The sequence below is a fragment of the Nicotiana sylvestris genome, chromosome 2 (assembly GCF_000393655.2).
Source record: "Nicotiana sylvestris chromosome 2, ASM39365v2, whole genome shotgun sequence".
In the NCBI taxonomy this organism is placed as follows: domain Eukaryota; kingdom Viridiplantae; phylum Streptophyta; class Magnoliopsida; order Solanales; family Solanaceae; genus Nicotiana; species Nicotiana sylvestris.
The window spans coordinates 70,195,363-70,267,451 of NC_091058.1; the positions used below are offsets into that span (position 1 = coordinate 70,195,363).

The following is a 72,089-nucleotide window of genomic DNA, read 5'->3' on the forward strand; positions in this document are numbered from 1 at the left end:
TCTTTTAAGGTATTATTTTAATGTTGGAATTAGAACTTTTGACTATTCCAATAAGTTTTATAGTCATTAATATTAGTAAATTAAATAATGCTAACAAAAGCCCAAACCAAAATCAAATCAATACTAATGCTAACAAAAAATATTCAATTCAATAGTCAATACTATGAACGAGAATGTATTGAATATTTGTTTTTTGTTTTGCAATAATTTAGACAAAAATATATAACCTATTTTTATCTTTTCTTTAGCGTTTAGTCATGTAATTAATACTCCCTTATTAGTTTACTTACTTTAGCATAACTTAGCACTTTTAGATTATGTTTATTTTTATTATGGTTTTTTAATTAACAATATTCTTATTACATAATTTTATTGTCTTTATTGTTGAATATTTTAGGATAATGCCATGACACATCTCATATTTTGTATTATTTTCTTGGAAAATACTTTATATAGTTGTATCTTACAAGGATTAAAGAAATATTTGAGTACAAGTTATATATTTTGTTCTACGAAAATTTTACCGGAAAAATAAAAACCGAAAAAACCCGAAAAACCCGAAACCCCGAGAAAAAACGAGATTGAAAACCCCAACTTTTATTGGTTTGGTCTTTAGATTTAATAACCCGACACAATTGGTTTGATTTGGTAATCGTAAAATCCGAACCAACCCGACCTATGTACACCCCTAATTGCCCGTTCACCAAAACGACAAAAAGTTTCAGTAACATAGTATAAACTTATATAATAAAGCCCAACTTAAAAAGTTGGTGAAAAAGAAGAATGAAGAACAAGGGGAGAATTGCTTACTGGAAAATGCCCTCTATTGCAACCATGAGTTTGAGGATTCAATTGTCAATGAAGCGAAGTGGAAACAAACCCACTGCTTCTCCTGGATATTTGAGGGTGTTTACTAGTATAGAAAATGAACAAATAAATAAAAGAGGCAAGAAACCACAAGACAGCTAAAAGCACATCAGATATCCTAATTTATATATGTATAAACTTTCTCAATCACAATCAAGAAGTCACATTTAATATGCAATGTAGCATATTAAATTGGCCCGGTGTATAATGCATATTCTACGTTGGAAAGCCATAGACTAGCCCCCCCCCCCCCCCAACACACACACACACAACCAAACCAACAAAAAATAGTAAACATTAAGAGACAAAATAAAATAGATTCACTTCATTCTTTTACTACCAGTCTACACAGCCATAATTCCATTTAGTTCAGTAATGCAGCACAAAGTGCACGGCTAGAAAGCCAAAGAATGAATACGAACTTGGAAATACTCAAAAAAAAAAATTACTCAGCTCCTGGGAAACAAATCCACTCTCTGAACCAAACGAACTCTCCAAAACCAACTAACAAAAAATGTTCATTATACACGTTTATACTTTCAATATGGGTGAACCAGCAAAAGTTCTGCACCATGAAGTCTGATAAAATAATGTGGTAGACTGTCAAAATTCACAAGGGAAAAAATAAAAAATCAAGCTAATAGCATAATACAAGGAAATACAGCTTATCGCTATGCTAACTCATGCCGCACACAATTTTTATCTAACCACAATACCTACAAACAACAAACTGGCCAAAGATAAAATGAAATAGAATATAAAATGACTTCGTACTAGTACTCCATTACCCCCATTAAAACGCTTTCCAACTATCAGAATCTCTCCTTGGTGCCTGACTCTCCACTGATGTCTTAAATGGATCATTTGACCCAAATGGATCTGCATCATCAAAAGATGGGAAACCATGACTATGATCTGTGTCCCTGGTGCTACTGATGGAATCAAACCTAGTTAGTGAAGCACGAGGAGGAAATTGCCCAAAATTATAGTCGGAGTCTGCGGCGCTGCGAAATGAATCGAACCTAGCAAACGAGTCCCGCTGCTGGAATGAACCATGATCATAGTCAGAGTCTCTGGTGCTGCGCATTGAATCAAATCTTGAAAGAGAGTCACGAGTGCCAAAGGGGCCACTATCCTGCATGTTGAAGGAATCAAATCTGGAGAAACTGTTCGAGTGTTCTTCAAACCCTTCACTAGATCTTCGAGGTGAGTTTGTGGAACTGTACATAGGCGTGCTCGGAACTGAGTCCCCGAAGGCAAATGGACTCTTTTTCTGGAACATATTATCTGCATTTGGGGAGCCGCCTGAATTATAAACTGGTGTGCTAGGAACAGAATCAAAGAAGGGACTTTGCCTCGAGAACATATCAGTCTGAGAGAATCCGGAGTTGTAATTTGGGGTGCTTGGAACAGAATCAAAGAAAGGGCTTTGCTTCGGGAACGTGTTGTCTGAATAACTGAACCCAGCATTGTAACTTGGGGTGCTAGGAACAGAATCAAAGAACGGGCTTTGCTTCGGGAAAGTGTTGTCTAACCCAACATTGTAACTTGGGGTGCTAGGAACAGAATCAAAGAATGGACTTTGCTTCGGGAGCGTGTCGATAGACTGTTTGGACCCCGTTTTAATAGGGCTTAGGCCCCAGTCATCAGCTCCAAAAAGAGAAGCTTCCTTATGATTGTCACGATCCGCATCCTGCATAAAAAAAAAAGTTAAGCAATATGATGTGGAGTTTCAGCTTTAAAATAATGTCAAAGGTATTCTTCGAAATGGTAATTCTGCAAAAGAGTAGAAGGTTGCCTAGACAGTAAATGCAGAAGTTAAAAAGAAAATGCAAAATGCATCCATTTACCTTTGCAACAGAATTGAGGTCCCATGCAGCATCAGTGTCAAAGTTGGTGTCAAATGTACCCCAGCCAGATTCATCAAAACCTTTGTCCGAGAACACAGATTCAGTACCCCAGCGTTCACTGCACTCACAAATTTAAACGAAGAAATTCAGATTTCTAGGAAACTGTACAATAGCTTGTAGAAGGTGAACCCCTACAGTTGTCGTAATTGGAAAACAGAAGAACATGGTATACTGAATCACCCAAAAGAAGAAGAAAACCACCACATTACCTTTGGGCAGCATGGGGTGAACCATCAAAACCAATGTCCTTCCTGTACAGAAAATTCTTAGAATTCTCTACTTGGAGAACATGAGAGATAATAGACCAAATCGCCAAAAGAAGAGAACCACATTACCTTGGGGCAGCATGGGGTGAACCATCAAAATTGACATCCTTCCCATACATAGACTCTTGGAATTCTTTGGACGGGCTCTCAACTGCATTACTTCTTGATGGACTATCAGTTGGACTTCTTGCTGTTTGTTGATGTCCATGCGCAGATTCTGTGTCACTAACTTCTCTAGCTTGTCCATGGTTTGGCACCTTATCTATCTTCGCATCAGTGTCAGCATCAGCAGATGGTTTTCCTGCATCCTCATCTAAAGGAGATGCTTTCTCACGAACCAATGAAGACTTTGGTTTAGGAGGAGCAATGACATTTTTCACATCAAGCGTGAGCTCTTTCACAAAGGTGAATCCTGGAAAGGACAAAGATCCAAAAATAAAGTGAGCAGAATTTAATAAATTTATACAGCCCTCACGTCCAAATGCGACCCAAAGAAGAAATAAAGATGAATTCCGAAAACATACCTTCATCTTCAAACTTATCCCACTCTTCATCCCAATCTGCTGCACCCTCTTGGATGCCCGGTTGCCAACCTTCAGAAATTAGAATTAATATGAGAAAGCATTTGAAAGAAACCACAGCAATGAAAATTATAAACTAGAAACACGTGGAGCTTAGGTAACACAAATTTGACACTTATGACAATGGCCAGTTATACATCACGCACCACCTACTTGGCACTACAAATCACTGACCAATTGAGAACACACATGGATCCTCAAAGAAAAAATCAGCATCATATCATGAACTAAATGGACATGACATAAGCATAAAGAGGGAAGACCTTGCAACTTAAACTGGAGGTTTCTTTACAGAATTACGGGCCAAAAGAGCCGCATCATAAAGGTCAGCAACAAGTTATTTCTAATGTCCCGAAAACTAGCACATTCAAATTGGTTGAAAAAATGAAAGGCTTCAGTTTGAGATTGGCTAGTGACTTTTAAATATCTGTTAAAGGAGAACTACCAGCTAAAGTGTCATGGCAAATACATTTCGCCCACCAGTCCAGCTCATTATATTATTAGCCAAGAAAAGTGAAACTCAAATGGCACTTTTAAGAACAAAAAGATCTCCGCTAGATCCACAATTTCTTCCAGGAAACAGTTCTTTATTATCAAAATTCTTCTCACGAGCAATAACTTAGTCAGTCACAACTCAGCACAAAAAGATAACAAGGGATTGGAGTTATATTTTGAAACAATCTTCTTTATTAGATTTTTTATAGTAAAAATACAGCAACAGATGACAACCCAATGAAAATTTATATCATCAAACAAAGTACACAAAGACTTGTACAATTACCAAATGGAAGCTCAAGCAGTGTAGTTGGTTTAGCTCGTAAACCATAAGTTTTGCATCGTTCATTCAGTGCTTTTACTAGCTCCTCAAGGTTCATCTGGATATGGCTAGCACGATCCTATAAAAGAAAAACTTCTGATTCAGAAAAGTTCTAATATCTCTATCAAATCCATTAGTGAAACAATATACCAACCTGGATACCATCAGTCTTGCCATCTTGATCCATTTTAACAATTTCCTTGTATAGCTCCATTTTTTTCTCCTATAAAAGGTTCAGCAACATAACAACGTTTATTTGCAAGCTCAGCCAATTTCATATGATTTACAAAAAAAAAAATAAGAGAAGAGGAAAGTTAACTTTACACCAATACATTTGACGAAAAAATCCACAAATACCTGAATATCCCGAAAAGTTGCCTCTTCAATTGTCAATTTAGAAGCAACATCTCCTGTCTGCTTGTATTTCTCTTCATACTTTTTAGCCAATAACTCAACCTATCAAATTCTCCATTTTAAGTTAAACAACATATATTTGGAGATCTGTGGTTTCCTATATTCAGATATGTTTTTACCTCTCTTTTGTCAGCAGAAGTTCTTTGAGTGATCTCATTTAGTCTATTGTCACATCGACTTTTGTATAGAATCTGGTAAAAGAAACAAAAGCGGAAGGCAGACCATTTTAGTAATGTAATTTAAAATCATACACTGCTCTTACAAGACACACTACCACTCAAATACTCAACATTCACTGCTTCAAAGAGAACAGACCAAAAGGAGAGTGAAGGACTTTGTAAGGATTTAACCCTCAGCTTAAAGCATTATGAAAGACACATAGATATATAGATCTCTAAATATAATTGATTGAACTTGAGGTGCATAAAGAATCGACACTCACTAGTTCTTGCATCTTTGCATGGTAAAACTGAATCTTTTCTTTAGCGTCCAAAATTTCCTTCTCCAATTCCATGACCTACGACATTATAGCAAAGAGGTAAAGAAAAATTGTATTAATAATTTTTAGCAGTTACAAGCACTTGGAAGTAAGCAAGCATTAACTGACAAAAGAAGAGGCTTCACTAGAATTAAGTTAAATGCAAACATGCAGATCAGCACTTGATCCTCCATAGCATCAAATTAACAACTAAGGATAATTCAGAAACTATCAAATATGCTTTGGACATGGTTCTCTAAACACTGAGAAATAATCAAAAGTTAGTGCTATAACTTTGATGACCATCAACCACGGAAATTATGACAAGCCAGACACAACACTATCCAGACCGTGCATATAATTCACATTCTGAAGCAAAAATGGTAGCATTGTTGTTTAACACATCATACAAACCATTTGTCAATTGGTTCATAAAGAAAAGTATTCATTTGTCTTCCAGAATATCAGATCTGGTGTAGAAATAAAAGAACACAGAATAGACCAGGCAATCATATTAAGTTTCCTGCAGTGAGAACTGCATTCTGTTGCAAGTCTTGCAACTTTGGTTGTGACTAGCAGACACATACTGTTCAAGACCATTGTCAAGTTACCATTCCTTTTCTCAGTGGTTTAGTTGAATACCCAATTCATGAAACTTAAATTTGGATAATCATGGAAAATGATGAAAGTAATGGAAGAACTGATAAAGAGTGAGGACAAAAATAGCAGTTGAAAGAACAATTTAATTTCACCTTCTTTTCTGCATCAGTTGCTTCCTGGAACTTAGAGGTCAATGCATCCTGTTCCTCTTGGCTAAGTTGGTCAACAAGATGCTTCTCCAGTGCAGGAACTTTAGGCTTCTGTTGACTAGGCTGCACAACTTCATTGGGCTGGGAAATGGGAAATGGGCGTGGAGGCTTCCCTGGAGCACCAGAAGCCACCTGTCCTGCACCCCTTGGCCCCTGTGTTTGCTGGGAAGCTGGAAAAAAGGGAATCATGAGACTAACTGAAGAGGTAAGAAACAGGAGGGAAAGCCAAAACTTTCTGCTTCGGTTCAAACTATATTTTCTCTTTCTACCATTTGCTGCATTCAAATAGAAGTGATAAAGCCAAAACTTTCTGCTTCAGTTCAAACTATATTTTCAGCATAGCTAGCTTTATGGTTTGTTTGTCTATGTGCTACGGTACAGCAACAGCAACTGCAGCTACATAAATGCATATGTACACACACATAGACATTTGTACATCAATCAGTAGAAAAGACAATGAAATATAACAGAAATTAGAAGTTCTATAATATTTCTACTTGTTCAATGGAATATACAACCTTAGTCCCAATTAGTTGTGCAAAAGGGAGAAGAAAAAGAGGGACAACACTCTTCTTATTACAAATAAAAAGTTGAGATCTTGGTATTATGAAACAATCAGTTAAGAATATACTAGTAAATGATACTCTTAATGATTCTGTTAACTTTTCAAGAATAACATATACTCCCTCCGCCAATGTGAGACATTTTCTTTTCTAGTCTGTCCCAAATATAGTGTCACCTTTATTTAGAAACAAGTTAATTTTAAATTTCTCATTTTACCCTTAGAGAGATGATTTATAGCCACACAAACGTGTATGGCTTATTTTAGACAAGTTTCAAAAATCTTTCTTTCTTAAGTATCATGCCAAGTCAATGCCACATAAATTGGGACGAAGGGAGTACTAATTATTAAGAATATTTTGTGATATATTATAGTCATTCTGAATATTCTACACATAATATTCTTGATGATGCTCTCCTGACTTTAGATGAGAGAGAACCATTTTAACCTACAGAGAGCTAAAACGTAAAATCTTTGAATGAGGTGTAATTGAATCTACAAAAACAATCTGGAATGTAAAACAGAATCGTAGTTAGCTGAAAAGATGCCCCATCAGGTTCCAAACAATTTTAGTAATAGCACTTACTTTTCAAGAAAGACCAAAAGGAACAAGGACTAACTTAATTTGATAAGAGGAAGTTTACAAGGGAGTATTGCCCAGACAAATTTAAACCAAAATTATAATATAACCAACTGTAGTATGGATGTTTTTATATGTTCTCATCCATAATGATTATAAAAAACATAACTACATCATTTTGGATGATGTGGTCCATTTAAGACTCCAGAAAGAAGCTTATTGATAAGGGACCCGAGAAAGAGAGGTTGGAGCTAAAATGGTTAACTAGCTAAGAAATGCTCAATATGAATATAAAAATAAAATATTGCTTCAACTAGCCGACCTCATCATGTAGTTCTATACGAATGTTATAGCAACCCAGATTCTGATCATGAGGACGAGAACTTCCACATAAGTACACTGGCCAATATATGGAGATATTTTTTGACATGCTCTCGAGTAAATGTTAGCTTCAAAAATAGTTTCTCCAAAACCAAATAATACTATTACCGACCAAAATACAGCTACTCGTATTTTGTAATTAGAGTTTTCGTAAATCATGAATTGGGCACATTCCGTATACAAAGTTATCACCAGATGAACTGCTTATAATGCTTTATGCGGAGAAGCATCCAACTCAAAACCCTAAAGTCATGGCTGATTGGCACAAGACCTCTATAAACCACTTCGGTTGCCCGTATATAAGATGTGGGATATTAAACACAGCTCAGCACCCTCGGCACTTGTAACTTGATTTTTGGGCTTCACACTATGACTTGAACGCAGACCTTTTTATAAGGACTTTAATGCAGACTAACGAGTATGAGAACGGGCCAAAACTACCTTTATAGTTTGCTAAATGGTTTATAAACACCCTCCGTCCATCTACCCGTCCAAAAAAACACACGACGTTAATTCTAGTAACAAACATACCCCGCGACTAACGGCAGAATTGATGGGTCTTTCATTTAATGACGTGACGATTTTTAACTGGGTCACGTGGCATTATTGACCAAGAATCAAATATGGGTCTTATTTTTACCCATTTACCTGGTCCGACCCTATTTATTTGACCCGCTTAATTATTTTCTTTACTCTTTTTTTCTCTCTTTTTCCTTATCACCCAGCAGGCCAGCACACTCACTCTCACCCACTCTCATCTCACAAAGAATTTTTAACGTTTCTTTGCTGAAACAAATCTTTCTTTGTGTGTGAAAATATGGCTTTGGCTTTCACTTCTTCATCTGCAATTCATGGCTCTTTGTCCTCTTCTTCTTCTTCTTATGAAGATCCCAAAGGTAACCATTTACTTCTTTTTTTTACCTTTTATAGATTCAATCTTTATCCTAGAATGTGATAATTTCAAGCTTTTTAGCACCTGGGTTTCAATTTTCTTGTGTGCTTGTATCAGTTTTATGTAGTTGTTTTTTCTCTGTTATTTCGTGACTCTTTTATCTTCTTATGAACAATCCAAAGGTTCCCATTACTTGTCTCTTTCAAAGTTTCAATATTTCTCCTATATTTGATTGATAGATTTGGACAATTTTAGCATCTGAGCTCAATTTTTTTGTTTCAGATTTTTGGTTTGTTTTGATCCTTGTCTTCTTACTTAACAACCCAAATGTATCTGTTGATTTTCCATTTAAGAGTTTCAATACTTATCCTGAGTTTGATTGGAGAAATTTCAGAATCTGGTTTGAATTTCGGGTTATTTGATTTTGGGTTTTATCTATTCTTTAATTAATTTGTTATTGTGTGTATGCGGTGTCCCAATTGGAGAAGAAGAAAAGGGGAGGTAAGATGAGTGGGAATGAGTGTGATAGATACCACCTATTTTTGTAAATGGGTCGGATAAGGTAAATGGGTTGAAATAATATCCATTTCTTGTTCCAGTCAAAGATTGCCACGTGGCCCAGTTAAAAATCGTCACGTCATTAAATGAAAGACCTACCAATTCTGCCGTTAGTCGCGGGGGTATTTTTGTTAATAGAATTAACGTCGTTTGTTTTTTGGACGGAGGGTATTTATAAACCATTTAGCAAACGAAGGGATAGTTTAGGCCCTTTTCCGGTATGAGAAGGGGTCTAACCAAAGGTTTGACTATGATATCATGTGAAATAAACTAAATATCCGGTCCAAAACCTAAGGCTATGGATGGAGTTACTCAAGACCTTTATAAACCCCTTTAGATGCATGTATATACTGCATGTGGGATATTATATACTTAAATATAATTCAAAACAAAGCATCAGCTGCTCTATTTGCTACTAAATATGTTACCCACACATATATGTACACAACCGGTCATGAGTCATGCATAATCTATCTATATATACTATGTTAAAAGTGGGAAGCCCAAAACAAAAAGTTGAATTACTAAAATACCCTTAATAATATATATTTATATTTAATAATAATAGTTAAAGAAATACCAGGAAAATATTAATGCATATCGTGTCTTTTCTAAATAGTTGTGTTCTTTCATTAGTAACTAATTTTAAACAAATTATTTGGCCGTTACAAAAGAACTACTATAAAAAATTTAATGCCTTGATTTGAAGGGTTGTGTTCCTTTAGATTACCAAAATAACTTTTAAAAACTAAAGTCTTATATATTTAAAGGCTCCCATTTGAAGTAAATAAAATATACTATGAGAAAATCGTATCGTATCGTACCGTACCGTACCGTACCGTACCGTATCGTATCGTATCGTATCGTATCGTATCGTATCGTATCGTACTGTATCGTTTGATGAATACAATGTTTGGATGGATTGTGTCGTTTTGCCGTCGTTTCATGGTATCATGCACCAGTAATATGATGAATAAACTTGCAATATTATAAAGAAAAATTATGAGATGGTATATAAAAAGGTAGGGTAAATGATAAAATAAAATTATTTAATAATAATGAAGGGTGAGATTGAGAGAAAAACACAAGGAAACGATGCGACCACACCAAATCGGTCGTTACATAAAGTGGCACATTTCATCGTTACGTAACGACAGATTTAACGATACGATACAATAAAATGTAAGTAACAATCAAAACAAACATTGTATTTAAAGTAACAATACGATACGATACAACTGGTAACAACCATCCAAACAAGCTGTTAGGCAAACTTATCCAACGTAAACTAATTTCAACATTAGGTAATAGTACTTCTTCTTAGTGATTTGAATATATGTCATGTGTAACGTCTTACTGATTTCAACAATAGGCAATAGTATTTCTTCTTAAACACATTCTGTGAAATTTTCCTTCTACTAATTTTGAAGAATATTTTCATTCTTCTTTCTGAAATCCCATATTCCGATTCTAAGATTCATTTTTTCTTTGGGGTTGGTGTTTTTGTGATAGAAAAAAATTAAATTGTGCAACTTTAATTTCTTTAGTAGGCATGTAGCCTGGGTGTCAAATTTTCATTAAACCATTTGCATAGAGTGGAAAATTACTATCCTCGAGAAATTTTCTTGAAATGCATCACCTACATTCTTATAATATTTTTCATTAAAATTCTCTTGCACAATTTTACTATTTTAGATCGTTTTTTTTTTATTTTCTACGACATGTTTAGCGACAGTATTTATGCAAGTGGTGGTGGGAACGTAGATGTCGCTTAATAGCAACATATTGATTATATTCTGCCACTGAGTCACTACTATTTTGGTTAGAAAGAGGCAGTGCAGTTCAAGGAAGAACCATTCGATCTATATTTATCTTCTTGAGGTAAGATACATTTATCGACTTGATAAATAACTTTAAAGGTCTATTGAAGAGTTAGGAAAGTATTTGTTCCATTTTGAGGGGAGAATCCGGTAGTTTTGATTTTAAATTGACAATATTTTAGTCGTTCGGGGGGAAAAAATTTAGTCTTTTTTTTTTTTGATAAGGTAAATTGTATTAATCAAAAGGGAGAGAACTCCCCTATACAAGAAGTATACCAAAAAGTAGAGAATTTACATCAGAACTTGATTCTATACAAATAGGGGCTATATGAGTGCAACAAAAAGCGATCAAAGATAAAAGACTATTCTTAAGATGTGAAAAAAGAGACTCAATCCCCTCAAAAGCTCTCATATTTCTCTCCCTCCAAACTATCCACATGAGAGCTAACGGGGCGAACTTCCACGCCTTTTGCTTTCTTCTTCTACAGAAACCGGCCCAGCTATATAGCATTTCCTTTACAGTGCTTGGCATCACCCACTGAATACCAAAAAGGTTCAGGCTCGCCCTCCACAAAACCGAGGACACAGGGCAATGCAACAAAAGATGATCAACTTCTTTACACATATAGCACCAACTAACAGGTGTAATTCCCCTCTTTCGCAGATTCTCAGCAGTCAAAATCACTCCCCTCGCCGCTAGCCATGCAAAAAAGCACACCTTCGTAGGCGCCTTAGGAATCCAGATCGAGGAGTATGGAAAAGAGGCCTCCTCTCTTACCAACATACTCTGGTAAAAGGACTTTACGGTGAACAAACCATCGCCACGCAAACCCCATCTCCAAGAATCACAAGATGGCTGAGGCCTGTCTTGCCCATATAGCAATGTCAATAAATTTTGGAGCTTCGCAATCTCCCAATCTTGCATGTTCCTTCTAAATGAGAGGTCTCATACTACCCCCCCCCCCCATGCTCCTTATGAATCTGTTGGACCATCAATTCCTTCTGGTTTGAAACTCTGAAGACGTGGGGGAAGGAGACCCTCAGAGTATCCTCTCTACACCACGTATGATTCCAAAAGCTAATTCTCCTTCCATCTCCTACCCTGTAAGAGATGTTGTCACTAAAGGATTCCCAATTTTTCATGATACTCCTCCACATGCCACACCAGAAAGGTGTTGTGATTGCCTTGGTCCTCCAACCCCCTCCCGTGGAATCGTACTTTTCTACCCCGAATCTCCACGGCCATTTCCCCCCCCCCCAAAGCTCTGTTGAATACCCTAAGATCTTTTACTCCAAATCCACCCCACTTCTTTGGGGAAGTGACTATCTGCCAATTCACTAGATGATACTTTCTAGTTCCATCCGCTGCATCCCATAGAAAATTCCTTTGAAGTCGCACCAGTTTTTCTGTGACGCTCACAGGAGCTTGCAACAGGGACAAGTAATAGGTGGGCATACTCGATAAAGTGCTTTTAATGAGCACTTCCTTTCCGCCTTTTGACAAGTACCGTTTCTGTCAGCCTGCTAATCTTTTTTCAACCCTTTCGATCACTGGATTCCAAACCGTAGTATCCTTATGCGAAGCGCCCAATGGGAGACGTGAGTAGTGCGAAGGGAGCCCACCTTACATCTGAGAACATAAGACAAAGCATCAATGTTAGCAACCTCACCCACTGGGAAAATCTCACACTTGCCGAGGTTGATTTTGAGACCTGATACTATCTTAAACCACTGCAGGACCTGCTTCAGGTAGGTCAACTGATCCATATCGGCATCACAGAAAATCAGGGTGTCATCCGCAAAAAGCAAATGAGAGGCTTTTCGGGCACTAGGCACCCCGATCGGAGCTGAGAATCCTCTCAAGAAGCCTCCGCCCGCCGCTCAATCCATCATTTTACTCGAAGCATCCATCACTAGAATGAATAGCATTGGGGATAGGGGGTCTCCTTGCATGAGACCCCTGGAGCTGCCAAAGAAACCACACGGGCTACCATTAACCAGGGCAGAGAATCTGACCGAGGAAATACAGAACTTGATCCATCCCCTCCATCTTGCCCCAAACCCCATCCGCATCATAATGAAATCCAGGAACTCCCAATTGACATGGTCGAAAGCCTTCTCAAAGGTCCAACTTGCATAGTAAGTCGGGATCTCTATTTTTCCTTCTGGAGTCTACAAGTTCATTTGCCACCAAAGCAGCATCCAGGATTTGCCTACCTTCCACAAAAGAGGACGAAACAGACACGTCAAGAACCTTCTTGACTCTATTGGAAAGCACTTTAGAAATAATCTTGTAAATGCTCCCCACGAGACTAATAGGTATGTAGTCACTGATACAAGATGCACCTTCTTTCTTAGGCACAATAGTAATAAAAGAAGCATTGATACTTCTCCCGAAAACACCATTCACATGGAAGTATTCAATGGCTTCCATCAACTCCCCCTTGATGGTGTCCCAACAAAGCTGGAAGAAGGCCAAAGAGAAACCATCAGGGTCGGGGGCCTTATCACCAACACAATTCGACACAACCTCGTGCACCTCCTCCTCCTCGAAAGCCCTTCATTGTCTCCCTCCCCTATGTGGTTGAACTCTATTCCTCCCAAAGTCGACATCCAACCAACTTCCTCTTTGTATAACTTCTCATAAAACCCCACTATCGCCCCTTTTACCTCCTCCTCTCCCTCAATCCTCACCCCATCCACAACTAAGGACTCTATGAAGTTTCTCCTTCGATTTGCAACCGCCACCCTGTGGAGAAATTTGGTATTCGAATCTCCTTCCTTTAACCATAGCGCCCTCGATTTTTGCCGCCAACTAGTCTCCTGAGCTATTGCTAACTCGACTATTTCCCTCTTAACCTCCCCTAATCTCTCTTTCTCATATTCATCTAACTCCCTCACCCCTTCCCCTCTCTCTAGATCCCTCAATTCATGCATAAGCTCCCTCATTTTAACCTCTACCCTCCCAAAAACCTCCTTATTCCACCTAATAATATCTCCCTTGAGCAATTTAAGTTTCTTCGAAAGACGGAATGAAGGTGTCCCTAATACCCCGTAGCTTGCCCACCATTCTTTCACCTTGTCACCAAATCCTGGCACCTTCAACCACATGTTCTCGAATCGGAAGGGAGCACGCACCCCCTCCCTCTACATCCATCTAGCAAGATAGGCAAATGATCCGAAGTCAGCCTAGGTAAAGGAATCTGCAGCACATTCGGCACCAGCTCATCCCAGGAGGGCGATATCAGAAATCTATCAAGTCTAGACCTTGAGTTGGAATCCTCCGCCCTGGCCCAAGTAAACCTTTCCCCTGACAGAGGAAGATCAATGAGAAAGTGATCATTGATGAAGTCAGAAAACTCCTCCATGGCCCTTGAAATCATACTACACCCTACTCTCTCCTCCGGGAATCTAATAGTGTTAAAGTCTCCCCCAGAACCCAGGAATGTCTCATTCCCCCATCATATTGGCCAGTTCCTCCAAGAAAAACACCTTGGACCCTTCTCCTACCGGTCCGTACACTCCCCTAAATCCCCACTCCACCCCACTCACTCTATCTTTGACAAGAGCTGCTAAAGAAAAAACTCCCTTCTTAATCTCCTTTACCTCCAAGCTTCTATCATCCCACATTAGAAGAATGCCCCCGGCACTTCCCACTGCTAGAACCCAGTCATATTTTACCCAACTACCTCCCCAAACACTCCTCACAATCACATCCAACAAAACTTCCATTTTTGACTCCTGAAAGCAAACTAGGTTAGCACCCCACTCTCTAACTCCCACTTTAATGATGACCCTTTTGTTTGGGTCATTCATCCCCCTCACATTCCATGAAAGTATCTTAACTTCCATAAGAAACATTATCCCCCTTCTCCCCACCCCCTCTAACCAAGCTCCCTTTCTCCCTGTCACACACCCGGCCCCTTCTCTGGTACACCACTACATCCCCTAAATATTTTGCTTAACACCTTAACCCAACTCCCTCCCTGCACCATCATAACAAGATTGTTGCTCAATCTCCCTCAACAGTTCTAACACCCTATCTTCCTTACCTCCAAAAGAAACACCTAGAAACTTCCCAAAGTTTAATAGTTTATCCTCCATCCAGAAAGACATATCCCCTCCTCCAATCCGTGACGAGATTGGACATGCATCTTCTATATGTACCATTTCCTTGCCCCTACCGGAGGAATACAAGACCATAGCATTGCTAACAATAGGAACTTTAGGTGCCGAAAGGATCTTACCATTTCCTTGAGGGGTATCAATCTCTGAAATTAGCACCCCGCTGCTACAAGAATGACCAGGAACACCAGTAGGGTAGCAGGAAGGAGGAGAGTATGGAGCCCTTGGCGACATCTTAACTGGAAATACTGGTCCGACACTAACATCAGATGGGGCATGCTCAACGATCTTCCCAGAAGAAGAAGCTTGAAGTGTAGCCTCAACACAACTAAGCCCAGGAGCATATGAGGGGGCGATGGAGCTGGGTCCATTAGAGGCAGGAGGTCGTGGAGTAACAACACCATCTATAGCCGATGCCGCCCCTGAAGCAGCGGCCATCGAAGAAAGGCGAAGGTCACTAGAGCTCAGTGCAGAAATGCCACTGTGTGTAGCACCATTGGCAGAAGAAGGAAGAATGACTGTTCCCATATGCTTAGGAGCCTTAACAGACGCAGCTTGAAATAATCTGGGCCCCTTAGGATCAATTCTAATAGAATTGGGAAAAGTTGTTGGGCCCATGTGAGGAGGCCCAGGCCTATACTTGCTGAAAACTTGCCTGGCCCTAGGATAATTAGAAGATGACCTGCCCATTCTACCTTTCCAGTCCGCATCACTAACCCATTCACGTCTTTCCCTCCTGTTGAAATTTTGTCTTCTTCTCCCAAATTCAAATCTCTCGTCTCTTCTCGATCTAACATCTGATTCCGGCTTAGACTACTGATCCGGTGAGCCCTCCCCTCCTCTCAAAGATTGATTTGACCTGTAATTCATTTCTTACCGTTTCTTTAGCCGAGGGTCTATCGGAAATAGCCTCTATGCCTTTATAGGATAGGGGTAAGGCTGCGTACACACTACCCTCCCCAGACCTCATGTATGGGTTAAACTGGCTTTGTTGTTGTTGTTGTTTGAACTGTAATTCATTTCTTGACAATTTTTATGCATAATTTTATGAGTTCTATTTATATTTTTTTGGTTATTGTATGACACTGAAAACTTCATACTATAAACTAAGGTTCTTTCTTATTTTTTTCCAAGGCTGGAGGAATGACAGGGAGTAATATTTTGCTCATAGCTGTCAAAATTCAAAAAGCAAAGAAAAGAAAGGAAGCTTGAGAAAAAAGAAACAAATGCGAAGTGAAGGAAATAAATGCGAAGTGAAGGAAAATTTGGACTTATACCGATTGTGTCATCATTGAGTTAGTTCCCTATTTTTCGCATTTAGCCTTTTCTTTCATAAACAATAATACTCCTAATAGTTTGACGATACATATATTAAAGTTTTGAAAGTATCTTTTAATAATTGGAAGAAAAAATAATGTAAACCAACAAAAAAGAAATTCATTTTACGATTGTTAACTTCAGATATTGATTACTTATTCATTTTAAATGATTCTGTTTGGACAATATTTGGTTGAAGTTTGAAAAGTTAGTAATTTGAGTAAAATTTGAAGTTGAAATTGTGTTTGACATGAATTTCACTTAGAGAAGAAGTTAGAACTTTTGTAAGTGAAACATTACTTCCTTTGAGATAAACAGAACTTTTTGGTTCAATTTTTTTATTTAAAATTAAAATTAAATAATCGATAAAATTGTAAAATAAACATTGAATTGCAATTAATGTGTGTCCAAATGCCCTTATAACTCACAGAATTTTTTTATTAAGAATGCATATGATAAAAATTCAGTATTTTGCAAATACAAATTTTACAACAATGATACGAGATAAATGTGCAACGCATGTTCAGAGAGACTAGTAAATATTATAAATGGGAGGAAACAAATTTACCTGGTGTGTGTCTCCAAGCAACAGCACCATGTGATGGGGTAGGCTGACCAGAAGCAGGCAATAATGACTCGTCAAAAATAAGATTGGTCGGAAGGACTGAAGGAAGAGGGCGACCTTCCCTGTGTCTCTCCATCAGGTATAGAGCAATGCAGAATTCCCTTAAAGACAACATGCTGTCATTGTCTTGATCAGATAAATCCCACACCTGTTTCAGCACCTCTGACAAACAAAAGCATACCATATTATTGTCTCAAAGGACCAAAAGACCAACAGCTTGGCGACAGAAAGAAAATTCTACATGAGATCTCAGGAGCAAGAAAGATGCAATGCCACAGACCCACAGGCCATAATACACAGCACCAACAATGTCTTGAAGGACAAATAACAAAGCTCGCATGACTTCATGGCAAATAAAATGCATGTAAGAAAATTGTTGCCTGATGAATGTATGAAGTGCATAACCCCGACTAAACATAACACAATGCGCTCTACCAGAACTATTAAGAGGTAAAGAGTCCCCACATATTCCAAATTTAAGCAAAGCTACTAGATGTTTGAATAAAAACTAAGGTCTCCAGAAGCCTAAGAATCTAAGAGGCAAAGCCCTTATAAGCAAGAAAAAATTAGGGCCGGCAAGAAGTGTGCTTGGTGATCAAATCCATCTTCTTACTCAACTAGTCTGCTGCAATATTACCTTACCAAGAATTTCATAACTTATGTTGTTAAGAGTGTTACGGTAATAAGAGGTAGCTGTAGTAAATTTCAGACTACTAAAGAATCTGAATATTAGACATGATATAAAGGTTTTTTAAGTTCCTTAAATGTCAAGTCAAACACCCTCAAGCCCCCATATCATCCTATGATAAAAGAAAATCCCAATTTCTTTTGCTGTTGCGAGTTCAGCATTGTGTGTTACATCAAGTTGTCTGTAATATAAACCACTGATAATCATCAACAACTCGAAATTTTCAATGCTCCGACACAGCCCACTTCATTCACAAAGCACAACACTGTTTTTGTCTATCTCTAGAAGAAATTTTATACAAGTCAACAATTCAAAAATATCAGCAACTTAAATTATTCAACAGTTCAACTTTAGAAAATGCTGATGGAGTATATACATGAACAACCATCAACTTAAATTTTTAACACTCCAACACAATCTACTTCATTGACAAAGCACAACATTGTTTTCTTCTATCCCAAGAAAAGAAATATATAAGACAAAAACTGACAAGTATCAGCAGCTCAAATATTTGAATGGTTACACAACTAAGATGGAGTGTGTACACAACCCACTTCATAGACAAAGTACAACATCATTCTGGTTTATCTCTAGAAGTAGACTAATAAGCCAAACTACAACACAACATAAAATTGGACGGTAGGAGCAGTATATAGCTAACTATTGATGTTGAACTTCATCAACAGAGCAAAAGAAAACTCCTAAAACTAACTAATATTGGCAGAATATTTTTTTGCAACCCTTTAAATGCAAGAACTTGCCAGGTGAAGTAACAATCATATCATAATTACAAAAGTGAACTACTTTCTGTCTTATAGCCATAAAAACTTATTGGCTTCTAAATTGGGTGATTACTGTCCAGATTTAGTGATACCCAATTGCACTATTTGCTTAATATGGTGTATCAATTAGAAGTACCTCAAATACCCAATTTCAGAGGGAGAAATCACGATTAACTAGATAATGTATATGGTTTAAGCTCTTCAAAATAAGGAATTAGAGTTCATAAGAAGTAACCAATTTTATTAAAACCTGTAAATGTACACCAAAGTATATGATATCAATCTTTTGCCTGCTTCATTTGACATTTGCACAGTTTTTAATTGGAATCTAACAAACCCACTGAGATCTCAAGTGTCTAGCTAATTAAAATTTAAGTAAAAATAAGTGTATCAAGCTACACTTACATAGACAATGTCTATTTCTAGTTAATAAACTAAGAGCTCCAAGGCTACCCAACTGTCTCCTACTTCAACCTCAACTTTTAGAGCTGTACGAAGAGACTAAACATGAAGCTATGGAATGGTGGAATAACACAGCTGCCAGAGTGGAAGGGAAAATAGCATGTTCTAGAAGATTAAGGGGCTTTAAGGGCTTGCGCTTCCCAAAAAGAAGAAACAAACAGAACAGAACTCATAGAGCAACTTTCTAAAAATTACAAGCTACCAGAGATCATTCCATGTCCCAGAGCCCCAATCATCAAAATCTAAGGCTTCTAACTGCAAGAACAGCAACAATTATTTGATGTGCCAAGTCATTTAATGACAAAAGGATATATAACACATTCAGTTGGTGGTTAGGCAACGAGAAATAGAAATTTGACATACCAAATATAATATCTATGATTTATCTCAGAATGAAAACAACCAAAAGGAACATGGTATTTCATAACTAGATCAAGGCAGTATTGCAGTAAACAAGTCACACCTCGAGGCAACTTCCAACTCAGAAACAGGTTCCTTGCCTCCTGGCCAGTAATTTTTCCATCCCTGTCCGTGTCCACAGCCATAAATACTTTGCTGTACTTCTGATAATCAGACCGAGTCATTCTTGGCCAAGGAAGCTGAGACTGACCAGACAGAGAATTTCCAGCTGCATTAGGATTTGCAGCAGAGCTTGGCACTAAGACCTGTTGGTTTGGTCTCCCGGTCAACTGAGCTTGCTGATGCTGGTTTACTGGTTGCTGTGGAAGTGCAACTCGTGAATCGACTGAGTGGGCCTTTACTGGATGTTGGACCCCTGCAGATGCATTGATGATGGATGGTGAGACTGGTAAGCTGCTAGCAGAAGATATACTTGGTGCAGAGTTTTGTTTTGGTTGAACTGATGCAACTGAAAAGGCATCTCCAAAAGGCGAGTCAGATGCAAATCCATTTCCTGAGACTGGAACAGCTTTAGAATCCTTTGCATCTGGCTGGTTACCACGCAGAGTTGCATCATTTAATTTAGATGAACCTGGTAGTGCCGAATAAGTGGTCTTTTGTTGGTTCTGCTGTGGAGAAGTATGATCAAATCCATCTTGACTTCTAGAACTGATACCTACATTAGGAGCTTGGGAAGTAACAGCTGCTTGGGAGCCACCATTACCAGCAAGCCAACCAGAGGAATTGGCAGGACTAAAACCTGCCATGGTACCTGCACCTGGCATTCCTTGACCAGAAACACCTGGTTGAGGCTGAAAAGTGGAGCTCGGAATGGGTGGTCGAGGAGGCCTCACGTACTGGCTTTGCTGAGCTGGAAAGCCCTGTTGACCCCTAACGCCAATACTTGGTGCTGTTATTGGAGCAGCGCCACTAACTGGAGGCACTGCAGCACCACTGACAGGAGGGACTGCAGAACCAACATTATTAGCTGGACGAGGACCTGGTATGGCTGCAAGGTTTATCTGGGGCGGAGGAATTTTAGCTGAAGCTGGGGTAAATAGTGCAGCTTTCACTATTTCAGGGGTCAACTCTCGTTTTTGTGCCACTGTAACAAGCTTAAGATAGTTGAAAAATTCTTGGCGGCTAAGAAAACCAGTATGACTTTGATCAACATATGTCCATATCTGCATAAAAGCGAAAGAGAACATGAAATATAATGAGAAACACTAGGAAGATGATAGATCCAGACATTTTACAAGAGCTAGTGAGAAGACACGAGTTAATTGATAGATCCAGACATCCAACAGGAGTTGCACACAGACTATTTACGAACTAAAAGCTTCTTCCATATCTCGATTATCTTGAAATCTGTTTTTAGAGCTGTCTTCTGGCAAGCATCATAATTGTTGTTGCACTACTTAATCAAATATCAACAACAGTAATGTCTGAGCCTTACCACTCTCACAGCCTGAACCACAAAGCCTATCTGCAAGTTCTTTACATATTTTAATAAAGCTGCAACTTCTTTTACATTCTCCAGTGGCTCTAACACATTTTAGTGGTAATTATAGTTTTATATTTCAACTCTACAACAGACTATCTTCTTTCTAAGTTACCAGACAGCTATTCACCTTGTTGTATTACAAGACATAAAGTGGAGGTTTCTAAAATTATAATCCGCAGAGCCATTTCACTAATACTCGTTAAATAAACTTTTCAGGTATCTCATATCTGCTACTCATTTTAAGATTGTTTATGTTAAGTTCCTAAATATTCATCTAACGCAACAATTGCAAGTTTCTCCTCCCTTTTTTTTTGGCTGAACCTAACCACGTCTTTCCACCCCTTTTCTGCTGCATTGCAACGAGTTTGCAAGCTCAACTGACTGAAATGCTTCGAGCCCACTCCACAGCAGCTAGCACATCGAACAGGTAATCAAAGACAATAAATGAAGTGACAGAAGAAGAGGTAGAAAGGCATGTCATTGCAATGGCAAGTGATGCATAACAACATCCATATGCAGGCATATTAGGCATGTGAAGAACATGTCTCATCACATGAGTGAAATATTGTGCTTTGATAAAGAACATCGCCATGAATGAAGGTAGGAACTAAGTATGCAATTTCTAGAACTACTGTGTCGGAGGAAGAAATGGTGCGCAAAAAGATAAGCGTACATTGAAGCTAATAGAGGTTGAATCCTTCACTTGTTAATTGAAAAAACAGCAGAAAAAACAGCCTCCAGCTGATATCGACTGTGACAAACACTCTGAATCTTCCTTCTTAGCCATATAGTTAAATTCCTAACCCAATCAATACTTAACAAGGAATTCTAAAAACTAATGCGGATTTGGATTAACAATCTTTTTTCTTTAATTTAATAATCGTGCCCCAAACCAGCTAGCTTGCATCTCGATTAATAATGCTCCCACTGAATGTTGTAGCCGGATGCGAACCAAACATGGTTTAACAAGTAATAGTAGCAACTGGACTTACAACAATTCAAATCACAGAAAAACGACTCATATGATAGAACCAGCTAGCAGAATTGTGATAAATTAGTAATCCATCAAAAAATAGGATCAATTTCCTTTCTTGTCCTCAGAAGTAGTGGATATACAAAATAAGAGGGGAGTAGAGAAATGGAGGGAACCTGAGCAAGAAGCGGTTTGGGCAAATTGGAGGCTTGAAAAAAGGCAACAGCCTCAGCGCCACTGATCCGACCATCCTGATCCAAATCTGCTCTCCGAAAATAAGCCTCGAATTGATCCATATTCGGACTTTGATCCAAATTGATTCAATCGGTTTTACCAAATTTGAATTAGATCGGTGAGTAAGCGAGTCGTTACGGAATCATTTGGAATTGTGATAGTGAATTAGGGCAGAGAATTTGAGAGGTTTAAGGAGATCCAACGTGATTCGCCGCCGGAAAGAGCGGGGGGCGGGGGTAGTGGGCAGTGGTGGGATCGATAGGCGGAGGATTGAGGATGATATGGTAGTGACAATTCGAGAAAGGTGATGTCACAAGTTTTGATGGGTTTTGTGCTTCATACAGCACACAGCACATAGTAACATTTTATTTTTTTTCCCCGACACATAGTAGCCTTTACCGCGGCAATCTCTCTTTGTTAATGTGATTCATAACTCGCAATTGAAATGCTATTTATATCATTATATGTTGCATTAGCAATTGCGACTTATAAACTGAACAATGTATAAGTCGCATGGCGAACGCGTTTTATAAGTTGCAATTAGCAACAAATTGAAGTCAAAATTATTGAATGTGATTTATATTGCTCGCGAATTCCTTTGTGATTTTCTCTTCTCTCTTTTCATCGGTTTCATCAAATTTGCTTTGGTGCACTCGGTCGATTTCTCCGAATATAAAGAGGGTTCTTGTAATTTTTGTCTGAATATCATGAGATGTTAGACATTAAAAACTCAATATATGTTTCGATATTGGTTAATTCAATATATGTTTCGATATTGGTTAATTCAATATATCACAATCGTAATCCACTTCATCAAATATTCATGTAGGATTGATTGTCCGTCGCAGACAAAAAAATCCATAGTATAACGACATGAATATATATAGACTCAAAGTATAATGAGAGATATATTTAAATATTTTCTGATAGTACAGTGATATATTTGACCATTTCCCGTCTCATATAAGAATATCAAAATTTTAACGGTGAATGGTCCACAATGCACCAAAGAGAAATTTCCATTTAATTGCCTAGAGATTTGAACACAGCGATATATTTATTTAATATGAACAATATCCCTTAATATTGGTTTGCCTTTGCGTTGATAAACATTCAAGTGATAGTACCTCAATGTGAAGCTAGAGCATGTTGCATGCCTAAAATAAATATATAATTAATATTTATATTATATTAAAAGCACGAAGGTCATTAGCGAAATGTCGTTCGCCTTTTATACCCTTTAAAATATACAATTCACATGGGACAATATAGTAATTTAAGTTATTCATTAATACTTAAAAATATTCATTTACTTAATTTTGTATTATTTTGGTATATTTTGCTAGAATTAATTGTTAGTAAATTTTGCCTTAATTATTTGGTATAACTTTTCTTCACGTTTCTCACAAAAGGAAAGTTAATAAATCAATTTTTCTTCAAGTTTCTTAAACAAGGAAAGTTAATAAATAAATAAAAAATCTTAACTTTCGCTACTTGGTTTTTTTTTTTGAAAAAAAAAACGGAAAGATACACTTGGTTCACTTTCATTAAATAACCGTATGTCTATTGGAGTTGGTTAAATTCCCTTTATTCTTTGGAGTAGTAAATAATTGGTAATTTTCTTGTACACTAGAAAAGTTAATAACTTTTTTTCCTTGACTACTAGTGCTTCGTTCTAACCTCAACAAATGACATTATTTGTTAAATTATCTAAACTAGAAAATTTTGTAGTATTAGATTCTCCACGAGCATATTATTCCTTTCATGTGTCAAATTGTGACTATAAAAGAAGTTATATTGTCACAATTTAATCGTCAAACTTCGCCATATTCCAACATCGTGATTGCAGGTTTTGTTTCTTTTACTAATATCAACATCTTTTGCTTCTTCGTATTTTGCAAGCACATTTACATGCATCAATTGTTAATGTTGCATCGAGAATTTATCTTTAGTGTTGCATGAAGAAATTTTTACTATATAATTTTTTGTTTCATGTTTTAGACGTGGCTAATTTCACCTCTCACGTAATTTACAAATTTAATACTGGTTATTGAATAATTACAATTCATCGCAAAAATTGGTTAGACATTCGACCTAAGTTTTATTACTTAAATATTAGTAATTTTTTTCTTTGTTGTATAATTAATAATACTTATTGTTATGCAACCTCAAGTTGCTTGTTTTATAAATAAAAAATAAAAAAAATAGACTATCTCATTTAATTTGTAATATTAATACAACATGATTTATAATTATGTTATTTGCAATTGCCATGCTTGATTCACTCAGGTTTCACCAATTACATCCGTTCAGGTAAATAATCTTCCTTATATCATTAAAAAAATCAATTATGGATTTAGTCACTTTGATAACTTATAAAACTCTTACGCATGCTTTATTTTAGGTACACATGTAATGGTCAGTGAAAAAGAATTGTCAGACCAATGTGTCCCAATTAATAGTGTAAGAATATCTTCTTTATGTTGGGTAATACGAGTCTTAGTGTTTAGGAGTGGAATAGTAACAAAGTTCAACAATAAGACAAATCAAGGCATCCGAAAAAATTGTGACATTAGTTGATAAAGAGGTAAATATTATTTTATATAAGTAATTTATTTCATGTCTTTTAATATTAGTTTTAACCATCAGATTAAACTTAAAGTGGAACTTTTTACGGGGAACAAAAATTTGCGCTACACTTTTTAGTGGTTATATTGAGAAGTGGAAAGAACATTTACACAAAACAAGATCGGTTACATCATAAACGGAGGCATTAATAGTGTTAATCCTAATTTTCAATCAGTGCACAAGGAGCTTGAGATTGGATTTAAGGAGAATACTTTTGTTGAAGAAAGCAACAATCGCTTTTCGACCATTGGTTTTTCAAATAATTTTATTTTATTCGATGAGGCATCAAACTGCACCAATGGAACAATTTTTGGTAAGTTCTTCAAATTTCATCAAGTAATCTTTCACTAAATATATAAATAATATTTTACTTCTATTCGCCTTATTAATTTTTTAGTAACATACATATATTTGTTTTAATATTCTTTTTAGATATAGTTGGAATTTTAGTGGATGTTAAACCCTCAATGAGAGAAGATGCAAAGAAACGAAGGGAGATAGTGCTTATCAACGAGATGTAAGTTAGAAGTTTTAGTTTAAAATGTTAAATATTTCTTCGTAATTAATATGTTTAATTATAAATTTCAGGGTTGATAGAAAGACTATAATAATATGTTAATATTTTCTTTTTTATGAAATCTCCTCAACTATACACAAATTAAGTATACATATTATATATGAATTTTACATATATTATAACTATTTTATAGATTCTGAACTGTTTCGCTGAATGCGTCGACAATACCATTTTATATTAGAGGTGCCTTCCTCTTACCAGTAACAATTAAAGCAACATTCTTCCTAGCGCACATCAACATTCTTCAACAAATGACAGAGGATAAGCAATAGTCCAGCTAATGGGTCTAGTAACATCACCACATCCGAGCTTCATTGTAACACTCAATTTAATATCTACATAACTTTTTTGCATCATCAATTGCTATTAAACTTAATTCATTCTTATTCAATTTCATATACACTATTTTGGCAGCTTACCATTTAAATGTTTGTTGCATCATCAATTACCTTTATACTTAATTCTTTCTTATTCTACCTATTAAAATGTGTTCTTTTGTGCATAACGCATAATACACGTGCAACGCACGTACACTAATTCTAGTTATACATTAAATATATGAGTATGATTTTAAAAAGTTAAGTAAAATATGATACTAGGTAAGCTCACGGTATATGTATTAATGTCATATTAAATAACATGCTAATTCTTGATAAGTTTATCGTTATCAAACGGTAAATTAAAGAAGAACAGTGTATAATTTTTTCAAATTTGATTTGCAGTTTACTTGCAATCTATGATTTGAAATCTTGTAACTCAAGCCTTAAAATATATATACATACTTCACCCATCGATCTTGTACTCAAACCCCTCTCACACACCTGTTAAACACGGGGAATAGTATTATACACCAAAACTTTTAAAAGTGTATCAATTACACACCTCTTTTTCCATGTGTCACACGCGTGTATTGCACATAAAAGAGGCGTGTGAAAACTACAAAATTCATCTGAAATTAAGTTTATTATTTTATTTTTCCCTTTTTTAACTATTTTCTTTACAAATTAAAGGGAAAAAAAATATAACTCATGTCTCTTCCCCAACCCACACCCCAGCGATTCCCCCCTGTTTCGTCTTCTTCCCCAACCTCCATCCTAATTTTGTATACCCCTCATATTTCGTCTCTTCAACCCCCATGACTAAGAAGAAAAAGAAAAGGAAGAAGAAAAGAAGAGCTATTGGATCTTGTAAAAATCATCATTATTGACCTTTTGAAAAGCTTGGAAAATTAATCGGGTCTTGTTGATTTTGGTGTTCCATGACCTAGAAAATTGGTTTGAATTCGTGATTATTTTGAATAAAAATTTACTTAGGTGATTAATTTTGATAAAATTCAAAAAACACCATTAACAAGTTTGAAGTTTTGGGGTTGAGCTTGATTTTGAAATTTCTATAAGGATTTGTGATGGATGTTATTAAAACTTGTTAAAAATCGAGCAAAGAGTTGAATCTATAGTTGGGAAAGAAAGTGCTTGTAGTGGAAGGATTGGTGGTAGTATGGTGGCAGTTGAGAAGATGATGGGGTTGGGGAGATGAGGAGGGGGTCGGGTTTTTTTTCTGTGTTTTTTTTCTTTGGGAAGATGAGGAGTGGGGGTGGGGCAGAGTTTTTTTTTTAGTTTTTCTTTATGACACGTGTCAGATGCTGATTGTCGCGTGTAATAACAATCTTTAAGTAGATGTGGTCAAACACCAAAGTGGTATGTAATTGACACACCTTTAAAAAATTTGGTGTGTAATATTATTCCCGTTTTTAACATATGTGTAAGAGGGATTTGGGGACAAGGTCGATGGGTAAAGTATGTATTTTGCCTTAAAAGACATATTATTGTTTCAATAGTGAAGATTAAGCGCATAACATTCTACATACTAAGTACTAACCAATATTTGAATTAGTTTTACATATAAAAAAATTCGTTCCTAAAGCAAAACAAAATACTCCTCAATAAAAGAAGTTCAAAGTAGGATTTTATAAAAATTGACACAACATTTATTTAAAAACAGGTAATCTAAACACACACACACAAAACTAGTCTTTTTTGTCTCATCCTTATTTGCTTGAGAATGATCTAAGAAAATGATTAATTATTCGATTTGGTTATGCTAAATAAATGGTCGAGCTCGGTTTAAGAACAAAAAAATCTGATAAATATATACATTGATGAATTACTTATAGATGAAAATCAAATCCAAATGTCACCTAACATTACCCAAAAAGATGAATATTGAATTATAATTGGAAAAATTAGGAAAGTGTTATGAAATATAACTCAAAGTAACAATATGGAACAAGAAAATAAAAGCAATTTAGTAAAACATGAACAAGAAATGGAGATAGAGAGAAGGAAGAGATTTCTTCTTCAATTGTGTGTGTCTTTCCATTGCAATTACATAGCCTTTTATAGGCATAAAAAGTAAAGATGATGGACATAAAGTAGGAGATTTAATCTTTAAGTTATTCACAACATGGGCATCCAATGTAGCATCAAATGTACAAACTATTCATAACACTCTCCCTTGGATGTCCATGTAAGATAATGTGCCTCATTAAGAACTTACAAAAAAAAATATTGGGATGTACATAGTTATTTATAATATGCATTGTTTGCTGCCTCATTAAAAACCTTACCAGGAAAACCCAGTGGGACAAAACCTTGGTTAAGGAAAAGAGTGCAGCGTGTAGTTACTCCCCCTGATGAAAAATCACTTAATGTCTCGAAGACGACGCATTCCAATCTTATATATCAGCTTTTCAAATATTGAGGTTGGTAATGCCTTAGTGAACAGATCAGCCAAATTATCACTTGAACGAACTTGTTGTACATCTATTTCACCATTCTTCTGAAGATCATGAGTGAAAAAGAATTTCGGTGAAATGTGTTTTGTTCTATCTCCTTTGATATATCCTCCTTTCAATTGAGCTATGCATGCAACATTGTCTTCATGCAATATTGTTGGAATATTCTCTTTCGAAGAAAGACCACATATTTGTTGAATGTGTTGAGTTATCGATCACAACCAAACACATTCTTGACTTGCTTCGTGAATGACTATTATCTCTGCATGATTTGAAGAAGTAGCAACCATATTTTGTTTTGTTGAACGCCATGATATGACTGTACCTCCATTTGTAAATAAATAGCCTGTCTGAGATTGACCTTTGTGTGGATCAGAGAAACATCCTGCATCTGCATAACCAATCAATGATGGCTTGGATTCATTTGAATAAAATAAACTCATATCAATGGTCCCTTGGAGGTATCTGAATATATGTTTAATACCATTCTAGTGTCTTTGTGTTGGCGAAGAACTAAATCTTGCCAATAAGCTTACTGAAAAAGTTATATCTGGTCAGGAATTATTGGCAAGATACATTAATGCCCCAATTGCACTAAGATATGGTACTTCGGCACCAAGAAGCTCTTCATCGTTTTCATGAGGTCAAAATGGATCTTTCTTTATATCAAGTGATCTCACAACCATCGGGGTACTCAATGGATGTGTTTTATCCATATAGAATCGCTTTAAAAACTTTTCGGTATATGTTGATTTATGGACAAATATTCCATCTTTCATATACTCAATTTGTAGACCAAGACAAAATTTTGTCTTTCCAAGATCTTTCATTTCAAATTCTTTCTTTAAACAGTCTACTGTTTTTGAAATCTCCCTAAGAGTTCCAATGATATTTAAATTATCAACATACACGGCGATTATAACAAATTCAGATCCAGACCTTTTTATAAAGACACAAGGACAAATTGGATCATTCTTGTACCCTTCTTTCAACAAGTATTCACTCAGGCGATTGTACTACATACGACCTGATTGTTTCAATCTGTATAAAGATTTCTGAAGCTTTATTGAATAAGTTTCTCGAAAACTTTTATATGCTTCTGAACAATTTAAATCCTTCAATGATTTCCGTTATACGCATATCAAGTTTTTCATGTATTGCCAGATTAAAATCTTAAATGACTACATCCACCACAAGAGAACATGTCTCTATATAATTAATGCCAGTAAATTTACAAATATTCTTGTGACACAAGTCATCTTTATGTCTATCGACTTGACCTTTTTCGCACAAGAACACATTTACCTCACTGGATTTATACTTTCAGGTGTTGGGACTCCGTCCAACTTTATATTTTTCAAGTGAAGTCAACTTTCATTGCGTATTTTTTATTTGACCAATTATTTATCTGTCCAAATTTCATGACAGATTTGAGCTCAAGATCCTCGTCAATATTAATAATATTGAGCGCTACATTATGTTAACAATATCGTCGACGATCATTTTATATCGGTTTAATTATTACCTAATAAAGACATAACTTATTGAGATCTCTTTATCTCATTATTTCAGGTACCTGAGCCTCTCCCATGAGGTCTTGTGAAATACTATGTCGTGGTGCTCTTCTAGAGCATTTGCCTCCTTTTTATGACCATTTTGAATATTTGTCCCTCTCCTTCTTCAAGGAGTTTTATCTTTGGAACCGATTGGTCTGTTACGCTTTATGCGTGGCATCGACTCTGTCCCCCATGGACTTTATTCTATTTGGAGCATTAGCAGTTGAAATATGACATTTAGCTTTGGGTCAGCAAATGCGTCTGACAATAATTTGTAAATGAATTATCACTTGAACTTCAAGTTCATATTTTCTTGTACGAGGATCTATATGTATTCATAATAATTTATTTCACGTATCACTTTCTCAGCTGCCCATTTTCTCCCCCTAATGTTGGGATCACCAACACATTTCTCAACCTTCTTTGGGAACACATCTTTGTGCATTGTGGTGGAATAATTAAATCATATAACACATCCATATTTCTATATAGAAATTATTTGGTTCCTGACCCTGAACTGATTGTGATAGGAAGAAATTTTCATAACTTGGCTATATGCGTACAAGTGTTGTTGTATATTAAATAATACATCTCATACAAAATTTCGTTTTTTGAGAGTTTTGTTCTCACAACCAATGATTTAGCTATAACTGGAGGCATACAATTTTTGCTAACCAACTTGGATTTAAACCAGTATTATTAAGATAAATTATCATAATTTATATTCTGGAATTATGCTCTAATAATTTGAGCAAGAAATCTTGCAAAAGCCAAACTGCAAGTTGATAACAAATGCACATGTGACCATATAATAGATGCATCTATTAAAACTATATAATAGTAAACGGTCCACATGGCAGGTGACTGGGCCCATATATTTATCACCTTTTATTTGTTCCAGAAATCAAGGGATGCAATCCCTACCTTAACTGGTATATCATGAGAATAAGCAGCATAAGAGAATTCTTGAAGAATCTTCTATTCTTCAATATATGCCAATGTAATTCTCAATTAATTTTTTTTCGCATCATAATTGAACCGGGATGGTCAACCGGTTATGCCAACTAATATTTATTTTAGTAAACCTCTAGTTTACTTGTGGCATATGATTCAAGCATCATGCTTATATTTGTGTAGTACAAATAGAAATAAAACTGGGTAACCTTTCATATTTACCGATATGATTATAAAAATATGAATATATTCAATCTTCCTTTCATTTATTGTCTCAATATGATAATCACTTTGACTTGTACATTTGAAACTCAAAAGGTTTCTTATGAGACTTTACAATATCAATGTCATGAATAATTTTATTCATCCGGAGCTCTTAACAACTTTTGTACTACACGATCTTTTATCAAACCATTCTTATGGTAAATGTCTCCTTCACGGAGAAACTTATATTATAATAAATTGTCATGGTCAAAATCATCATAAGCAAAATCATTTATTGTTTTAATTTTGACTTTAATAACTTTTATAAGGCATGGAAAAATAATATTTGACGTATCACATGTACGCGACCAATGATATATTTATGTAACAACACAATAATATTTATTCTCTTTATTTCACTCAAACCTCCCTTAGAGGTGAGTTGTGTGGTATTCATATAATTATGAATTACATATTTTTATTCATTGCTTTTATCACATATTGCCACATTCAACTTTAGGAATGAGTTTGCATTCTCAATGCTTATCACAAGTCACATTCTCTTCAAATAATGGATCATAATCAGCGACGTGCTTTATTATTTTCATATCAATTTTATGGTAAACATTGTCTTCACATTTTGAAGGACTATTTTGAGAATCCTTATTGTTTTCCTTTAAAATCATAGTGATGATTATTATTATTTTGATCTTTGGAACGTCCACGTTCATTGTTCAACCATATGTCTTCATTTAAACTTATTATGTATTGCTACCACATTCACTTCAAGAATGAAGCAAATCAAGTGGGACAATCTTCATGCCTTTAATGAAAAATATATTATTTTTCTTTAGTCATCATTATATCATCAATATGGTGCATTGGGACTCGAATCCAATGTATTACCCATGTAAAGGCATGTTTGACCATAATGACTTGAAACTCTATCAGGATTCAAATCCATGTCTTACCCCAAGCTTTAAAAATAATGCCAATTTATAATGATTACATGCATAAAACCAGTTAGTGCTCTAGTGATATCATATTTGTAAGTTCATATGAACTAACACTATAAAAATATTTATTCTACACTAAATAACTAATTGTTGTGGTATTGATTAAAAATTGGACATCGATATCTCAATAACCCAAAGCAAATATCACGTCCGCTAATTTGAATAAAATGAATTAAGTGGTGCATAAATATGATATAAAAATATCATAATAATTTGACAAAAATCGTAAATTAGATAATACCGAAATATGTCTAAACCATATGTCCAGTTAGTGCATGATATACATTATTAAATTATATAACTTAATTCGCATGACTTAAAAGGTACTAAATACATGTAGGAACAATACTGGTTAATATGAATACCCTTATTGCACTAAGGTCTTTATCAAGCAATTCCAGTAATAATTTGGTTAAGTGATTTGACATGCTACATAACTAGTATTGTTGCTTTATTATATATCACAATTCAATTTTCAGAAAGTTAATAAGAAAGTAATAATATTTTGCTAGACAGTTTACATATTCCAATAGGCTAGCTAGCTATAAAACATAATGATATCACTATTGCCAAGTACCAACAAAACCTTGTTACTTTGCTTTTAAAATCATTAGTTCATATAATTAGATGAATAATTCAATGAAGGCACTAAACAATAACAAGGAAAGAATTGATTAGTTTAATAACTATTCCGATCAAACATATATCTGTCCGTGAAACTAAAAGGCCATGAGAATTGAACCAAAGTATAAATTATTTCACAGTTTCTAATGGAACTAAGCTCCAAAGTTAGTTAAAAAAAAAATTGTACCTAATTTTCATACCACAAGATGGAGTAGAAATGATAGAATGCGACTTACTTGGAATATTATCGTTGTCCGATAAGAGATGTAGCAAATAAAGACATATATTTCTATATAGAAATGATTGAACACGTTAATTTGATAAGAACTATCATTAATGAAAAATTTGGTGTAGTACATACCTCTTATACTAATATTTTATCTTATCAAAATAAAATAGTTACGAATATTATTATTATTATTATTTTAATTATATGTGACAGTAAACTAATGTATAATCATTATACTAAGCATACTAAATTGTATTATAAGGTAAAACCATAAGCATACATAATAAAGTATAATTGTAATTTTGTAAATTATGTAGTCTAAAACATGCCACCTATTATTAGTTCACGAAAATTTAACTATACTATATTCATGAACAAGATGCTCAAGTTTATATTATGACAATAGATCATCCAGATATACCTTATCAGAAGTGGAATTCAACCTTAACTTAGAGACTTCGTGCTCATAACGTGTTATGAAATATAACTCAAAGTAACAATATGGAACAAGAAAATAAAAGCAATTTAGTAAAACATGAACAAGAAATGGAGATAGAGAGAAGGAAGAGATTTCTTTTTCAATTGTGTGCGTTTTTCCATTGCAATTACATAGCCTTTTATAGGCATAAAAAGTAAATATGATGGACATAAAGTAAGAGATTTAATCTTTAAGTTATTCACAACATCAACATCCAATGTAGTATACAATGTACAAACTATTAATAACAGAAAGCAAAAAATAATCTGATTCTAACTCAACAATTTTAAATAGTCATATCTCTGAATAAAAGAAAGGAATTTAAAAAGTCTACAAAAATTAAAAGCAGGAAAAACAAAAGCGAAAAAGAGCAAAAAGTGGAGAGAGACTTGTATTGAAGGCCACATATGTTCCCCCATTAACGCACTGTCTCCAAATCCATAGAGTTCTACTACTGATTTAATATTACTCGAAATTAAATCGGAAAATAATTAAATTTCATGAAAGAAGAGAAGATACTATAAGAATTTTCAGATCAGGATTGTTTGATTCAGTCATAAAGCATAATGTCTTGCTCATCATCGTCGTCGGCGTCGGAGGATGAAGTTGAGGGATTCGATTCTTACCGGAAAGGAGGATACCATGCGGTGAGAATCGGCGATTCATTCTCTGGTGGCCGATATATCGCTCAGCGAAAACTCGGCTGGGGAGAGTTCTCCACTGTTTGGCTCGCTTATGATACTCGATCATCCGTGAGTGTTTATCATCTTCATTATTTCTTTTGATATTGTTTATCTGTGTTTTTGTGTGAATTCGCCAGAATGTATGCTTATTATTATTCTTTTTTTTTTTTTTTAAATTAATATTTTGGCTGACCTCAACTAGCTTAGGATTGAGGTGGATTAGTAGTTGTTGTATTTGTCATTACTACTTATAATTTTTGATAAATAATTATCATTATTATTCGCTTAAAGTTTTATCTTTTCATTTTCTTTCATGATCAACGATCCGAGAAAAGATTGGTGAACACCAATATGATTTATCATTTGCAACTGACTTCAATCTCTCTCTTTTTTCTAGATGATTAATTAAATTGGATTAAGCGTCTTGCTTAAGTATCATTGCCTTTTGATATTTTGATTAGTGACTACTTGCTGCAACGTGTTGATGCTTGCTTTTACTCGGCAATTGAATTTGAATTAAGGAGTTATTGTGATGGTTATATGGCTATCACGGGAAGATAAATAACAAACTTAAATTTTTAGCCTGGACATTCTTTTTCCAAAATTGACCAAGTCCTTTTTGCCCTTTCTGCATGAACGAACTTAACTTGTCTAGAGTTCCAATGGGCTTTTTGTTCCCCTTTAATCCTGAAACAAGTTAACATGACATTAACACGGAGCTTATCTACAAATGTAATTGTGGAGATAGGTAATACTCTGCTGGCTTATAATTAGTGGTGGAGCGACATAGCTCCAAGAGGCGTCACCCCTTTGTCAATTGACACCTCTTTGTTGAAAAATTACATTGTTTAGAGAAGCCAAAATTATCTTTTTATGTATATATACTATGTATTGTATACCCTTGACTTCTTCGTGTATTTAATTTTTTTTAAATTGTAACCCCCTTAGTGAAAATCCTGGCTCCGCTACTACCTATAATTTACTTTAAGATGTCTAGATGCCTATTTGTATATGAAGTTGAGGTTACTTTGTTTCGTCATCAAAAACATTTGTCTAGGTGAGCGACTTTGGCCTGAATTGGGGTCAGTTGAGTGGATGGTAGAGTGAGTTTTTGTGATTGATTTTCAATCTATTAGCAGCATTCATGTAGGTGTTCAAGAACAACCTTTTATGAGAGCATTCTATTTTGTGTAAGCATGTGCAGTTTCTATTCTTCTTGGATTCTTTTCTTTGAATTTTTAGTTATAATTAGCCGTTTAGTTAGCACTAAAATGTCTCAAAAGCCCCTCCTCTGGAAAATTAGCTCAAATTGATTTTTGAGAGCTCTTATTGAGATCTGGAGTTGGCATCATTGCTATATTTGTTTTCTCCTAGGAATATGTTGCTTTGAAGATCCAGAAAAGTGCACCACAATTTGCTCAAGCAGCTCTTCATGAAATTGAAGTCCTTTCTGCGATTGCCAATGGTGATTCATCTAATAGTAAATATGTTGTACGACTTATTGACCATTTTAAGCATACGGGCCCTAATGGACAGCACCTATGCATGGTTCTTGAATTCCTTGGTGATAGCTTATTGAGGCTGGTCAAATATAATCGCTATAAGGGCCTCGAGATGAACAAAGTTAGGGAAATATGCAAATGTGTTTTGACTGGTTTAGATTATTTGCATAGGGGACTTGGAATTATTCATACAGACTTGAAACTTGAAAATATTCTTTTACTTTCTACAATTAATGCCACAAAAGATCCCATTAGATCCGGAATGACTCCCATACTTGAAAGGCCTGAGGGGAACCCTAATGGAGGAGTAACAATGAATATCATCGAGAAAAAACTAAAGCAAAGGGCAAGGAGAGCAGCAGCTAGGATATCTGGAAGACGGGCTTCAATGGGTGGGGTAGGAGGGACTCCAAAATCAAATAGATCTCTTGATGGGATTGACTTGAGGTGCAAGGTTGTGGATTTTGGAAATGCATGCTGGGCTGATAAGCAATTTGCACAAGAAATTCAAACAAGGCAGTACAGATCCCCTGAAGTTATACTTCAATCTGGATATTCATTCTCTGCTGACATGTGGTCTTTTGCTTGTATTGCATTTGAGCTTGCTACCGGTGAGATGATGTTCACTCCCAAAGGTGGACAAGGTTTCAATGAAGATGAGGTAAGACGATTTCATTTATGTTTCTTTGGTTAACTGTTCTTTCATTACATAATGCAACTATTTCTCTTTTTTCTATTTTTGGAATAAGTATTATGTTTTTCTGATTTGAGGTCTGTTTTTTTGGGTGTAAAGCGGAGTCGACCTAGCCTTAGAAATAATTATGTCTAGTCAATTTTACCTCCTGAAGAGAAATTATTTTAAAACTTTCACTTGACAATATTTGTTGTTATTTGGTGGGTTGCAGGATCATCTAGCTATGATGATGGAGCTTCTAGGGAAGATCCCTCGGAAGGTGAGCTCATTATATTACTTTTGTGGGCCTTTAAGAACTATATCTGAAAATAGCTGCTGAAATTTTCTTTTACTAACTTATGGTGGAGCAGATAGCCATTGGTGGGGCTAGATCCAAAGATTACTTTGACAGGCACGGAGATTTGAAGAGGATCCGTAGGCTGAAATATGGTTCTCTCGATAAATTGCTAGTTGACAAGTTTAGGTTTTCTGAAATTGATGCCCATGAGTTCACAGGATTTCTTGGTCCTCTTCTTGATTTTGAGCCAGAGAAACGACCAACTGCTGAGCAGTGCTTGCAACACCCATGGCTCAACGTCAAAAATCTTAAGAAAACAGAGATGAAGAGTGAATCGGGTGTGGAAAAGGTTAATGTCGGAATGAGCAAGCTACAAATTAAGGTGGGTAGGTGATGTAGGGATCGATGGTCTTCTCACTGCTGTGCAAGCCTTATGTCCTACTCTCCAGCCTGTACCAGTGTCGCTTGTGATTTAATTTTTGGATTGTTTTAATTTTGAATAAGATTTGATTCATTCATTAGCTGTGTATTAGTAGTTTTGAATGATCATGACGGGGAAATGACATCTGAAGTAGAAATTGACCTCTCTCCTAAATATTCCGAGCTGAAGCTTCACGTGGTTGTTTTAGTGAAATTGACAGTCACTGAAGAAATGATTCCTTCATTCCCATGAAAAAGCAGTTGTCCGTGTTCTTTTGAGGGCCCTTGGGAACAAAGCAAGCTACATAATGACTATATGGCATCATTACAACACAGCATTATCCGCCCAGGACTTAAGCTGCCTGAGAAAGTTTGCTTTATTGAGGCACTCTGAAGAAGTATGAGGAGCCACTTAATGATGTGAGTAAAAGGAGTTGCTTTTGTATATTAAACAGTGGAAGGAGCAGCTGAGACCCTTGATTTTTTATTAGCCTCGAGAGTTTCTAATGGACTTTTGATCTAAAATCCAGCAGAGGATTTCTAACTCATGTTGAGGTCCTATGACAAAAGACATAAAAATTTTGCATACAGGATTTTGAAATTTTGTAAGTCGTCTCCACTTTTTTTTAAATGTAATTATTGTATTGGTTCTTGCTAAGGAATCTAACTTGTCGTTTGTATTCAATTTCTCTTGTTTCTTTGAAAAATTTGGAAGTATATCGTTTGAGGTTTTGACTTAAAGAGAACGACATCAAACAAATGTTTAAAGTAAGCTTGGCTTTAGTTTGTTCTTCTACTTACAGAATGTACGAGTTTTTTACTTTCTATGTTAGAGTTAACAAAGCATCAGGAGCTATTTGGTAAATATTTTCCCATGTGAGGTAGATGTTCAAGAAATGTATAGTTCTACTAAATCCGTAACATGAAAAGATATCAAAGAATTGCAACATTCTAGGTAGATCCTTAGATATGAATACAACCATAACAAATCCAGTGTAATCTTACAAATGGGGTATGAAGATGATAGTGTGTATATAGCTTTACCCCTATTTTTAGATATGAGCATATTGGCCAAATAGCATACTTTCGAAAGAAAGCATATGTCGATATAAACATTATGTGTTCGTGGTAACAATATTATTACCCAAAATAATATAAGCTTATCATTTACCATGCTTGATTTTCTTTTAGCATAAGGTTAGCAAAAATAATAATTCTAATTTGCTATAAAGAATCGTGATTAAAAGAAAAGCACAATGTACTAGTAGCAGTATGTCGGTGCGCGCTGGGTTGGAGTAGGAATGGCCCCGAGTCAAAAAAGTAGAAAGGGTTTGATGAAAGTAGAACCTTTCGTCTTTAGAATGTAAAGATGCAACTGTAAACTTGAACCAGAAAGCCTAGCCGATGTAGTAACTCAACACATGGAAATTTAGGGAATGCATTATTTTGCTAGTATGTTTTATAGTTACATACATTTTATTGATAACGGGCAACTCAGAATAACTAATTAATGAATGAATAAATAGCAAGCTGTTCATATGAAGGAGGGCTGACTTATTTTATTTAATTGCTCGTCAAACTATGTCCCCTCTTTTCGAGCCGTGAAAACAGCCTCTTGCAAAAATGCAGGGTAAGGTTGCGTACGATAAACCCTTGTTGTCCAGCCTTTCCCGTACCCCGTGCATAGCGAAAGCTTAGCACATCGGGCTGCCCTGCTCATCAAGTTATGGTCGTGGACAAAGCTAGTCTCTCTTCTAGAGCTGCTATTAAGCTTGAAGATTGGTTCTACATTTAGACATTTACCATAAAATCAGATTTCAAAAAAATTGCTTGCGCTTTTTTTATAAATAATGTATATATATATATATAAAATCAACATAAAATTTTGGGAAAAGAAATTATTTCCAGAGCTCTGCTGCTATCTGTTTGTTGAGTTTGGAGGATCATGGAGGCATTTGTTTGAAGTTTACGTTTTTTCCCAAGAATTAGCTCAACCAAACAGTTTCTCTAATAATTCAAAATTAAGTTAGCAAACTAAAAAGGTGCAAAACTTCAAACAAACGCCACCTATGGTCTGTTTGTATTTAAAATATAGAAGTAATAATTAGTGTGTCGCAAAATAGAGGACTCTAACTAGGGGTGTTCGTAAGAACCTGTCCGAACCAAACCGACCCCAAAAAAGGGGATTTTTTCCTTCCTATACTATATATGAAACCTTATTATAAAAAATATGCATAGTTTTATATTTACCCGCCATATTCACAATTATTCTACAAATATTATACCATTCATTAAATACCAATTATTAGGAATTGATTCCTTCCTAATTAGGCGCGCTACAAATCTGGAACTAAATATTCTTCCAGATATTCCTATTTAGGCGCGCTACAATTGTGGAAGTAAATATTCTTCCAGATATTTCATTAAATAAGGAATCATTGTAGCATTAAAATTCCTTATTTAGATATCTCTAATTATTATTTTTTATCTTTGAGAGATCAAATGACGTGAATAATCAGAGAGACAGAGTATGAGACCGGCTTTTGAAAATTGTTCTTATTTTCTCCTAATCTTTCTGCTTATAGTCTCACTTAAACTTGTAGCTGAAAATATCGTTATATTTTTTTTCCATGAAAAACAATAAGTTAACAAATCTAATAGTTGATGTCACTAGGTAGTATTTTTCAAACTCGACAAAGTAGTTGATGAGTTTTCTAACATATTTCCCTCAATCTATAATTGAGAATGCTATAATGAATCGGTAAGATTATGTCTAATCGAAAATCCCAATTAAACTACAATCGAATGAGAATTGGGATATTAAAATTCAATATACCCAGTTTGTAGATATTTTGTAGATGAATTGTAGATTATTTGTATTATGATTGTAGATACTTTATTTTTTGTTTTCACAAATCAAAAACGACTAAAACTTCTACAAATCTTTTGCAAAAAACGCAATTATGTCGAAAATTCCAATTAAACTACAATCGAATGAGAATTGGGATATTAAAATTCAATGTACCCATTTTGTAGATATTTTGTAGATAAATTATAGATTATTTGTATTCTGATTGTAGATGCTTTGTTTTCTGTTTTCACAAGTCAAAAACAACTAAAACTTCTACAAATCTTCTGCAAAAAACGCAATTATGTCGAAAATCTCAATTATGCTACAATTGAAATGAGAATTGGGATATTAAAATTCAATGTACCCAGTTTGTAGATATTTTATAGATAAGTTGTAGATTATTTGTATTCTGATTGTAGATGCATTGTTTTCTGTTTTCACAAATCCAAAACGACTAAAACTTCTACAAATCTTCTGCAAAAAACGCAATTATGTCGAAAATCCCAATTATACTACAATTGAAATGAGAATTGGGATATTAAAATTCAATGTACCCAGTTTGTAGATATTTTGTAGATAAATTATAGATTATTTGTATTATGATTGTAGACACATTGTTTCTGTTTTCACAAATCCAAAACGACTAAAACTTCTACAAAATCTTCTGCAAAAAACGCAATTATGTCGAAAATACCAATTAAGCTACAATTGAATGGGAATTGAGATATTAAAATTCAATGTACCCAGTTTGTAGATATTTTGTAGATAAATTGTAGATTATTTGTATTCTGATTGTAGATGCTTTGTTTTCTGTTTTCACAAATAAAAAACAACTAAAACTTCTACAAAAAACGCAATTATGTCGAAAATCCATTTTAACTTTAAAAATCAACATCCACACCCCTTCTACAAAGTCGTCATCTACCAAAATCTCTTTTCCTTTTCGTTTGACTTGTTTGCCTGGTGTAGAAGTTTCTCCAACATCTACATCATTTTTTTGTTTGGTTCTCATCTCGTCTCTGATTTGTCGGGGAGAGGAACTATGAGTAGTCTCTGCAACATGTGGAGATTTGCCTTGCTTTTTGGGTGATTTTGGTGATAAAACACCCAAATCAAATGAGGGTATATCAACTACTGCTGATTTTTTAGGACTTTGTTTCGAAACTTTGTTGTTCTTCATTGATGAACTTCAACAGGAGTAAAATGGGGAACCAATTTTGTTGAAGGGTTTCTTCAATTTTCTGTGAATTTAGAGGGAGAATTTGATTTCAGAAGATGGAAAATGGTAAAAAGAACGTGGGTATGGGTAAAACGTGGGTGGGGCTGAGGGGTTAGGAGAGAGAAACGTGAGATGAGTGGGGATACTGGGATATACAGGTTCCTTTAATTAAGGACTAAAAAACGTACAATTAATTATACCCTTAATTAATTATGGTATAGAATTGATAATTTGGTATACTAAGTGTAATTAAGTCAAACCTTAAACATTGAGGGTAATAAGGTTTCCTATGTGGCATAGGAATGTAAAAATTCCAAAAAAAAAACGATACTTTTTAGGTTTGGTTTGGTTTTGGTTTTGAATTTTAAAAACCAATCAAATTTGGTTTGGTTTTGGTTTTAATAAAGAAATAACCGAAAAAACCGAACCAAACCGACTATAAAAATAGCTATTTAAATTTATTATTACACCCATATATATGTATATTTTTATATAAAGTTTCTAAAATTCTATGGTACATATTAGTCATTTGTATTTTTAGTCTAGTTCTTTTCTATAATAATAATCTAATTTTATGCCTTTACATTCTAGTTTGATTGGTAGTTTTCTTTTACTAAGTACAAGAATGTATCTCATGTTAAAAATAATCGATTTTTAATTGAGCACTTAAATTCTTCATCATCATTTTGATTCAATTATCATCAATATATCTTGAAAATGATAGATTTCTCAAAGAGTAATTGATTTGATAGTGTTACGTTGGAAATATAGTCTCCGGAATATGCGTTTGGTAGTGTATGTCTCATATATAAGAAAAAAATTAATAAATAACCGAAAAAACCGAAAAATCGATAAAAACCGACATTAATCGAATCTATAAAAAATCGACTCAATTGGTTTGGTTTGGTTCCAATATTTGAAAAACCGACTTATTTGGTTTGGTTTCTTTTTAGGGAATAACCGACCCAAATCGAACCATGAATACCCCTACTCTTACCGTTGATTTGCACATTTTAATTATAAAAATACGATTGCCTTAATTCTTTTCTCTCTCTTAAGAGAGCGGGGTTGGAATAATATATTTGGATTTATAGATCAATACTGTATCATATTTTTCCTGGAAAGGAGATTGAGGGTTTGAACTGGATCGACATTGATCTATTTCATTTATCGGGCATTTGCAGTCGTACCCTATATTTGTACCTCCTTTTAACATGTACCCTATTTTTAAAAATTATTGATTTGGTAGCCAGTTGACAAAAAATCAGTAATAATATGACAATTACACACCTGACAAAAAGTTAATCGCATGATCTGCAACCTCATTCGTGAAAAAAGATCTCCTCCTCTCCTCTCAGCAGTTTTATCAAAAACCCAGAAATTTGTCCAGATTCATCTTCAGAATCACACTTGCATGAAGTTGTTTCACATTGAAGCTAAAACTTCATGCTGAAGTTATTTATCTTGCAGTCTACAGTTTTGTCATGAGTTTTATCCGAAACTTCAGTTTAAACATGCTGAAGTTATTTAGTTCATTTGCTAAAACTTCAGTTTAAACATGCTGAAGTTATTTAGTTCATTTAAGAAAACTTCAGACTAAACATGCTTAAGCTTTTTAGTTCATCTGTTAAAATTTCATACTAAACATGCTTAAATTTTTGTCTTGCAGTATGTAATTTTGTAATGAGTTTTTGCTAATGCATGCTGAAGTTATTTAGTTCATTCGCTAAAACTTCAGACTAAACATGCTCAAGTTATTTAGTTCATTTGACATAACTTCAGACTAAACATGCTTAAGTTATTTAGTTCATTTGCTAAAACTTCAGACTACACATGCTTAAGTTTTTTAATTCATTTGCTAGAACTTCAGACTAAACATGCTTAAGTTATTTAGTTCATTTGCTAAAACTTCACACGAAACCATGCTGAAGTTTTGTCCTGCAGTCTACAATTTTGTCATGAATTTTTCCGAAACTTAAGTCTAAACAAGCTGAATTTTTTTAGTTCATTTGCTAACACTTCAGACTAAACATGCTTAAGTTTTTGTCTTGCAGTATGTAATTTTCTAATGAGTTTTTCTAATGCATGTTGAAGTTATTTAGTTCATTTGCTAAAACTTCATACCAAAACATGCTGATGTTTTGTCCTGCAGTCTACAGTTTTGTCAAATAGCCCTGAAGGGAAAAATCATCTTTTTAAAATGCTTTTAACAAAAAAATGGGTACAGATGCAAACGAAAAACTAAAACGGGTATAAGTTAAAAAGGGGCGACCAAATAAGGCGCCCCATGCAATTTAGAGCAAACTTCATTTATGGTCAGCCGTTGGAAACTAATATCAGCCGCTAGCCACAAAATTGCAGTATGCATTTTATAGCCCAAAACTAATTAAAAGGCTAGCCACCGACCCAACTATCACCGAAACACAGTCCTTCCTTATATTTCAAACCCCATCTTTACACACTTCCGTCCTTCATCCAAAAACCGCTCTTCTCCAATTCCAACTCAAGTTCCAAAATAGAAAAATGAAATATAAGATAAGAAGCAGGAATTTGAGATCTTCAACGCCGTCGTATTATACATATCTAAAGCCTGGAGGATTTGGAGGACTAGGGTTTCTAATAGGGGAATTGAATCGTTGTATTTTTCTAGGTTACATGTTCCTCCTGGTGCTGTCAAAGCTTTTGTAATTGAAGCGACGACGAGTAAGTTTCCAATCTTCGATGCTGACGGAGACCTCGTTCCGGCGACTTTGGCTCCGACGACGGTGAAGTGTCTTCTAGTGTAGAAAATTGAGAGGTTTCTTTGTGTTGTTGTGGAGCAGCGGTAATGAAACTGAAGGTTTTTGATTTATTGCATTTTGCGGGAGAAAGAAAGATGGCGGAAACTAATGCAAAGTCTAACTTTAGGTCCAATTCTCTTTAATTTTTTATCTCATGGATAGTCTTTACTATACAAAATATATACAAATAGACTTTCATTATACAAAAAATATACTAAATAGACTGTCACTATATAAAATATATACAAAATAGATTGTCACTATACACAAATATACAAAATAGACTTTCATTATACAAAAAATATACTAAATAGACTGTCACTATATAAAATATATACAAAATAGATTGTCACTATACACAAATATACAAAATAGACTGTCATTGTACAATTTATATACAAAATAGACTATCACTATACAAAATATATACAAAACAGGTTGTCACTATACAAAAAATATACAAAATAGATGTCACTATACAAATATATATACAAAAAAGATTGTCACTATACAAAAAATATACAAAATAGATATAACTATACAAAATAGACTGTCACTATACACTTTGAATATAAAAAAGCACTCGGAATACATTAATGATACATTGGGAATACATTTCAAATACATAATACACTCTAAATAAACGGTGTGCACACATTACACATACAAAATGTGTATATATTTATATACACTATATTTACATATTAGACAATACACATGTGTATACAATTTTGATATATTGTTAAGATAAATTATACATTTATGATACAAAATACACCTGGGATACACTAAATATATACTTTAGATACACAAGTACACTCGAGATAGGCTCAATATACACTGTCAAACTTAGGATAAAATATATATACAATATTTATACATTGCAAAATAATATATATACAACTTTTCTACAAAACTATAATTATTAAAATTATCCCGTATGTACAACTTTATACATACATATATATACATACACACACATGTTGCACGCAACATTATAGTTTTGCGATAATTTTATTATAGTTTTGTCGAAAATTAATATATATATATATATATATATATATATATATTACTGCACTTCGGCCATCATTAAATTCAATATTAAATAGTATTAAAAAAAGTAAAAGTAATAGAGGGAAAAAAAGGTGTTAGAATTAAAAGAATTGAAGAAACAAAATGAAAAAAATATAGAAAGAATAAACAGTCAAATGTGATTTGTAAGAAAGAGAAAACAATTTGGTATTGGGAAGGAATAATATCTAGGGAACATAAAAAAGTTGTACCACAATTTTCTTTGTCTTTGTGTGTTGATTTTATCCGATGGGCTATAATTTGATATTAATTTTATCCGACTAGACATTTTGGGTTATGTGCAAAACTTTGGCTAATAATTTTTTTTGATGGCCATATAAGGTAGTTTTCTCTGCAATTTTTACTTCATTTACTTGGCAGTAGTAATACATGCACACTATGTAGGCCCAAACAGTATGGTTAAACTGACCCAAAAACTGTATCCCAACTATTCTTTTTTTTTGTTGAGAAAATGCATAAAGACCCCATTCAACTTGTCCTGGAAAGTCATTTACACACCTAAACTTTACGGGTGTCCTAACACCCCACTATTGTTTAAAGAACTGTATTTATTTACTCCCTCCTAAGGCCTGACCCAACTATAATAACTTCAGTAGAAAACACGCGCTTTTATTATGAAGCCACGTAATTAAATACTTCCGTAAATAAACATAAACATAACATATTACACAGTCACTCATTAACCCATTAACCCCCTCAGTGAAAAATTCTCAAATTGAAGAACCCTATCACCCCACCCTCAAAGATTCGATTAGCCTCTCCAAAATCAATTTGCCTGACCAAAATCGAAGAGACCTGTTGCAAAATCCTTCAATTTCGTTGTTGTTGGTGCTTTCCGTTTGTTCTTAATTGTTTCATTTGACGATTTGGTTGAAGACCCGTTCGAAGTTGAAGGTCTCTGAAGAATCAAGTGCAAATGTTATCTTTGTTTTAGTTTGGAGGTAAGCACATCAACCCTAGCCTTTTCTATCATCAACCCTAAATGTTATCTCTGTTTTAGTTTGTTTAATATCATCTGTATCTAGGGTTTTGAACTTGCTTCAAATTTCTTCACTGTAATGTTTTCAATGTAAAATCGAGGAACAGAAATACAATTTTTAAGGTGTAATAATAACCAATTTTCAGTTTTTTCTCGTTGCATGTATTCTGACTTCTTATGTAGGGGTGTAATAGTAACTATTAATCCTTAATTAGTTTATTTTCTACTATATTCAGGTATTTCAATGTCTTTTGTACTTGTTACACTAAGGTTTTTCCATGGTAGAAAAATCTCCATGGATAAGTTACATTCCTTTTCAGTGGAGGATTATGTTGGTGGGATGATTGCTGATTGTGTTGATGTCAATGTTGATATGTTCTCATATTTTGAGTTTTTAGGTTATGTAAAAGAGTTTGGTTACAATAGTTCTTCTGTTGTTATTTATGTTAGACCACCTAATTGTCCTGGTTTGGTAGTAATTAAGGTTGATAGGGACCTTATGGGTATTTGTGAAGAGTTAAAAAGTTGGGATATTTTGGAAGTTTATGTAGATCGCTTGGTTGAAGAAGCTGTAGTGGTCCCCCCTCTATTAGAATATGTCAGCCAAGTTGTGGATGATAGTAATGTTACTTTTGAGAAGGAATCTGGTCAAGATTTTGGGGGCTGTGAGGGTTTGGGAACTTCTAAAAAAGCATCCAATACTGCTGAAAATAGTGCCAATAATAGTGTGCCCACAGATGTTACTACTGATGATAGTTCAAACTCCTCATCTGAATCTAGTAGCAGCACTAATAACAACTCAGATTCAGACCATGAGGAGTTGTTTGAAGAAGGAGAAGCTGATTATGGCAGTGATACACATGAGGAATACAAGGCATTTAGGGCAGAAAGAAGGACTGTAGAGAGGAGGAAGAGGAAAGAAAGTGCTCCTGAACAAAAACATGTTAAACTAGGTAAGAGAGGGCCAGATGTGGGGTATGATGAATATGAATCTAGGAAGAAGAATAGTTTAGAAGGTAAGATAGGTGGTGATGAGCCTTATTACCTCTCAGATGAAGCTGCTAGTTTTGAGACAGATCCAGATGATGTTGATGATGAAGGTGAAGGGGAGGTTCAACAGAAAGTTAAAGCTAGAAGAAGAAAGACTCAAAGAAGAGTAATATTTGACAAGACTTGCAAGAAAATAGTTTGGGAAACTGGACTTGCATTTGCAAGTGTGAGAGATTTCAGAGAAGCTGTAACTAAATATGCTGTTCAACAAAAGGTTTCTATAGAAAAGTATGTAAATGAACCTACAAGGGTGAGGGTTAAGTGCAAGAAGGCATCCTGTCCTTGGCTTCTAGTTGCTAGTTATGATTCTAGAACTAATGATTTTGTAGTCAAGAACTACAATCCAGTTCACAAATATAACCCTACTAACAGAAACAAGCTATGAAATTCAAAGCTCTTGGCTAAAAGGTTCAATGAGAGGATAAAAGAACAACCTAACATTAGAATATTCAAGTTTCAAGAGTTGATTAGAAAGAAATTGGGATTATATGTTGGGAGGACAGTTTGTAGGAGGGCAAAAAATATTGTATTGAATGAGATAATGGGTGATCATAAACTGGAGTATGGCAGGATTTTAGATTATAGGGATGAGTTGCTTAGATCTAATCCAGGTAGTACATGTGTAGTGAAACTGTGACGACCCAAAGGGCCATCACCTGTTTTCTTACCCACTATGTGCTTCCGAGGCCTTGAAAACCTCATTTAGAGTTGCTTCGATTTGCGTGCACAGTCCGGGCACGTAGTCGGAAAGCTTAAATATGAAATTATGTGAAAAATGCTAAGTTTTGATATTAAAATGAATAAAATTTAACTTCGGTCAATATTTTGGGTAAACGGACCCGGACCCGTGATTTGACGGTCTCGGAGGGTCTGTAGGAAAATATGGGACTTGGGCGTATGCCCGGAATCGGATTCCGAGGTCCCAAGCCCGAGAAATGAATTTTTTGAGTAAAATTATTTTCTGAAATTGTTAAGGAAAATTGAAATGAAAATTGATTAGAACGTGTTGGTATCGGGCCCGTATTTTGGTTCCGGCGCCCGGTACATGTCTTATATGTGATTTAAGAGGTTTCTGTAAAGTTTGGTTAAACTCGAACATCGTTTGACATGTTTCGGACTTGAATTCCTAAATTTGAACTTGATGGAGTTTTTGAAAATTTCATTGATCTTGAGGTTTAATTTGATGTTCATGATGTTATTTTGGCAATTTGATTACACGAATATGTTCGTAGAATGTTTTTGAGGTTGTGTGTATACTTGGGTTAGAGTTTCGAGGGCTCGGGTGAGTTTCGAGTTGGTTCCGGGATGCCTAAGGCTTAAAAAGATCAGATGTTGCAGGTTCAGGAAATATTGCAAGTCTCTGAACCCTCTTGCGCGGTCCATGAGAAATCGCGTGTGGCCGCGGTCGCCTTTGAGCGGTCCGCGGTGGATGCTGTGCAGCCACAGTCGGCTTTGTGCGGTCTACACGGGGCTATGATCTGCAGGTCTTCAGGGAGGCCTGTGCGGCCGCGGTCCTTTTTGTGCGGTCCGCACAAGGAGTTTCATAGGGGTATAAATTCAAGTGAATTTCAGTTATTTTTACACTTTTCAAAACCCCAAAACGTAAGAGGCGATTTTCTAAACAACTTTTCTTCTCCAAAACGATTGGTAAGTGATTTCTAACTCATTTTCTTCTCTTCATTACATCTTTTAACATGATTTCAACTTCAAATCAAAGATTTTCATGGGAAAATTGGGTGTTTTGGGTAGAACCTAGGTTTTCTAAAATTGCTGATTTGGACCTAAATTTGAGGTCCGATTTCAAAACAAACCATATATTTGGATTTGTGGGGGAATGGGTAACCGGATTTTGGTCCGAACCTTGAGTTTTGACCACGTGGGCCCGGGGGCATTTTTGACCTTTTTGGGTAAAACCTTGTAAAACTTATTTTCATGCATTGGGGTTGATTCATTTAGCATTTATTGATGTAATTAAGTAACTTATGACTAGATTCGAGCGGATTGGTGGTGGAATCAAGAGGTAAAGCTATAATTGAGACTTGAGTGGTGTTCAAGGCAACGAGGTAAGTGTTTGGTCTAACCTTAGCTTGAGGGATTAGGAGTGGAGTCATATTTGCTACTTGGTTCTTGTTGAGTATGACGTATAGGCATGGTGACGAGTATCTATACGTTGGTGTCGCGCATGACCGTGAGTCTTAAATTGAAAGTGGTTGTGTCCTTAAATGACATTTCAGATGCTTTAATTAATGATCTTCTATATTGCGCAAAGAATTGTTCTATCCTCGCAGATCTTATTTATGTTTGAGCATTGTCATTATTTGGGTTGAGTACAAGCTAAGTTACGATAGGTTATAGATGATTCTCCCTTGTCGGGATTTCTTGTAATTGTGTGATAAAATGGGAGCGTGTGGTACGCCTACCACAAGATTTTATGAAATGGGAGCGGGTGGTACGCCTACCACAAGATATTATGAAATGGGAGCGGGTGGTACGCCTACCACAAGATATAATGAAATGGGAGCGGGTGGTACGCCTACCACGAGAAATAATAAAATGGGAGCGGGTAGTACGCCTACCACAAGATATTATGAAGTGGGAGCGGGTGGTACGCCTACCACAAGATATTATGAAATGGGAGCGGGTGGTATGCCTACCACAAGATATTATAAAATGGGAGCGGGTGGTACGCCTACCACAAGATATTATGAAATGGGAGTGGGTAGTACACCTACCATAAGATATAATGAAATGGGAGCGGGTGGTACGCCTACCAAGAGAAATAATAAAATGGGAGCGGGTGATACGCCTACCACGAGATATGAGAAATGGGATCGCGTTGCACGCCTGCAACAAGATGAAACTGAAAGTGAAAGTTGCCTTTATTTTCTTCATTTGTGATAGAAGTTATATTGCTAGCTTCCTTATTATTCCCTGTTATTTTCTTTTAACTGCTATCCCTGAAGCATGTTTCCCTTCCCCAGCTTTAACTGCTTATTACTTGTTTACTTTTCCGCCATATATTGTATAACTGCACCGGTTTATCTGGAGTCTAGTCCTAGCCTCGTCACTACCTCGCCGGGGTTAGGCTAGACACTTACCAGCACATGGGGTCGGTTGGGATGATGCTATACTCTGTGCTCTTTTGCACAGATCCAGGTTTTGGACAGCAGCAGTAGCGCGGGAGCCAGCCTTTAGTCCAGTGAGACACCGAGGTAGCCTTGCAGGCGTCCGCAGGCCCGACGTCTCCTCTATCTTTTATTTCAGTCTGTTATCTCATGTATTCGAGACAAACATTTTATATTTTCTTTCAAACGGTTGTATTTAGTACTCTTAGAAGTTCGTGAGTAATGTGACACCAGTTCTTGGGTAGAGGCATATGTGGATTCTCGCATTATTGTTTCGTCTTCTTTAATTTAAGTCTTCCGCATAATTATTTAATTCTGTTGCTTCATGTTATCACTGATAATTGTTAAAAGAAGTAATTGTTAATGAAGTAAGCAGTTAAGCATTGGCTTGCCTAGCTCACATTAGTAGACGCCATCACGACTCCCGAGGGTGAGAGATCCGGGTCGTGACAAGTTGGTATCAGAGCTAGGTTACATAGGTCTCACAACTCACGGACAAGCTCAGTAGAGTCTAAGGGATCGGTATGGAGACGTCTGTATTTATCCCTTAGAGGCTACAGGGTTAGGAAAAATCTCACATTTGTTCTTTCTTGTCGTGCGGATTTGTTCCTCAAATGCTAATTGAACTTCTACTCTGTTCTTCGCAGATGGAGAGAACACGCGCTTCCTCATCTACCGCTCAACAGCCCGAGCCCCCTGCAACAGCTCCCACTAGGGGCAGAGGGCGAGGCTGAGGCCGTGCTAGAGGCCGAGGTAGGGGCAGAGCTCAACCCCGAGCAGCAGCACCAGTGGCGGAGCCTCAGGTTGATTTCGAGGAGGAGGTTCCAGCCCCAGCAGTTCCAGTGGGCCCAGCTCAGGTCCCAGAGGGGTTTATTGCCACCCCAAATTTTCAGGACGCTCTGGTCCGATTGGTGGGCCTCATGGAGAGTCTCACCCGAGTAGGTTTGCTTCCAGTAGCACCAGCCACTTCGCAGGCTGGAGGAGGGGCTCAGACTCCCGCTACTTGCACTCCGGAGTAGGTAGCTCCCTAGATTCAGGTTCCAGCAGTTCAGCCAGCGGTGGCAGTTCAGCCGGGTATAGTGGCTCAGACCGGTGATGGAGCGGCTATATCCACCGATGCTTTGTGGAGACTAGACAGATTCACCAAGCTCTTCACTACTACTTTCAGCAGAGCTCCTTCTAAGGATCCCTAGGATTTCCTATACAGCTGCCACGAGGTTCCAGGAACATGGGCATTGTTGAGACCAATGGGGTCGATTTTGCTGCATTTCACTTATCTGGATCCGCCAAGACTTGGTGGAGGGATTATTGCTTAGCCAAGCTAGCCGGGTCGCCATCTTTGACATGTGAGCAATTTTCAGTGTTGTTTCTGGAGAAGTTTCTCCCCGTGACTCAGAGAGAGGCCTTCCGGAGGTAGTTTGAGTGCCTCCAGCAGGGTTCCATGACGGTCACCCAGTATGAGACCAGGTTCATTGATCTAGCTCTCCATACTCTTGTCATACTTTCCACCGAAAGAGAGAGGGTGAGGAGGTTTATTGATGGTCTTATTCATCCGATTCATCTTCAGATGTCCAAGGAGGCCGGGAATGAGATCACATTTCAAGAGGCAGCCAATGTGGCCCGCCGAGTTGAGATGGTTTTGTCACAGGGAGGTGGTCATGGGTCGGATAAGAGGCCCCATTATTTGGGCAGATTCAGTGGTACCTCGTCTGAAGGTAGAGATTCATATGGTAGAGGCCATCCTCCTAGGCCCTTTCAGTTAGCTCTTCAGGTCTCCCATGGTACTCCAGGTGGTCGTGGTTCTCAGACACACTATTCTGATCAGCAGTCTTACATTGCACCATCAGAACCTATCAGTGCACCGCTGCTTCAGAGTTTCCAGGGTCGTCAGCCCCAGCAGCCGAGGGCTTGTTTTACTTGTGGCGACATGAGGCACATTGCTAGGAATTGCCCTCGAGCTTCGAGCAGTTTTCCGCATCAGGGTTCTTTGCTATGGTACAGGCACCAGGTGTTCCACAGCCTGCCCAACCAGTTAGAGGTAGGGGTAGAGGTGCTATAGGTGTAGGTAGAGGTCCTAGAGGTAGAGCTCAGGCCGCCAGAGGTGGAGGCCAGCCAACAACAGGCTGTCCTAGAGAGGTAGTTTAGGGTGGTGGGCCGCAGCCCCGATGCTATGCCCTTCCAGATAGGCCCGAGGCTGAGGCTTCAGATGCAGTTATTATAGGTACTATTCTTGTTTGTGATAGATATGCTTTAGTGTTATTTGATCCGGGGTCTACATATTCGTATGTGTCGACTTATTTTACACCGTTCCTAGTCATGCCTAGTGATTTGTTGAGTATGCCTGTTTATGTGTCTACACCGGTGGGTGATTCTATTATGGTCGATCGAGTTCATCGTTCTTGTATTATAGTGATTGGAGGTCTTGAGACTCGTCTTGATTTGTTGCTTTTAGATATGGTCGATTTCGATGTTATATTGGGGATGGAGTGGTTATCCCCGTACCACGCTATCTTGGATTTCCATGCCAAGACTATGACCCTAGCATTACCGGATTTTCCCTGTTTAGAGTGGAGAGGGACTCCTTGTCATTCTACCCGCAGTGTTATCTCGTATGTGAAGGCTCGACGTATGGTTGAGAAGGGGTGTTTGGCCTATTTGGCATATGTTTGCGATTCTAGCGCGAAGGTCCCTTCTATTGATTCTGTGCCCATTGTTCGGGAGTTTCCTGAGGTTTTCCCTTCAGACCTACCGGGTATGCCGCCCGACAGGGATATTGATTTTTGCATTGATTTGACTCCGGGCACCTAGCCCATTTCTGTTCCGCCATACCATATGGCCCCGCCTGAGTTGAAAGAATTGAAGGAGCAGTTACAGGACTTGCTTGAGAAGGGTTTCATTAGACCCAGCATTTTGCCTTGGGGTGCGCCGGTGTTGTTTGTTAAGAAAAAGGATGGTTCGATGAGGATGTGCATTGATTACCGGCAGTTGAACAAGGTCACAATCAAGAATAAGTATCCACTGCTGAGGATTGATGATTTGTTCGATCAGCTTCAAGGTTCCAAGGTATTTTCAAAGATTGACTTGAGATCTGGCTACCATCAGTTGAGGATTAGGGCATCCGATGTCCCTAAGACAGCATTTCGTACTCGGTACGGGCATTGCGAGTTCTTGGTTATGTCATTTGGGTTGACCAATGCCCCAACAGCCTTTATGGATTTGATGAACTGAGTGTTCAGGCCTTATTTGGACTCGTTCGTGATAGTCTTCATTGATGATATTTTGATATTCTCGCAGCCGGGAGGAGCACGAGCAACATCTTAGAGTAGTTCTTCAGACCTTGAGGGATAGTCAGTTATATGCTAAGTTCTCGAAGTGTGAGTTATGGTTGAGCTCAGTTGCATTTCTGGGTCATATCGTATCCGCAGAGGGTATTCGGATTGATCCAAAGAAGATTGAGACAGTTAAGAACTGGCCTAGACCAGCATCAGCTATAGAGATTCGGAGTTTCTTGGGATTGGCAGGCTACTATCGTCGGTTCGTGGAGGGGTTTTCATCTATTGCAGCCCCGATGACCAGGTTGAGTCAGAAGGGTGCCTAGTTCAGATGGTCAGACGAGTGTGAGGCGAGCTTTCAGAGGCTTAAGACAGCTCTGACTACGGCACCGGTGTTAGTTCTGCCCACAGGTTCAGGGCCTTACACTGTTTATTGTGATGCATCTCGCATTGGGCTTGGTGCAGTGTTGATGCAGGAGGGCAAGGTCATTGCCTATGCTTCGAGGCAGTTGAAGATTCATGAGAAGAACTATCCAGTGCATGATTTAGAGTTGGCAACCATTGTTCACGCATTGAATATTTGCAGGCACTATCTGTATGGCGTGGCATGTGAGGTGTTCACTGATCACAAGAGTCTTCAGTATTTGTTCAAGCAAAAAGAATTGAATTTGAGGTAGAGGAGGTGGTTGGAGTTGTTGAAGGATTATGATATCACTATCTTATATCACCCGGGAAAGGCCAACATGGTGGCCGATGCTTTGAGTAGAAAGTTAGCCAGTATGGGCAGTCTTGCTTATATTCCAGTCGGTGAGAGGCCGTTTTCTTTGGATGTTCAGGCTTTGGCCAATCGATTTGTGAGATTAGATATTTCTGAGCCTAGTCGAGTATTAGCTTGCAAGGTAGCTCGTTCTTCTTTATTGGAGCGTATCTATGATTGGCAGTATGATGATCCCAATTTGTGTGTCCTTAGAGACACGGTGCAGCGCGGAGGTGCCAAGCAGGTCACCTTAGATGATGATGGAGTTTTGAGATTGTAGGGTCGAGTTTGTGTGCCTAACGTGGATGGGATCCGAGAATTGATTTTAGAGGAGGCCCATAGCTCCCGATACTCTATTCATCCGGGTGCCGCGAAGATGTATCAGGATTTGCGGCATCATTATTAGTGGAGTAGAATGAAGAAGGATATTGTTGCATATGTGGCTCAGTGTTTAAATTGTCAGCAGGTTAAGTATGAGCATCAGAGACCTGGTAGTTTGTTTCAGAGGATTGAGCTTCCTGAGTGGAAGTGGGAGCGGATCACTATGAACTTCGTAATTGGACTCCCGCAGGCTCGGAGGAAGTTCGATACAGTATGGGTCATTGTTGATAGGCTGACCAAGTTAGCGCATTTCATTCCTGTGGCAGTCTCATATTTATCCGAGAGGTTAGTTGAGATCTATATCCGGGAGATTGTCCGCCTTCATGGGGTGCCGGTATCCATCATTTCGGATCGAGGTACGCAGTTTACCTCGCGCTTCTGGAGAGCAGTTCAACGAGAATTAGGCACTCAGATTGAGTTGAGTACAACATTTCATCCTCAGACGGACGGGCAGTCCGAGTGGACTATTCAGATTTTGGAGGATATGCTCCGAGCTTATGTCATTGACTTTGGAGGATCGTGGGATCAGTTCTTACCTTTAGCAGAGTTTGCCTACAACAACAGCTACCAGTCGAGCATCTAGATGGCTCCCTATGAGGCTTTATATGGTAGGCGGTACCGATCTCCGGTTGGATGGTTTGAGCTGGGAGAGGCTCAGTTGTTGGGTACAGATCTAGTTCAGGAGGCCTTGTGCAAGGCCATGATTATTCAGGACAGGCTCCGTACAACTCAGTCCAGGAAAAAGAGCTATGCAGATCGTAAGGTTCGAGACATGGCTTTTATGGTTGGTGAGCGGGTGTTGCTCCGAGTGTCGCCTATGAAGGGCGTGATGAGATTTGGGAAGAAGGGCAAGCTTAGCCCTAGGTTCATTGGTCCATTTGAGATTCTTGATCGAGTGGGAGAGGTGGCCTATAGACTTGCATTGCCGCCGAGCTTATCAGCCGTGCATCCAGTTTTTCATGTGTCCATGCTTCGGAGGTATCACAGCGATCCATCCCACGTGTTAGATTTCAGCACTGTCCAGTTGAACAAGGACTTGTCCTATGAGGAGGAGCCGGTAGCTATTCTAGACCGACAGGTTCGTCAGTTGAGATCCAAGAGTTTCCCTTCTGTTCGTGTTCAGTGGAGAGGTCAGCCTCCTGAGGCATCGACCTGGGAGTCCGAGTCCGATATGCGGGACCGTTATCCTCACCTTTTTCCCGACTCAGGTACTTCTTTCTTCTGTCCGTTCGAGGAAGAACAGTTGTTTTAGAGGTGGAGAATATGACAACCCAAAGGGCCATCACCTATTTTCTTACCCATTATGTGCTTTCAAGGCCTTGAAAACCTCATTTAGAGTTGCTTCGATTTCCGTGCACTGTCCGAGCGCGTAGCCGGAAAGCTTAAATATGAAATTCTGTGAAAAATGCTAAGTTTTGATATTAAAATGAATAAAATTTGACTTCGGCCAACATTTTAGGTAAACGGACCCAGACCCGCGATTTGACGGTCTCGGAGGGTCCGTAGGAAAATATGGGACTTGGGCGTATGCCCGAAATCGGATTCTAAGGTCCCAAGCCCGAGAAATGAATTTTGAGTAAAATTATTTTCTGAAATTGTTAAGGAAAATTGAAATGAAAATTGATTAGAACGTGTTGATATCGGGCACGTATTTTGGTTTCGGCGCCTGGTATAGGTTTTATATGTGATTTAAGAGGTTTCTGTAAAGTTTGGTTAAACTCGGACGTCGTTTGACGTGTTTCGGACTTGAATTCCTAAATTTGAACTTGATGGAGTTTTTGAAAATTTCATTGATCTTGAGGTTTAATTTGATGTTCATGATGTTATTTTGGCAATTTGATTACACGAATATGTTCGTAGAATGTTTTTGAGGTTGTGTGTATACTTGGGTTAGAGTTTCGAGGGCTCGGGTGAGTTTCGAGTAGGTTCCGGGATGCCTTAGGCTTAAAAAGATCAGATGTTGCAGGTTTAGGAAATATTGCAGGTCTTTGAACCCTCTTGCACGGTCCGCGAGAAATCGCGTGCTGCCGCGGAGGGACCAGTGCGACCGTGGTCGCCTTTGAGCGGTCTGCGGTGGATGCTGTGCGGCCGCGGTCGGCTTTGTGCGGTCCGCACGGGGCTATAATCTGCAGGTCTTTAGGGAGGCCTGTGCGGCCGCGGTCGTTTTTGTGCAGTCCGCACAGGGAGTTTCAGAGGGGTATAAATTCACGTGAATTTCAGTTATTTTTACACTTTTCAAAACCCCAAAACGTAAGAGGCGATTTTCTAAATAAAGTTTCTTATACAAAACGATTGGTAAGTGATTTCTAACTCATTTTCTTCACTTCTTAACATCTTTTAACATGATTTCAACTTCAAATCAAAGATTTTCATGGGCAAATTGGGTATTTTGGGTAGAACCTAGGTTTTCTAAATTTGGGGATTTGGACCTCAATTTGAGGTCCGATTTCAAAACAAACCATATATTTGGATTTGTGGGGGAATGGGTAATCGGGTTTTGGTCCGAACCTCGAGTTTCGACCACGTGGGCCCGGGGGCATTTTTGACCTTTTTGGGTAAAACTTTGTAAAACTTATTTTCATGCATTGGGGTTGACTCATTTAGCATTTATTGATGTAATTAACTAACTTATGACTAGATTCGAGCAGATTGGTGGTAGAACCAAGAGGCAAATCTATAATTGAGACTTGAGTGGTGTTCAAGGCATCGAGGTAAGTGTTTGGTCTAACCTTAACTTGAGGGATTAGGAGCGGAGTCATATTTACTACTTGCTTCTTGTTGAGTACGACGTATAGGCATGGTGACGAGTATCTATACGTTGGTGTCGAGCATGACTGTGAGTTTTAAATTGAAAGTGGTTGTGTCCTTAAATGACATTTCAGATGCTTTAATTAATGATCTTCTATATTGTGCAAAGAATTATTCTATCCTCGCAGATCTTATTTATGTTTGAGCATTGTCATTATTTGGGCTAAGTACAAGCTAAGTTAAGATTGGTTATAGCTGATTCTCCCTTGCCGGGATTTCTTGTAATTGTATGATGAAATGGGAGCGGGTGGTATGTCTACTACAAGATATTATGAAATGGGAGCGGGTGGTACGCCTACCACGAGATATTATGAAATGGGTGCGGGTGGTACGCCTACCATGAGATATAATGAAATGGGAGCGGGTGGTACGCCTACCACGACAAATAATGAAATGGGAGCGGGTGGTACGCCTACCACAAGATATTATGAAATGGGAGCGGGTGGTACGCCTACCACAAGATATTATGAAATGGGAGCGGGTGGTACACCTACCACAAGATATTATAAAATGGGTGTGGGTGGTACGCCTACCACAAGATATAATGAAATCGAAGCGGGTGGTATGCCTACCACGAGAAATAATGAAATGGGAGCAGGTGGTACGCCTACCACGAGATATGAGAAATGGGATCGGGTTGCACACTTGTAACAAGATGAAACTGAAAGTGAAAGTTGCCTTTATTTTCTTCTTTTGTGATAGAAGTTATATTGCTAGCTTCCTTATTATTCCCTGTTATTTTCTTTTAACTGCTATTCCTGAAGCATGTTTCCCTTCCCCAGCTTTAACTGCTTATTACTTGTTTACTTTTACGCCATATATTGTATAACTGCACAGGTTTATCTGGAGTCTAGTCCTAGCCTCGTCACTGCCTCGCCGGGATTAGGCTAGACACTTACCAGCACATGGAGTCGGTTGTGCTGATGCTATACTCTGTGCTTTTTTGCACAGATTCAGGTCTTGGACAACAGCAGTAGCGCGGGATCCAGCCTTCAGTCCAGTGAGACACCGAGGTAGCCTTGCAGGCGTCCATAGACCCGGCGTCTCCTCTATCTTTTATTTCAATCTGTTATTTCATGTATTCGAGACAAATAGTTTATATTTTCTTTCAAACATTTGTATTTAGTACTCTTAGAAGTTCGTGAGTAATGTGACACCAGTTCTTGGTTAGAGGCATATGTGGATTCTCGCATTATTGTTTCGTCTTCTTTAATTTAAGTCTTCCGCATAATTATTTAATTCCGTTGCTTCATGTTATCACTGATAATTGTTAAAAGAAGTAATTGTTAATGAAGTAAACAGTTAAGGATTGGCTTGCCTAGCTCACATTAGTAGGCGCCATCACGTCTCCCGAGGATGGGAAATCCGGATCGTGACAGAAACTTAGTGAAGAAACTTTTGAAGGCGGGAAGAAAATGTTTGTTGGGTTCTACATTTATTTTGATGCAATGAAGTAGTCATACTTAGCTAGTTGTAGGCCATGCATTGGATTGGATGGATGTTTTTTAAAAGGGGTATGTAGAGGCCAACTACTTGTAGCAGTTTGCAAAGATGGAAATAATCAGATGCTTCCACTTGCTTGGGTTGTTATTGAGATTGAAAATATGCACATTTGGAGGTGGTTTGTCAACATTTTAAAGAGTGATCTTCAGCTTGGAGATGGTACAAATCTGACCATAATAACACACATGCAAAAGGTAATAACTTGTAGTTTGTTGTTATTTTTCTACTGCTGTTTCACTTAAAACTAACTACCATTGTTAATTTTCCAGGGGCTTGAGAATGCTATAGCAGAGCTGCTTCCAAATTCTGAGCATAGGATGTGTGCAAGACACATCCTAGCTAACTGGTCTAAGAAATGGAGGGGCATAGAGAGAAGGAACTGCTTCTGGAGGTGTGCAAGGTCTACCTATGAGTGAGAGTTGAAGAAAAATCTGGATGACATGAAGAAATTGGGGACCAAGATAGATGATGAACTGTCTTACTACAACATTGAAAGATGGAGTAAGGTGTATTTCAACACATTCTACAAGTCTGATAGTGTTGACAATAATATGACAAAATGTTTCAATGCTTGGATTTTGGTAGCAAGGCAGAAGACTATAGTGACAATGCTTGAAGAAATAAGGGTGAAGATGATGAACAGAATAGGTCAGCTCAGACAGTTTGGAAACACTTGGATTACTGATTTTTTACTAATGGCCATGAAAGTCTTGGAAGAGAACACAGAAAGGTCAATGAAATGTAACATTTTCTGGAATGGTGAGTATGGATTTGAAGTGAAGCAAGGATCAGGTGCAAGTGAAGTGAAGCATTTGGTGGACATCAACAGGCAAACATGCACCTGCAGAGCTTGGATGTTAAAAGTCATACTATGTGCTCATGCAGTTGCTGCCCCACATTATAAAAATCTAGAGCCTATAAACTATATTTCTCACTGGTACAGTAATGCAACTTACATGAAAACATACAGTTACTTTCTTCAGCCTGTCTTGGGTATGAATATGTGGTCAGAGTCACAAAACCCAACTGTTATACCACCTCATGTCAAGACGATGCCTGGAAGGCCGAAGAAGGTTAGAAGAAAAGAGCCTGGTGAAAATAAGATAGGAAAATTGTCCAAAAGTGGAGTGGAAATGACATGTAGCAATTGTCATAACAAGAGGGGTTGTGCAAAGGCTGTTGGAAGTAATACTACTGCAACTTCAACAAGTTTTGTGCCTACAAGTGTTGGTAGTTCAAAGCCACCGAAGCAAAGTACTGGAAGAGGAAGGGGTAGGCCAAAAGGTTCTAAAGAAAAGGTGAAGTTCTTCCCATTAATGTCTTATTTCTCTTTTTTAAATAATTACCAGATTTTTAATTTTAATTGTTTGATGTAGGATGTTGGTACTAACACTGATGTAAGAACACAATATAAGAAACCAAGGATGGCTGGGATGGGAATTTTACACACTCAAAGTGGCTTCAAAATTCAAAATGTAAGTCTAACAGAAACTCTCATATTTAGGTGATTTCATTTGTCTGATTTTCTGTTGGGTTTTGGCAGCCTGGAATGTCATCTACAAACTTTAAGAATGTGAGGTCCTCGACAGAAGTAACTGGAGATCTAGGCCATCAACTAATACGAGGTGTTAAATGGAAAGGTAAAGAAGTTATGACATCAAGGCAGCTTCAACAATTGAGAGGCAAGAAGCTCATTCAAACAAGGTCTAGGGCTGCTAAGTTGAGCTAGGAAAGCACCACTGCAAATCAACTTAGCTGATGAAGCTATGATTTTGTTTGATGATTGTATTACAATAGACTGCATTATGCAAAAAATGTTAAGAAGTTATAGACTGCAATTCTGTATTTTGATAAGGATTTGTAGGTAGCTATAGACTGCAATTTTGTTACATTTGGTATCTGGTTTGCTGCTGCTACAATGATAACAAATAGTTGTTTTGTTAACTCATTTTGTGACTTTTATGAAACAAATGCATATATGATGTTTTAGTGATCTATGAGTTGTACAGGTTGATAGTATGTGTGTTTGCCATGAAATGAAATACTTCAGTATGCAGTATACATTTTATCTATGCAGTATGCAATTTCCTTTCTTCAGTATGCAGTATACAATTACTTTCTTCAGTATGCAGTATGCAGTTTACTTCCCAATAGTTGATCTATGCAGTATGCAGTTTACTTCCCAATGTAAAAACAACGCTTCTTTAGAAACAACAATTGATAAGCAAGAACTACAAATACATATTGAGATGAGAATACTACAAAATATTGAGATGACAAAACTACAAAAGGCTTACATTCAAATGAAAGTTCCATTGTAAACATACAAAATAAATCCTACAAGCAACAACTACATTCATATTGAGATGACAAAACTAGATTCACAATGACAACCTCATTGCATCTTCTTTCAATGAGATTCCTGGATACCATAACCAACAAGAATAATACACATCCCCAATATAATGAACCAAAGTACATTTTCCCTAGCCTTTGACTTAGCTAATTTACTCTTCCACTTCTTTTCCTTCTCTTTCATCTTCTCCATATCATCTTGCAATTTCACCAATTGAGCCTCAATATTCTTCATCTTATCCTCTTCTATAGTGTTTTCAACCTTTAAAGTTGTCCTCGGCTTGGCAAGATTTTCAAAGCCTTCTAATGCATTCTCAAGTTTACCCATTTTGTCAAGCAATTTTGGAATAACAAATTTGGACCTAGGATCAATTTCGGAATCCTTCCAAACCCAAAAATCACAAGATCGTGGACCCTAAGATGAATAACAAAAGAAAATTAATGAATGATAATTTTTCACAACTCAATTAGTGAAAGAATTTTTACTATAATTTACCCCATAGTATGGACAAACCCAATATCTTCTTTCTGGGTTTCGAGGGGTCCAAGCTGTTAACAAAGGCAGCACATAGCCATGGTTGCATCGAATTTCTCCACTTGACTCATTTTCTTCCTCTTCCGTGCAAAGCCTTGTCAAATTCAAGCCTTTTAAAGGTATTGCAACAACTACAACACAACAAGACAATATCAAAGTCAGATAATTTGCATTTGCTTTCAAAGATCGGATAATTGAATTTTAGGACAAAGGCATAACAATACTAAAAGAAAGAAATTAGGGTTCTTAAGAAGGAGAAATGTTAACCTTTGACTTCAAAGATTAAAACTTCAAAAGGGCAATTTGAGGGATTTTCGGTAGAAATTAGAAGAAGAAGAAATTAGGGTTCTTCAACTGGGTTTGGTAAAATATTAGGGAAGAGGGGATTTTACCGTTGGTTGGGGTTATATTAACATTAAACATTTATTTATTTCTATTTTTTGGGTGTTTTCAACGATTAAAAGAGTAAGGACACACTCAATTCAGTTATCAAACACGTGCGGCTGGCCAGGCCTTAGGAGGGAGTAAATAAATACAGTTCTTTAAACAATAGTGGGGTGTTAGGACACCCGTAAAGTTTAGATGTGTAAATGACTTTCCAAGACAAGTTGAATGGGGTCTTTACGCATTTTTGTTTTTGAATAATTAACCCAAATAGCCACCCTCCCTATCACTTAAACTAAAAATAACCGGTGAATGTATAATAATAATAATATATGCACAATTACAACTATTTGTGTAAAAATCCCTCTTTTGTTCTACTTGAAAGTTGGAACTACAAAGAGACGATCTTCACAAGGGTCTAACTTTAATTCTTTAATCTGAAACTGTGGTAAAAAAGCAATATGTAATGTATGAGTTCGGTGCACTTAAAGGCTTCTAGTCATGCATCATACGTAATTAGAGGTAGCAAAATGGTTAAAAAAAATAGTTAGTTATAAAATACATATTATATGGATGTCCACTAATCAAGTATAACTCCCACTATTCTTCTCCATTATGTAGATAATCCCCACTACTTCTCACTGTAAGCACGTGATTTTTGACCCTCCCCGAGGATTTTCACATTTTCTTTAGCATAAATATGAAATTGGGTCTAATATAGCCATTTTAACTATTTTACTTTATTTCGTTGCAAAAAGAAAAAAATCACAAAATATATATATAAATTTTAGTTTATGTATTTCTCATAAACTTGAAAAATACAAAAATTGTACTTTATTTTGGTACTTTATATAAATTCGAAAATTACAAAAAATATAATTCGATTAATGTTTTGTAGTCGTTTTAATTTTGGAAAAATACAAAAAATATTACTTTATATTTTTGTCTTTATTAAAAAAACGAAAATTACAAAAAAATAGTTTTATTAATATTCTATAGTCATTTTAACTTTGAAAAATACAAAAAAATATTGCTTCATATTTTATCTTAATATTTAAAAAACGAAAATTACAAAAATAGTTTTATTAATATTTTGTAGCTATTTTAAATCTTGAAAAAATATTTAAAAAGATATAGTTTTGTTTGAATACTAGTCTTATTTTTGGTAGTTATTTTGCTTACATAGGACTAGTTAAGCAACGTGTTCCTATTTCTCGGGTCCGGGCAAAAGAATAATATTCGGGTTCAAACTACCCGGTTTTAGGCCTAATTTTCGGACCTAGCCCATAATAAACCGAGTCCAGGACACATGGGGAACCCCACCACGCGTGGGGGACATAAGTCTCGAACCTCACCACGCGTGGGGCTCATTTTTCTTGACAAACCCATTACAAAACACGGACAAACATTTGGAAAAGGGGGACTTTTTGAATTTTTTGGAGAAAATCACTGTTGATGCTTCTTCTTCCTCCTTTGAAAACCAGAAAACCAACTCCTCCTCCCACCTTCACCACCGAGCAACCAGCCCCCCCCCCCCCCCCCCCCCCCGTCGTCATTTCCAGACGACCACCAAACAACCACACCACCCAGAAACCTCCATCGACACCGCCCAAACGACCCCTCGAGCCCCAGAAATGAACCAAAACCAGTGACTCCCCCGGTCGAAACCCCTACTCCCTCACGACCACAACGCCACACCAAGCGTCCGTCAACTACTAACTCCCTCCACCTCCGTCACTGTCAAACACCACCACCAAACGACCACTCCTCCATTACTACCAACAAACAGCCCCCTCCCGTAAAACCACCATCAAACCCTATAAAAACCTAGCAGACCCGTCAGCCACCCCCTCGTCGGAACTCCAGCTCCACCAGTCCGTCGACCACCAAGCCTCCCCAACAACCTCTGCTGCTCGTCGTTCAGCTCCATCGACCACTGTCCAAACGACCTTCCACAGCCTGCTTCTTCCTCATACCTGAACGACCCCTCCTGTTGCATTCTCTCGAGCCAACATGCTGCGTTGAGAAAATCCAGCAGCTAACATCTCGTGCGTTGATTGTTTTTTTGCCGAGCTTTCCGCCTCCATTGAGGTCGTCGTTGTTCGTCGAGGTCCGGTACGTCGAGTTTGTCCCGAGGTTTCGTCGTTGTTCCTCGTGCAGTGAGGTTCGGCTTGAGTCCCGTCGGGATCGTGTTTGTCGCCCTGAGTTTGCCGAGGTTCAAATGTTAGTAAACCTCAAGTATTAGATAAGAAAATGTTACGTCAAATGTTCGAAAATGCAATATAGAAATTGGTATGATAATTTTCTGCTTATGTTTTCATTGTATGCATTTTTGCTCATTTTGCGTTATATGATTCTTGTTTATTTGATGTCATTTAATTAAGTTTGACTAGTTGTTCTATGACACAAGTTTGACGTTAATTTGTTCGGGGTCCTTTGCTTAGTTCATTCGGACAAAATTATTAGTACATGTTATTACTACTCCCGAAATACTCATTCGCTAAAACTCTTCTTATTAAACTTCTAACAAGTTATGAGATTTTAGTTGTAAAGAAGCTGTAAGGTTTAGTATGGTTAAAGGCGTAAAAATGGCATCCCTTTAAAATATAAAAATAAAAAAAAATAATAACAATAAAAAAAATGAGACGAGCCTCGCCAAATAAAAGGGACAAATTGCGGGGCCCTCACAAAATATATGTATTAAATACTTAGATTCCGGGATGGGTCGTTTAGCAAATCTCACGGCCCTACCCAAAATAATAATGCGCTAGTTGCTTTAGGCGCGCCTTTAATAATGTTATCTCCCTAAACTCGGGTGCACATTTATGTGACCCAAATCCAAATCTCAACGGAGTCGAAATATGTCTCTAGTCACGGGCACATTGATTGTGACGTGGCCCGAGATGCATGTCCATGACGTTGCAAATTCCTTTTAAAAAAATAAGAATGAGATGAGCCTCGCCGAATAAAAACACAAATTGCGGGGCCCTCAGTAAATACTTGTTTAAAATTACTTAGAATTCAGGAGGGTCGTTTAGCGAATTTCACGACCTCCGCAAAATAATAACGCGATAGTCTCTTTAGGCGCATGTTTAATAATTTATTTTCTTAAGCTCGGGTGTGCATTTCATGCGACCCAAATCCAAATCTCAAAACATCAAATAATATGCGTTCCGGATTGTGGGTGCATTTCATGTGACGCAGTCCAAAGACGTGTTTCAAGTGATGTTCACATTCTTGTAAAAAACAATAATAATAAAGCGGTTAAAAGTTAAAATTCGCACATAAGTTCATACTCGTACAAAATCAGATAATCAAGCCAAATATAACAGTTGAACAACCGTGCTAGAACCACGGAACTCGGGAATGCCTAACACCTTCTCCCGGGTTAACAGAATTCCTTGTCCGGATTTCTGGTACGCAGACTATAATATAGAGTCATTCTTTTCCTCGATTCGGGATTAAAATTGGTGACTTGGGACACCCTAAAATCTCCCAAGTGGCGACTCTGAAATAAATAAACCAATCCCGTTTCGATTGTCCTTTAATTGGAAAAAACTCCCCTTGTACCCTCGCGGGTGAGGAAAAAGGAGGTGTGACAGCTCTGGCGACTCTGTTGGGGACCTAGACCCAGAACCACTGGTTCAGGGTTAAGAATTCGAGCTTAAAATAATTGTTATTATTTGGCTTTATCTATTATCTGATTTTTACATGTTTGAGCCTAATGTGTTAAATGCTGCTTTTACCGCTTTGATATTATTTGAACTGTATATAAACTGTGCCGAAACCCATATCCTTTCTGAGTCTTCTAAATCATGAAGAAGGGTGTACTTCGTACGACTTCTTTTCTGTATAGTGTCAAATCCCAATTTAGAACGAGGTTCGGACAAGTTGCTAAGCCGGTGAAGCTTCTGTATTCCCGGTACGCTGCCCCCCCTCGGCTCGAGCTGTCCGCTCGGGTAAGCCAGGTCTAGAACAAACACCCAGGTTCTGAACCTAGTATAACAAAGCCACATGCCGGATCCCTAGTAGGAACGTTTATTTGCATCATGTGCATTTGACTTAGGGGACTCAACACAGGGGTTGGGTCCGTCTAGGACAAGCAACCTGAAAATAATAGACCAGCTTTTGGCATCCTATGTGCTACATGTTGTATTTAGTCAAGGGCGAATGGGTCATTTGGTCATTTCCAGCATGGTGTTATTTTAATCAAAGCATGGGGAACATTTGTGGAATCCAAGGAGCCTTGGAATTCCCTATGTCCCCCACGCTTCATTTTTGGGAAAAGCACCTAGGGAACATTTGTGGAATCCAAGAAGTCTTGGAATTCCCTATGTCCCCCACGCTTCATTTTTGGGAAAAGCACATGGGGAACATTTGCGGAATCCAAGAAGTCTTGAAATTCCCTATGTCCCCCATGCCACATTTTTGAAAATATAATAAATATAAAAAATAAAATATATATGTATATATATAAAAAATAAAATAAAAAAACATTGAAAATTCGAAAAAAGATTGTGTATGTTTTCATCATCATCCACAAATTAGAAAATAGTGGAAAAGAGGAGAAAATAACAGTGTAGAGATATAACTACTTATTGTTAGAAAAAAAATGTCCAAGTAGTGTCGAAACTCTGCCGAAATTTTGAGGATATAAAATAAAAAAAATTATATGTCTTATTAGTTTGTTTTATTAAAGCAAAGGAAAAGTAGAAAAAATTATCATTGTTTTGTCTTATTTTTTTTCTTTTTTTTTTAAAAAAAAACATTAATAGAAAAGAAAATAGTTTGTCTTGCCATAAAAATGAAAAAAAAGTCTTGTTTTTAAAATATGTGTTATTTAATTAAAATAATCCAAAAATATTTTCTCCATTATTGACTTCTTTAGGAAGTCTTTCTAATTGTTTTCAAAAAATAATATAATATAAAAAATAAAAATAAAAACAAATCCGAAAATATTTTGATTCTTTTTTCAAAATTGAAAAGAAAATTCAAAATTCAAAAAAAAAAAAACATTTTGAGAAGCATTTCTTTTATTAAAAGCAAAATTCCGAAAAATATTTTCTTCTTCTTCTTTAGAATAAAGAAAAAAAGGAGCAAATGAAAATTCAAAAAATATATCTTAGAAGTGTTTCTTTTAAAAAGAAAATCAATAAAAAAAAATGCTTCCTTTCTTCTTTTAAAGTAGTTCTTTTGCCCGAACTACGCGGGTTTGATTCTCACCGGATGTGAGATACGTAGGCAACCCTCATCGGGTCCAACCCCACCGTTTTGCTAAAAAGCCAAAAACAAACAGATAATAATCATAAAAAAAATATATATATATGTCAAATTTTAATTTTTGTCATAAAGAAGTCGGGTGACGCTGTTTCATCAAGACATAGCCGAATGTTCCCGAAAGGGACGCCGGAAGGCTGACTTTGCATAAACAGCCACCTTTGGCTCATTTTTTAAGATTTGGTCCGATTGACCCACACAGCCTTAAAAATCTTCGTCCCCGAGACGTTGACAGGCCGTGTTTGCAGTATTGGGTTTCCTATTTTCGAAAAACAATAAAAGAGTCATAACTAAGCCAGGAGATGCTGTTTGTCATAAATAGCCGAATGTTCCCGAAAGGGACGCCGGAAGGCTGACTTTGCATAAACAACCACCTTTGGGTCATTTTTAAGACATGGTCCAGTTTACCCCCACAGCTTTAAAAATCTTCGTCCCCGAGGCGTTGAAAGGCCGTGTCTGCAATATTGAGTTTTCCCTTTTTGAAAAAATGATAAAAAGAGTCATAAATAAATCGGGTGATGATGTTTGTCATAAATAGCCGAATGTTCCCGAAAGGGACGCCGGAAGGCTGACTTTGCATAAACAGCCACCTTTTGGGTCATGTTTAGGAGTTTGGTCTAGTTGACCCACACAGCTTTAAAAATCTTCGTCCCCGAGGCGCTGAAGGGCCGTGTTTGCAACACCAGGTTTTATTATAATTTTTTTAAAAAGAGAAAAAAAAAACAAAGAGTCGGCGGTCAGGTGAATACCGTTTGAATTTTGTCATAATAAGCCGAGCCAGCTTCGGCCGCGTCTTAAACCGTTCTTGCCGAAATAGCCTTAGAGTATCTTTCAACTGTCGAAAGGTTGTTTTCGTAAAAGAATGAACAAGTTTGTAAAGTGTCAAAATAATCCTCCCCGGCCTCAAAATTCATGTGAAAATTGGAAGGGGCCACATTTGCAAAAATAACTGTTTGGTTGCATTTATCGAACAGAGAAAGGGAGCTAGCCTTTTGTTTTTGAGTTTATAAATCTCTTGATTAGAATAATGTGGGTTGCCTGAGTTTCAAGTTTGTAGGTCATCTTCAAACCTTTGAAACTCAGTTTGTTCTAATATGAAAATTGAAAAATGTTTACTGTTGTTTATCTTTTATTGGTCCGAACTACGCAAGGTCTGATTCATGCTTAGTCATGATACGTAGGCAATCTCCATAAGATTCGACCACAACAAAAAGAAAAGCAAAAAAAAAAAAAAAGAAACGAAAAATACAATGAAAAAAAAGAAAGGAAAAAAGGAAAAGAGAAAAGAGAAAAGAGAAAAATGGCAAGCTGGGAATGAGGAATGAGTTTTTATTTTATTTTACTCTATTTTCAAAAAAAAGAGAAAAAGAAAAAAATAAAAAAAATAATAAACTAGTTAGTTTATAACCCGAACTACGTCGGTTTGATTCTCACCGGATGTGAGATACGTAGGCAACCCTCATCGGGTCCAACTCCCTTTTTCATTTTTACCAAAAATGATATACCATAAAGCATATATGTATATATATATACACATATATATAAATACATATATTGTTTGTTTTTGTGTTCAAAGATTTTTTTTGTTTAGAGTCAAAATAAAGGTTTCTGTTTTCGCCTAAAAGGTCACCTTAATAAATGTGCAGGATGAGCACAGAGCAAAATGAACCATTCTCGGCCCTCAGCGAGGTCCCCCTACAACTCCACATGTGGTGGAATGATTTGGAAGCCAATAGCAAAGAGGTAGTAGGAAGAATATTGGGAGGTTTTGTAAATTTGTTGGGCGTTAGGCCAAGGACAGATATTCTTGAAGCTCTAATACCATTTTGGGACCCAACCCGCAATGTATTCCGTTTTGTTGACTTTGAACTTTCACCAACACTTGAGGAAGTCGCCGGATATGCGGGATTGAATGAGAGGTTAAGAGGGCAATATTTGCTTTCGCCAAGGCCAGTGTCTCCGCATGCGTTTCTGGATCTACTAAGCATCAGTCGGAAGATACAACATGACGATTTATCGAGAGGATGTTGTGATCTCCATTTCTTGTATCAGCGGTACGGAGCCCCGCAGGGTTTCGAGGAACCGAACCTTGGGCTAACTCACGGCGGGAACAGAAACAAATGGGAAGCAAGACGTACTTTGGCTTTCATCACAGCGTTCTTGGGAGTCATGGTCTGTCCAAGGAAGGATAAAAAGATAGAGATAGGTCTGGTAGGTATGGCCGACGTTGCAATCAAAAGAACCAATAGTACTGTGGTTCCTTTGATTTTGTCCGAAATCTACCGGGCTCTGACTATATGCCGAGAAGGAGGCAAGTTCTTCCAAGGTTGCAACCTGTTACTTCAGCTATGGATGCAGGAACATCTCCATCACCGAGTAGGATACATGAACCACGGGTTGACCGAGAGGAATTGTATCAGCGGATTCAAGAAGCGCATGACAGGCGCCAGATTTCCTGAAGGTGTCGAAGCATGGTTTACACGGTTAAGGTCAACAACAGCTGACCAAATTGAATGGGCATTCGGTTGGTTGACTGATACTGAGGTGATCTACATGTCGGCTGAAGAATGTCATGTTCTCTTAATGGGGCTTCGCAGCATCCAGCCATATGCCCCTCATCGGGTATTACGACAACTGGGCAGGTTTCAAGTAGTCCCTACTGATGAAGATCTGAGCAAGCATGCCATGGAATTAAGCCCGGGAGTCATATTCCCCGAGGGGAAGATTAGAAAACTGTGGCATGAATGTAGATTCTTGGAGCCCAAGACCATGGTGCGAGAACTAGCTAAAGGTGAGGTAGACCCAAAGTACGATGCTTGGTTCGAAAGAAGGTTTCAGATTCGGCAAAGACCTGCTAAAAGGGCCCACGTCCAACACTTCACAGATGATTCACAAGAGCAATGGGGATGGTTAAAAAGGGAGGAAGGTTACCGGGTTGAAATCGGGAAGCTAAAGCAACAAGTCGAAAGGCTTGTATTTGAGAACAATGTGCAAGTCGCCTCGGAGCAGGCTGAAAGAAACAAGCTAGCCCAAGAAAACCAAACCTTGAAGGCCCGCCTTCGCCAAGCCAGTAAGAGTAACGTTGACCGACAGAAGCGTCGCTCTGACGAAAGATTGATAGCAAGTTTGAGAAGTCAGGTCATCCAGAGCCAAGAAGAATTAGAACAATCAGAAGCTTGCATAGCAAGGATGAAGGTCAGATGGGCAAGGTACACAATGGCCCGGAAGCAGCGTTTGCAACAGGTCATAAGGGATTATGAAATGAGCGTCGGAACATTAAGGGAGACGAACTCCACTCTACATGATCGGATCGTCAAACAAGCACGAGATGCCCAAGCCGATAGAAGGCGATGTTACGATGCAATGACCAGAATGGAAAGACAAATGGAGATGTTCCAGGATCAGCTTGCCAACAATGCGCAAACACTGGGATTGAAGAACCGACAGATAAGGCATTTGTTCGCAGAAAGGGACAACATTCGAGGAAGGATCGACGAGATTGGGCATTACATCTACATGAGATGCCTGGCATGCGAGCAAATGCCTCGGAAGACCCTCCTTGTTTCCATCATGGGTTGCGTCCACCGAATCATGAATGAGTTGAAAAGCCTGCAGAGGGACCTCACACCAAGGGCCGCGGAAAGGCCGAATGATGCCTCGCGGGCCCCTAAGTTGGAAAATTAATCTTTGGTTGAGTCTTGTTTATTTGGCTTTGTTGCTTTTCCATATGTTGTTTTCTTTTCTTTTAGTCAAAACGGGTTAAGAACTGTGGAGTCTGTACTATTGCTATTCCTTGCTTGAAGTAATTTGTAATAGCAAAATTTTGAGAATGAATTTAACGATTTCACAAGAATTTTGTGTTTCTTTACTTTAAGGCAGAACTACGCCTGGTCTGATTCACGCGGGGACGTGATACGTAGGCAATCCCCATAAGATTCGACCGCTTTTAATAAAGAAAGAAAAGAAAATACAAAATAAAATAAAACACAGGGTTTCCCAAAGTACTTTAAAAGGGGACGAATGAGCAAACCGGGATGACGCATGTTGTTTGAAGCAAAGCATGTAGAAACGGTTAACTGCCTAGGAACATTGCATCCTCTATGTGTTATGATCAAATCTGTTAGACTCTAACGCTAACAAAGTTTGTTGTTGTCTGAATCAAACAAAAGAGTTGTTAAAGAACTCTGGCAGCACACTCTTATCAAACCAGATCCAAGGGACCGATAGCAACCAGCATGACTACTTCAGAGAATAGTAATGAGGAAGAGAGGCCGATGAGCCAGTTGCTAAAAGAAGCGATGGAAAAGATTGAAAGGATGGGACTGGAGATGAATGCAATGCAGCTAGCCATAGCCAAAACACAAAAGAGCCCTGAAACACTGGGGCACATGCCGGAATACCCTCACTCTGGCCCTTCCACAAGCCACCCAAATCCCCTTTATCATCAAGAAAGAAGCCCTCGTGATTCCCAAGCTCCACCACCCCATCAACCTCTCCCAACACCCAATATTCCCATTTTTGTGGGACCAACATCAGCCCCTTTGCAAAGAACGACCAGTGAGCCATTGTTTCAGGCTTATGATACACAATACTACCCCCCCGAGCCTACGTTTCATGCCCCCGAACCACAGGCTTACAATCCACATTTGGAAGTGCCGGCAGAGATTGAGAAGCCGGTTAAGGCCCCTGAACAGGATGAAGTATTGAGAAAGTTCAAAAGCCTGGAGCAGTCCTTCAGGAACTTGCACGGGCTGGGCAATCAAGTCAGCGTAGCATACAAAGATCTGTGCCCTTTCCCAGACGTCCAACTCCCGGCTGGGTTCAAGATGCCTAAGTTTGATTTATATGAAGGGCACGGTGATCCCATGGCACATTTGCGGGGATTCTGTAGCAAAATGAGGGGGGCAGGCGGCAAGGATGAGCTGCTGATAGCTTATTTCGGCCAAAGTCTGAGCGGATCTGCACTAGAATGGTATACCAGGCAGGATTCCAGCAGGTGGTACACGTGGGATGATCTGGCGCAGGCTTTTGCAGGTCATTT

At 37.3% G+C, this 72,089-nt stretch overlaps 2 protein-coding genes across 2 annotated transcripts; one reads left to right on the forward strand and one right to left on the reverse strand.

Annotated features, from left to right (window-relative positions):
- Positions 1–1,344: 1,344 nt before the first annotated feature.
- On the reverse strand, positions 1,345–22,457 carry LOC104214921 (actin cytoskeleton-regulatory complex protein PAN1-like). The gene is made up of 14 exons (XM_009764644.2): positions 21,987–22,457; positions 19,398–20,517; positions 16,946–17,164; positions 6,086–6,312; positions 5,298–5,372; positions 4,975–5,046; positions 4,799–4,897; positions 4,596–4,664; positions 4,406–4,520; positions 3,568–3,636; positions 3,113–3,455; positions 2,987–3,028; positions 2,718–2,835; positions 1,345–2,560 (listed from the first exon to the last, which is right to left on the reverse strand). The coding sequence occupies exons 1-14, from the start codon at positions 22,104–22,106 to the stop codon at positions 1,661–1,663; spliced, it is 3,588 nt and encodes a 1,195-aa protein (XP_009762946.1). The 5' UTR covers positions 22,107–22,457; the 3' UTR covers positions 1,345–1,660.
- Positions 22,458–33,420: 10,963 nt separating this feature from the next.
- Positions 33,421–37,452, forward strand: LOC104239815 (uncharacterized). Its single transcript, XM_009794535.2, has 4 exons — positions 33,421–33,856; positions 35,162–35,950; positions 36,195–36,242; positions 36,334–37,452. The coding sequence occupies exons 1-4, from the start codon at positions 33,671–33,673 to the stop codon at positions 36,652–36,654; spliced, it is 1,344 nt and encodes a 447-aa protein (XP_009792837.1). The 5' UTR covers positions 33,421–33,670; the 3' UTR covers positions 36,655–37,452.
- Positions 37,453–72,089: the final 34,637 nt, after the last annotated feature.

Bases quoted from the DNA above. Each gene is read 5' to 3' on its own strand.
- LOC104214921 (XM_009764644.2), bottom strand. From the start codon at position 22,106: ATGGATCAATTCGAGGCTTATTTTCGGAGAGCAGATTTGGATCAGGAT. The intron at 20,518-21,986 runs GTTCCCTCCATT...GCTTTTATGCAG, and splicing joins CCAAACCGCTTCTTGCTCAG to ATATGGACATATGTTGATCA. The intron at 3,456-3,567 runs GTATGTTTTCGG...TGTCCTTTCCAG, and splicing joins GGATAAGTTTGAAGATGAAG to GATTCACCTTTGTGAAAGAG.
- LOC104239815 (XM_009794535.2), top strand. From the start codon at position 33,671: ATGTCTTGCTCATCATCGTCGTCGGCGTCGGAGGATGAAGTTGAGGGA. The intron at 33,857-35,161 runs GTGAGTGTTTAT...GTTTTCTCCTAG, and splicing joins CTTATGATACTCGATCATCC to GAATATGTTGCTTTGAAGAT. The intron at 36,243-36,333 runs GTGAGCTCATTA...ATGGTGGAGCAG, and splicing joins TAGGGAAGATCCCTCGGAAG to ATAGCCATTGGTGGGGCTAG.